Raw genomic sequence first — 53,562 nt, 5'->3', positions numbered from 1 at the left:
CGTTTGTTACTGCTGAGCACTTTTTAATTAATAGAACTAAAAATACTTACATTAAATAAATAGATGTTGCAATTGTGCAGGTAGACAACCAAAAATTGAAGATCCAAATGAATTCAACGAAAACAACTATTTTTTTTTGTGGTCAGATACATCAATGCAGACAACTCCCCTTATCTTAAAGACATCTGCACCACCAGAACACATGCTTGTGGATAAAAGTTTTTATTTATGATGTGAGATTGCAAGCGATATTATATTTGGATATAATGTTTATTGAGGGAAGAAGATATATTGTTGCGCTTGGCATGGAAAAGTTTTTGAGCAAAACAGTTTTTCAAAGAAAATTGTTATGAATCTTTCATATGTCTGAAAGAACTCAAAGCATAAATACCACAACTGTTTGAGGCACAAGAAGGCATTATAATTATTTAAGACTTCCTGAACCAATCTGATAATTTAAATAAACGCGAAAGAGAAAAGGTTCAGATCTGCAATGTTAACACAGATACCATAGAGAGAAAAATTGTTAGCACAGATACCATAGTTTACAATTTTTTTCTCTCAAAGGCCCTTCCTTAGCTAGCTTCATTCCCTTGAAAAGTGCATCACTGGTGTCAGTTTAAGAATTCACGTAAAGGTAATTAATGCACCCTTCAATGTTCCATTGATCAAAAGACATGCCGAACCATCTTATCAATCCCCAGAGTAGTTTTTTGATGCTCAACTGTTAGGTTTTCAAAAATATTATGTTGATTGTTCAGTGATATACACGTCAATGAAGTTATTCCAAAGAAACACTAAACGATTAAACTAATAATTAAACCAAAACCACTACAGATCCATCTTTAACACATGCTGACAAACCACATGAGAAAAAAAAGGTCACACCTTTATTTGTGAGAAAATATAATCTCATCAAACATAACTTGATCATTATAGATCTTTTAGTTTCTGTACCACAGTTCACAAAATTTGGAACAAAAAATGTGATGAAAGCATTCTGATTCTGGAAGTCGCCACGTCACAAGAGACAGCCGCTGGAAACAGGATGTCCCATTTACCGCCGGAACACTTACTTGTATCATATATCATATTGCATTGACACACTCTAATAGTTGTGTTTATTTTGATGTCAGTGCGGGCAGTGTTGTTAAAAGTCTTGTCCGACTTCCATATTTAAAACGCAATCTTCAGATTTTATCTTTTGTGAACCATGACACCTAAACTAAAACACCATTTCATTATCAAGTTAAGTTTTATGAGATGATATATCCTCACAAATAAAGCTGCAAACACTTTTCTTTTCACGTGGTGTTTGTTGACACCTATGGTTTGTTCGGCATTTGTGTTTATGTGCTTTAAGTTACATCTGCAGTTGTTTTAGTTTAATTATTAGTTCAATGATTTCTTTGAAATACCTTAAATGGTGTGTGCATCACTTAACGATCGGTGTTGGATTTGTTGCACACCTGCCAGGTGTTCCACTATTTTTCTCTAAATTTTATACTAGTATTTTTTTTCCTAGAAAAGGGTGGGGTGAAGTTTAGTACAAAAAAGCCACCTCTTTCAGTACTTTTGACACGTAGATTATGTAATTATCAGGCTTTAAAAACCACATTATTCCTCACCAAAATTGATGGGAAATAAGGGTGTTACCATCTTCATTAAAGAAAAACATAAATGTTTAAGCGTATTTGTCTAGTGACTATTTTATATCTGTTAAAATGTATTTTCTTAACCCCAATTTTTTATTGGTAGGTAGCCAATATAATAACACTAACATCACATTCAGAACAAATGCTAGGTATTATAACCATTCTAAGCCACAGGTAAAGAGGCAATAATGATTTTGTAGTTCAATACCCACTATTTACCATCTTCATCTGTAAGTATATTACTAATTTTCACTTCCAGTTTCATAATCAACCAAATTTTTTAATTATGTATTTATTAATCAGATATGTGTTAATAAATGTTACACTGGCTAGACCACACCCATATGTAGAGTCAAGATTTTGTGGTGTTATTTTAAGACAAATTTCGGTGTAAAGAAATAAAGATTTCGGTGTTATATGGTTTTATTTTTTTGCTCAAAATACCCACGGCAAAATTTTCTTGCTTTTCTGTACGACATGCAAATTTATTAAAACAAATATTAATAAACACTAAAACCTCATGATCTAATTACAATTAAGTTCATTTGCAAATTCATAAATTCAAACTTTTAAATAACTACTAAAAATTTCACGACTTAATTACAATCACATACACTACAAAATTACACAATTAAGCACTTCCAAAGTTACTATTAAGACGGTTTTATTGAAATGCTATCATAGTTAAATTTTCTGCATTTTCTGGAGTGAGACGTTGTCTTCTGTCACTAACTACCAGTGAGTACCTGGAAAATGAACGTTTTGCATCAACATTTGATGTTGGGAACCAGATTGCCCTTAAACTGGCTTGAGCAAATTCACTGTAGTCCCCTTTAAGGGAGCAAAGTACCTTTGCAACATCAATTTGGCTTGTTTCTGTCAATGAAAGTTCATCCTCAATTATTTTTTTGAAAGCAACATAGCCATGTATGAATGTATCAATGGGAAGATGGGAAACAGAAGACAAGTTATGCAGAGACTTCTGTAGGTTTGCATCTTCTATGCTAACCCTACTCACATTTCTTGGGTTGAACCGCAAATTAATGGCATTAAAGACTCTTAGACAAGGATGTCGTTTAACAGATGAGTTTTGCCTCAAACGCTTATGTTTCTCACTCGCGACATGTTTCACAAGCGTATCGCGTCTCTCGTAGTCTAGCCTGCAGTTACAGAATTTGCACATTAAAATTTTATCACTGATATAAAATCCTTCACTGGAAAATTCTTTCGATCGGTCACTGGCAGAAACCTTAGTTTTAGGCATTATCAAAAAAATTTTAATCACATAGGAAGAATTTAACTTCTCAATACGCAAAAACTTGCAGTGCTGGAAAGATAAAAACAATGGAGAATAGATGCGAATACAAACGCATACCGAATACCAACATACGTACGTGAAAATTAATACCGACATAAACATGTACTATTTATTATTTACATTCGTTACGTTAAGCAGGGTTAATTTTATTTTCGTAGCCTACGTACTTTATTTTAAATAAACAGTAAAAGCAATGCGCTTTAGTGTGTAATATTTTAATGATTAAAAACGTAATCTTAGAAAAACATATTTTGAATGTTTGTTATTTTTGTATTTACAGAAAGTGAACGGCGGCCATTGTATCATAGTTATCAACATCTTAAATTATTATGGTACACAAGATTACCGTTTAAAGAAAATATTACGTTATTCCGAGACTTCATTTTAAAATCTATAATAAATCACTGTCGCATATAATATATATGGCTGCTAGTTACTGTAAGAAATATTTGATTGTGCTGAAGGTAGTGAATTGTCCTTACAGAATGGAAAAAAAAAACGTAAATAATCAGGATAGACGAACTTTCGTGACATATCGCGGATTTCGCACAATTTCGTTTTATTTCGTGTTTTCAAGCGGTTTTCGGTGTTATTTCGTTTTATCGCGCATTACCATATAATCGTGGCTCTACCCATATGGAAAAAAAAATTACTAATTTAACAAGTTCCACGTGTAAGCTTCAACTATGTGTCTTACATGTATGCATTTAGGTGCTAATAACAAAATGAATGTCTTGCATGAATTTTCTTTATATAATTTTGAATGCAGCAGCAAGGAAGTTAGCTTAATTTCTTGCACATAGATTTTGAGAACTTTTTAACTGTATCAAAGATAACACAATGCAAAATTCAATAAAGTCGGACAAAGGCATTGGTAAATACGATTGAAGAATTTTTTATTATATTAAAATTATAAATAGTCATTTCACATACAACAGATGTTTAAAAAAAAATCTCACATTCACGACGTACAAAATAATCACAAAAAGAGGTATTTATGCACAAACTGTACAAATTCAAAGTTTCTCGGCCATCAAGAAGCAAGGCACATAACAGTTGTCTCAGGATGTGTTTATCAGTCTCTCGTGAGAGCAATAGAAGCATTCACGATGCAACCGTGGACGAATCCTCGCTGGCCTCTTGGTGGATGTGTTCATAGCACATCTTCAGTAAAAACTGGAATGTGCTGTTGTGCCGCAAACTGTCTAGCTCACTGGCTTCTAAGAGTCGGTCAAACTGAGGCAAGAATTCCTCAGGCCTTTCTCCTGCAACAATTTTAAATAAAACAAAACATTGTCTGGATACAGAGCTTGTACAGCTTATTGCAAAAATTAGACAGTATTTATAACATATACATATACATACACATACACATATATATATTACAAACAAAAACTCAACAAACTAAACACATCATATGTAATATTTTTACTACAATTTAAATTATACGTATATCATTACCAAAATGAGATAGTGAATGACATATGAGAGTATCATCATTTTTACTTTGTATTTGAGAATAATTAGCAGATAAATTATCAAAAAATTACCTATACAATTTTTTTTTAATACGTATGTATATACTTTATTTTCAGTGTTATGCCTTATTCAAGAGCGACTGTTAACAGTGTGAAGATGGTGACAAACAACACAATCAAAATAACTGCTAAAGCTGCCTTTGGCTGTTACAGGATTCAAATCTTGATTATTCAAAATATGACTTTTATGGTTTTATGACTGCACTACACTTTTCTGTCTAAAATAAAAGATTTTTTTTGACATTTGAATACAAGATGAATGTCAATCAGTATTACACTTAAGTATTTTAACTTAATTCCAGGTGTGCAATCTTACATGTACATTAAAAAAATTAATCTATAAGTAAATATCAAAAACCAATACCAGTATTACACTGACAGCAACCAATTTGGAATTGTAGTATTATCAGGGCAATAGTGGAACTGAGCTGCAATAATCTATTCTGGTCTCTTACGAATGTGTGCCATTTTTTTCTTCCCAAAACATTAGTACTATATGAATGTTACAGACACTGTAACTGGCCTGAAATAAGCCAAGAGTTTTGCATATTTAGAAATCTTAAAAATATTGTAAGCCTATAGAATTATCACTTTGAGTAAAAATAAAAACAAATATATGCAAGCACCACGTGCATTTATCGCTTACAAACTATTGAATTTTCAGTAACAAGGCAAATTACAGTGACAAAATGATAAATTATTTTAGTTATTCCAATTATATGTATGATGAAGCAAAAATGATGGAGCTAAGAGACACACTGTGGTAAAAACACTGGCCACACATTACAGAGAACATGAGTTGAAAACCTGGTCTAGCCATTCTGATTCTGGTTTACCATGTTTTCCCAAAATCACTCCTGCAAATGCTGGGAAGGGTCCTAATGAAAATCATGGCTGATTACTTTCTCAGTTTCCATGAAGTGTTAATTTATTTATTTGAGTTGGTTACACGCCCACCAACAGTCTAGTGATTTTAGCGGCAGGCATGACAAATGCAGTCATTGCAAGTGTAAGGGCACTACCAACTACTAGGCTGCAAGCAGGCAGGTCCCACCTGAAAGGGAACACCCCAACAAGTAGGCAATACCGCAATTGGGCAAACAGCCTAAGCAGCCTAAACGACGAACTTGCATCGTTGAATTTATCGTCTATAACAACCTCACTGTCGACGAGACTAAGCTCAAGAAAAAAAAAAACAATTGTAGCAAAGTGGTGGGTTTGGATTCATACTTTAATTTTTTATTTTTCCATTTAGTGTTTTCACAGTTTTTTTTTTTTTTGTTAAAAAGGCGTCTTGTACTAGTGATCACTAATTTTTCAGGTGGGAATTCTTATAACTTCAATCTCATGTGGTGTGGCAGATGATTCAATACATTATCAAAGAGGATTTCCACAAGGTTACATACTTCTAGTTTCAATCTATAGCCTACCCCGTATGTATTAACGTATACTTTAATTTTAACTGGAATTTTTATTTTTTTAAATAATATTATATTATATATAATAATACTATAAAATATTAAAGTTCAATTAGCTCTATAGGGAAGGTTTTTTTTGTAGGAAATATTGACAGACTGATTTCAGTCATTTAAGCAAAATCAAATTTACAAACATACTGAAGTTATAATATTGGTTTTAAAATGTTTCTGGTTAATATTTTCGCAATGCCATAGAACTATAACTTCTAATGTGTACGAAAATACACATATAAATTAAAACAGGTAGCATTTGAACATAAATTTTTTTCTGTTCAAAGAGTGTCAACTTCTGATTTAGGAAGCTGGTATCTCCTCTTTTGGGCTGAAACGGACACACTTGGCACTGTGACGAGACTCGATTCGACCCAAACTCGACAAGAGAAGCGCGTGCCTCTCAAATGTGCGACTGACCTGAGTCGACCATGTGATTGGCCAGTTTGAAGAACATTGTCTCCTGGATGGCACTCGTGGGTGAAGATGTGTCCATGTTGACCCAGTCGTCTCTCAGGACGGCCTGGCACCAGATCTTGTGCCTGTGCTCACCGAAAACACATTCCTCACGTCACTTACGACACATCATTCACATTTATGACAACACTGCAGAATGAGCACGTGCAAACAAACTTTTTTAAAGAGAAGTTTCGAAATACCACAAACTTTCCAACATGAGGTCCATTTTTCAGTAGTGAAAAATTGTGCAGTGTGCATACAAAGCAAAACAGCGCATTGTCCAAGCCTTCTAAAATACTGCTTTCTCTCACGTACAAGAATCTAAGGCCTGACAGCCATGATAAACGAAAAGAGAGGATGAAAAGGGTGAGATTTTTTTTTTTTTGCCGTTTGGAACAGCACTCCGCAACACTTAACACCCAGAGACAAGATTTTATGGTTTTATCTTTAGGCCAATTTCATTTTTAAAACAGAAGATTATTTTTTTTTAAATGAAATCTGTTTATTAATAAAGATAACATTTTACTGAACAAATATGATACTGAAAATGTTCGAAGATATTAATGCCTTCAACACAGTGTCATTTTGACAGATAAAAGATATACTTTTTAATTATAATAATTTGTAACAAGTACATCTAACTTTTCAAAAAAAAAAAAAATATTTAAGTACTTCTGTGTTTGAAAAATGTTCTACGGCCATAATGTAAAAATGAATAACTAATAACAGTTGCAAGATTTAAAAAAATAAAATTAAAGATTTTCCAATTTTTTTTTATTAAATGGTGATACAAATGCTAACTAAATTACTTTCATTGATTTTAATTGCATTTCAGTGCTTTGTAGTGCATTAACTTGTCGCATTACAACGTATGCACATACAAATGGCGCGAATGCACCTTCCCCAAGACAATCTATGTAACTTCATGCCTATGGTGTGTCTTGTAACAGCCTGGGTTAGTCTTAGTGCAGTTGCATTGACAGGGTTGGAAGGAATGGCTTTACTAGCTCTGGTGGGCATCACCAGTGAGGGATACCTTGCAGGTGCCCGCTTGAGGGTCCTTGTGGGGTTCGTGGTTTTAACCTGCAACCGGAGATGCGGATGTGGTCGCCCTGGCAACGGGTGACACGCGAGGCACGTGTGTTTAGGAAGAGAGGGGCTGACGGCTTCGTGATTACAGACGTGCACGGCATGTCGAGCGTCAAACTTGAATTTCGGTGTTATTTAGGTTTTCATTGCATTTCACCATAAAATCTTGTTCCTACTTATGCCACAGCCATATGTCGCCATTTAGCAAAATAAGAATCAGCTTGGTGGCAGAAAGATGATAACGGTCACTGCTTGGAACTTGTCTACCCGTAGTTTTAAAAGCAAGAGGGAAAAAAATAATTTTTAAACACTATGCTCGAATTCTGCAGTTTGTAAAAAAAAATGATGCAGATACAGTAAGCTTCAATAGTTTAGGACCATTACAAAATTCTTACAAGTGTATTCTTGTCAAACAGTTGGTGCAATCATCCGTTATATATTTTTCCACCACAGTAGCCGTAAAAACACATTTTCATAAGATTGGATTAGTTTATTAGCCATGCCAAAATGAAAGTTAACCAATCAACTTGGCAGAATACCAAGCAATGACTCACCTGAGATCGCCAACTTCAATATCATCAGACACGTACTTCAAGAGCTCTACCGCCTGTTTGAAGTCCAAGTCTTGAGCATTGTGGTTCTCATCGCAAATTATTAACTGAAAAAAATCATCATATCGATACTAAACTGCAATATAATGCTACATCGTGTGTATAAAATGTACACAACACGGGATGTAAAATAAGGTCAGTAAGCTCTAGGCAGTTAACAGTTGCAATTTTGTGAGAATTATGAGAAAAGGACTTTTGACAAAAATATGGATTTATATTGCATTACAGTATTATTATTTAGGTAAGTTGATATTTAATATTTAATGAACCTTACAAAACCAGAAATTTATTAAATATAAAATTACTCTATCACAACCAAATAATAAGTACATTGTAAATGTAAAAGCATAATAAAATTATTCAGATGGATCAAAGAATAAGAAAAAAAAATTGTTAAGGTCTGTAAATACTACAAACTAATAAATTAATAAAGAATAAAGAGTAATACTTCCAGTAAAGGCTCTTTAATCTGGTATGTTCAGGACTATCTATGTGTCCAATTAGCCATTTCTGTCGGATTATTAAACATTAATATAGTCTTAACAGGAATTCCAAAAAAATATATATATACAATAAAAAAGTTTTAAATGGCAAGAAAACAAAACAGATGACTCATATCTCTTCTTCAGTGAAAAAAAATTAAATGCCAGCCTCTCAAACAGTGTCAGTTTGCAGGATCTGCAGAACCACATAAAATCACATTAAAGAGCAATTGTATTAAAAATGAGATTAAAATATTCACTTAAATGCCATATGAAATTACAAAATAATAGAAAATAGAGATGTTCAAGACACAAACTTTAACACTATTATTAACATTTAACAACCAATTGCCTGTAAAATGTTACAATATAAATTACTCAACATGTCGGGTGGGCGGAAATATTCTATAAAAGTGTGAATATAATTAATGGCCTACCATTCTTAAAGGAAGTTCATTAAACAATTATTTTTGAGTTCATTAATAATTTGAGCACATTAGAAATGTTCATGTTTACTTAAAATTATTGTACTTATTCAATGTCAATAATATTCTTCTCCGAGTTAACAACTGAATATTTAATGAACCAATTTCAATTCTTAAATGAATTATGATTCATCCCGTCATATAGAATGATTTCAAATGTAAATAAAATACCTTAAAATATTATATGCTCTCGGATGAAGGATAAACTCTAATATAAGTAGAGATGGGGCAAGAGTGAAAACTTTGACATTTGCAATACAGTGAAAACTAATATACGTATATATGTTATTTCCCACAACTTAGTTTTCTTAAAGTATAATTATTACACACAATTACACTGCCCGGATAACTTATATAGATTTGTTACACACACAGCAAACAAACTTCTGAAAAAAATACCAATTTTATTTTAATATCTATTTTTCATATCACAGCTTCCATTGATATTATTGATGTTTTCTTTAAAAGATTTGTGCAATGGGAGTGCATGACTTGATGTAAGTTTTTGGACATACGCCATTGCTAAGAACTTATTCTGTTGAAGAAAAACTAATAAATAAAATAAATAAATAAAAATACCCAAAAAAGACAAAAAAAAACACAAAATTAAGCAAACAATTGCTGTTGTCAACAAGTATATGAACACCACAAAATATTCCTGTTTCGGAATATTTTGTGGTGTTCATATCCTTGTTGACAACAGCAATTGTTTGCTTAATTTTGTGTTTTTTTTGTTGTCTTTTTTGGGTATTTTTATTTATTTATTTTATTTATTAGTTTTTCTTCAACAGAATAAGTTCTTAGCAATGGCATATGTCCAAAACCTTACATCAAGTCATTATTAATGTTTGGCACAAAAATATCAACACGAAAGTGATACATTTACACCTGAATATATGTGCGACTATATGATCATAATACAGGATAGCTTTGTCATGTTTATAAATACAGATGCTATTATGTACTGAAACTTAGTTTAATGCTCCTTATTATAAAAATATGTGACTATATGTTTAAAAATGCCTACGTGAGAAAAATATTTGATAACCAGAAAATAGCGGAAGAAAAATGTGTGCTTACAATTTTCATTTTCATAATTTTATAATTTATGCACACTTTTTTAACACTTTCATTGGATTGTATTAATGGCATGAATATCTTATCTCTATTTTTCTTTCTATCAAGCATAATTTTACAACTTGTTTTAAATAAAACTGTACTGTATATTGCTGTTAAAGCTACATACATTGATTTTCGATAATCCTGCAAAATTGCTATTCGGCTTGACTGTGGTCCCGAACGTGGTACCTTTTACTGTGATTGTACTCATTAAATTAAATTAACAACACACCCCACAACCTACAACATAATGAACTGATAATTTTTAAAAGTCACATTTTTGTTCAATGTACAATAATTAAGATGTATATTTTCAAATAGCAATAACTAGAGACAAGATATTATGGTATTATTATTTTTAACAACTCTGTTTATTCATAAAACTAGCACAGTTATAAACAAATAAGAAATAAGACTCTTAATTGTTCGATGATACTTATCTCACCAAAACAGTATCATTTTGTCAGATACATGAAGCACTTTAAAAATATAATAATTTGTAATAAGTATGTCTAAATACTGGGAACTATAAAAATAAATCAGCAAGTATTATGTGCATTTGTACAATGTACCAATGGTATAATGTCAAAATTAGTTAGTAATAACAGTTGCAATATACATAAAAATTTCCAATCTACTATTTAGTAAATACATTTTGGTACTAACGCCATGCTAAATAATTTACATTCATTGAATTTACTATATTAAAAGAAAACATTTTTGTGATCTGAGTTGAGTTGTAATTAAATGTGCTGATTAAGTTCAAGAAATTTTGTTGTATGGTATACATTAACTTTCATTTCGGTGCTATAGGTACAGCATATTGACATGCTTTCCCGTGTTATTTCCGCTTTATCGCATTTCACCGTATGATCTCGTCCCCAGCAATAGCTTGCTAACCATGTTTCGAAAATGTATAGCAACAGGACAGATTTTTGACGTGACGTCTAATAAATCGATGAAGCCGGCTGCACGCACGAAAAAGTGTAACGTTGCGCACATTGTCCCGTTACGCTCATTGTACGCTTGTGCCGCATCAATCTCTCTTCCACTCGATTGGAACAACCATCGATTTGACTTTTTAGAGGCACATTAAACTTGAAACACTCCCATTCGTTTCCTACTTTTCCTATCATCGTCCTATCCTTAACAGAATAACACAGATTGGAAGAAGTTAAATAGCAAACATGTATAAAAGTTATAGTTGAAATAATCTGTTCGTTAAAGTAATAAACATATTTGAATTAATGAGTACAAATAAAAGTAAATTTATCTATTAAATTGTAGATTTCATTTCACTCCTTCTTTGTATCTATACAAAATAGTGATAATTCAATAAAAATGATTCAATTTTATTTATAAAAGTATGCAATAATTTATCAATGTTTTGTTATGACATTGTCACGTTAAACTATCGTCCGTAAACCGACTTTACAGACAACCAATTATTTTTTTTCTAGATAAACTCGACCTACGTTGATGATTTCGGTCGGGGTGAGCACCCTCATGTTGTCGACGTCGAAGCCCTGGGACTCCAGGAGCGACACGGGCAGCAGCTCCTGGTACCTGATGAGGTCCATCTCCTGGTCGATCGTCCGCACAACGTCCTCGATCCTGCTCTCCGGCTCGTCCGAGCACAGCATGTCCAGCTTGGCCGAGGCCAGCATGATCTGTGCAGTTGCAGAGTCGTCATCAAGCACGCTTTCTCGTTCATTTCTTATGTTTACAAATGATTATAACCAATGCACAAAAAACAAGGTTGGGTGAGAATAAACACTAGTCTAGAGAGACACAACATCTATATAAGTAAAAATGTAAATTTTCGTTTGCACAAAATCTTAAATCTCTCAGAATTCTTCACTGATTGCTTTGAAATTTTGACACAATGTTGCATTAAAATACGAGCATGTTTTTATATACCTATGTCACATCTGTGACAGTTAAAAAAGATAGATAAAAATATATAAAAATGAATGTTTGTGTGTTCATGTACTGTTTTGTAAAGATAAAGATACATATAGGATAATGTAGAGGTAGAGGTAGAGGTAGAGGTAGAGGTAGAGGTGTAGAGGTGTAGAGGTAGAGAGGTGTAGAGGTGTAGAGGTAGAGAGGTGTAGAGGTGTAGAGGTGTAGAGGTAGAGAGGTAGAGAGAGAGGTAGAGAGGTAGAGAGGTAGAGAGAGAGGTAGAGAGGTAGAGAGAGAGGTAGAGAGAGAGGTAGAGAGAGAGGTAGAGAGGTATAGAGGTAGAGAGGTAGAGAGATAGAGAGGTAGAGAGATAGAGAGGTAGAGAGATAGAGAGAGAGAGAGGTAGAGAGAGAGAGAGAGAGGTAGAGGTAGAGAGAGAGAGAGGTAGAGGTAGAGAGAGAGAGGTAGAGGTAGAGAGAGAGAGGTAGAGGTAGAGAGAGAGAGAGAGAGAGGTAGAGGTAGAGAGAGAGAGGTAGAGGTAGAGAGAGAGAGGTAGAGGTAGAGAGAGAGAGAGAGAGAGGTAGAGGTAGAGAGAGAGAGAGGTAGAGAGAGAGAGAGAGAGAGAGAGAGAGAGACAGACAGATTGTGTGAATAATTATTCAAATACAACGTAATAGGAAGTATGTAGCTTGGCTTCTGGGTTATAGCCGCGTCCTTGGCGAATAATTCACCGACGTTTCGGTCGACATTGCATGTCGCCATCATCAGGGAGCAGTTACATGCAGTAGGTAACTGCTCCCTGGTGATGGAGACTGCAATGTTGACCGAAACGTCGGCAAATTATTCGCCAAGGACGCGGCTATAACCCAGAAGCCAAGCTACTTCAGACAATGAGAGAGAGAGAGAGAGAGAGAGAGAGAGAGAGAGAGCTCTCTTTCCTTAATAAAATTCCCTAGTAGCTATTCACGAGTTTTCGCTGTTAACACAGTCAAGTAAATTGTTTCTTTGGTTCAACAATATTATATATTCATAAATTCTGCTAATTTCATTTGGAATCTTTAACTATTATTTACTTTTTTATGTTTATATTTTTGAGTTCAATGTCTGTTTTGTCATAGATACATAAAACAAGGAAGCTTCTACTGTCTTACATGGTGTTACATCGATTGTAACTACCTACTATTTATTTGCCGTTGAAAAATGATGTTTACTTCTTTTAATGGCCACCACAATTGAGTGTCTGTGTTTTGTGGTGTTGAAGTCCATGGTTGTTGACGTTTATTTATTTATTAATTTTATTTTTTCCCACTTTTCGTGCATGTGACCAAGACATTTGGTTTGATGTAAGAAATACAAATAATTTTTGTTTCCAAGACAGAAATGACAAATATGACGTATATTTAATCATTCACGCGATTTTTCCGTTAATGTTTAGCGAGACAGTAGCGAAAAAGACTTGTTGCATGTTTAAAATGTTGCTTATTATATTATTCATGGTTTGATCATGAAGTGCCAATAAAACATCAAAAAAGGGTATTTATATCACACAAATGACTTAACCTAAGTAGTGAATGATGGTATACGATAAACTCATGAGGTATGCTATGTCAAATATTCATAAGAGAACACATATTCATTATTTCAAAGTGTTAGTGTTCGAGGCGAGGGGGAGAGACCGCACCTTCTTGCGCTGCGCGGACCGGAGCTCGGCCCGGGCCAGCTGGAGCTGGGCGAGGCATGCCCGGGCCAGGTCTCCGCAGGCGACGTGCTGCAGCCAGGACAGGTGGGCGTGGGGCCGCAGGAACTGGGCCAGCGCCTGCTGCACTGAGCGCGGCTGGTCCGGCCGCCCGAACTCCCTCAGCAGCCTGCCCGCCTTGCCCTCCTGCAGGTGCCACTTGAACAGGCACTGCGGGAAGCCCTGCGACCGCCCGTCATGCTCCCTTCCAGTCATGCCCCAGAGGGGGGGGGGGGGGGGGGGGGGCAACAACTAGACTTCCATCATCCATCCCCTCCTATTGAAGCGGGGGGTCTTTCCCCAGGAAAATTTGTATTTCAAGGTGCTATTCGAGCAGTTTTATCATCTAAAAATCGATTACACAGCACTTTCTTTGCCCCCAGTTTGCCCCCCACTTCAAGATTTCAGTAGGGGGGGAGGGGAACAAAATACCCTTGCCCCCCCGCCCCCCCCCCCCTTGTTGTTGCGCCCCTGATGTCACGCAGCACAGCACTGACCAATGACCGGCAACGCAGAAAAGAGCAGGGATGAACATGAGAATCTGTTGTAATGCGCTGCAATACAAAAAAAAAAAGGTGTTAGTTAAAATGCTGATGAAGCGGAAAGAGTCTTCAATGATGGGCGCCTGACCGAACCAACTAGATATTAAGTCAGCAGTCAAAAAGTATGTCTGTAATTAACAGTTTTTTTTTTTTAATGAAAATGCTTTCTTCAATATTCTTAACTTTTGAGTCCAAACATGTAATGAAGCAATCTAAACAGATTTATTGATGACAATGCTGCGACCTTGTCGCCAAATTGTCAAGGATTGTTCTGTGGCCCTCGACCTCGTCCCAAGAATTTCAAGAGAAAAGTCAAATCATCACAACAAAAACAAAACTAAAAACCATTACATTAAATCATAAAGGCCTAAGTGGCTATTAAACATGGCTGCGCAACACATTCGTCGCAGACTGAAATCACTTGGCTAAAGAGAAAAGCATGACGACTCAAGGTACTGAAGCAAATCATGCCAATCAGTATGTTGCATCTAAAACATGTAATTACCTGAACCAATCACAACTTTCTCTAGGTAACATAGCAGAATACCAAATGAGCCTGTTTTGAAAAACAAACGATTAAACCAGCCAGGGTTTTTAAACATCAATCCATGTAAAAAATATGTTAAAAACCCAACTTACTTGCTCCGAGAACATTTGCATGTATCGTTGCCGTCGCTCCACGTCGCCACTCATTTCGCAAATCTCTATGAGGATCTTGAAATCACAGTACTTCTCCGCCAGCATTGCAGCCTTTTCGTACTCTTCCACATCCACTAAAACAGTAAATATACCAGTGCTTTTGGGATGAGTTAAAATAAAGTAATTAAATTAATCTCTGTAGTATAAATAATACCAGAGTAAAATCAGTCAGTCCACCAGCTCAGAACAGGCAACATATACATACATACTTAAGATATGTAGTATCAATACAACCCGACTTTTGGGATTACAAACTGTAGTATGTAGGCCTGTAATTCTGAAAGTCCAAATGAATATTGAATAACCAAGTAAATAATACTAGATTTTGTCAGTTTCCTTAAGAGTGGCGGCCAGATGTCAATGTATTACGATAGATGTGATGGGTCTAATCGGATTTTAATTGCATCTGAATACTGAATTAATTTTTAGTTTTTAAGGTAACTAAAATTCACTCCTTGAATAGGAATCTAGATCTCAAAAATAAGGAATTAAAAAATGCATAAATAAAAAATATGCCAAAAATTAAGATTAAAAAAAAACTTCAATTTTTATTTAAAATAAAGAAGTGCATTACATAGTATATACACATTCAGGATCTAAACAATTCCTTATTTTGCCACAAATTTTTATTACAGTACAAAAAAAATTCTAAGTACACCTTACGTGATAGTACTTTTCCATTTATCTTAAGTGATTAAATATGGCAACCATGAAAATCCAGAAATTGAGGAGACATCAGGGTTTCAGTGTCAGCCTTGCCACACGGTTAACCGAATCACTGGTGGTGCGACAGATGTCAGAATTTCCACGTATGTCGAGAACTCTTCATCTTCACAACTCACGTCAGGGGTCTTAATGAGGCCGGGATTACCCACAAGACCATGAACAAAGTTTATTGTTGGGGGAAAAAAAAACCAGTTCAAAGACAATTTCCCGTGCAAGCCAGTTTATAGCAACCCAATGAACACACAAACGGAATCTGGCCTTTTTGACATACTATGACAGCTGTTCCTATAATGGTAAATGAATTAAGAGAAAACCACAGCAAAGGGAACAGCCAGCGATGGTCTTGCAACAATCTTCAGGTCACGCCGGCAGTATAATGTCGCAGAAAGGCATTTGAAAGAAAGACAGAGGGGACACGTCCAAAATACAACGAACATTTCAAAACACCGTACTCGTAAACAGGCGGTAAGCTCAAATCATCCTTAGACAAACGTAGAATTGGCATCCCAGGCGGTGGCACCTGGCAGGTGTTGAGTAAAGTCAGTTCCGGAAACGCAGCCAGAGAAAGAAACTGATCGTGTAGAGACTGCAAGGAACTCACGGAAGGGTTTGATGAGGTTGTATCGGTCTCCCTCGTAGCTCTGCAGGTGGAAAACGAAACGGTCGGTGCCGCGCAGACTCTCCAGGTGGCACTTCCGCCCGTCCAGGATGAAGTCGGTCAGCTCCACCAGCTGCTGAGCCAGCTCCGCTCCCACGTGCGAGTGCAATCCCAGTTTCAGCGTCAGCTTCCTCTGCGACACCGCACAAACTTCACAGTCACCCACCGCTCCTACGCCAACACAAGTCTGACTACCCATAAGTAGAGACTGGAAAAATTCGCGCTTTCGATGACCTCTGGGATAGACTCCACAACCCTCTACATACCCAGGCAAACGCCACTTGCTCACTGGCTATTGACTCGTGGCACTTGTCAACCGGGACGCTTGCGATTCGATACTTTTTTGGTTGAAGGTTTCCCATTGGTTAAAAGTCCTTCAGATAAACTGCAAGCCAATCACAGAAGCAATAAAAATGTACAGTTGTTTGGATTCTAGCATATCGTGAAATAAATCCGCGAATTTTTCCGGTCTCTACCTATAACAAGGCAATAAGCAACTAAACATTAGTAATGATAATTTTAACACGATAACATAGTGCCTATTGTCAGCATTTTTTCAGTTGTGGCCACTCCCAAAAAATAAATTCAATTCTAAACACCAAGTGAAACTATTTGTGTTAGCCAGTCATTATTAACTTCAGCATTTCCATTAAGTGGTTTATAAACTTTAAGATCATATGGTGAATTGTGATTTAACCGAAATAACACTGGAAAGCATGTCAAAACACTGCATGACACCAAAATGAAACTTAAATAAAATCATCAAAAAGTAACCTTTTAATGTTTGAAATTCAAGGAATGTCATTATTTCCAGACAAAAAAATTATACTACTAAAGTGCATCGATCAGAAAAATTTATTTAATATTTTTTATTGTGCACCTCTTATTGAAACACTTTTAAACCAAAAATACTCATCAATTTATTTTATTTCTGAATGTACAAATTTTAGACCAATTTATTACAAATTATTTTATTATAAAAATGCAGCATTTTAATGTTACCATTATATTATTGAAGTTAAGTATTACGTAAAATATTTTATAAAAATAAATCAATAACACCAAAATCCTCTGTTTTAAAAATGAAATCGGACTAAAAACAAAACCTAAAAGCTTGTCAAACTAGATTATACTTCAATGAAGTGCAATTTGGAAAATTTATCAAGAGAAATTGTTATAGCCTTAAAAACTGCTGAAACCAAGAAGATATCATCTTGTTTCTAACTCTCCCCTCAAGGCAACCCAGTTATAGTTAGCACCCATCACCAGGTAAAAAATTATATGGTTTTATTTTTAGGCCAATTTACTTTTTTTAAATCATACAATTTTGTGCTGTGTTTATTTTTTTATTTATTCTGTTTATTCATAACTACAGCATGTTATTAAACAAATATGGCACAAATGATTTTGACTAATTATATATTGCACTTTTACAATGTTATCATTTTTAATAAGCAATTTTTAAATATTCGGAACAGTAAAAATTAATTGGAAAGTATTTGTGCTTGGAAACTGTACCATCATAATGTACAACTGAGTTACTAATAACGGTTACAAGGATAAAAAAAAAGTAAAACATTTTCCAATATTTCTATAACATACATTTTGTTACAATTTTCCTGCTAAATAAATTAAATGATTGAATTTACTGTATTAAAAAATTTGGTTTTTGTGGTTAGAGTTAATTTTTGGTTTTAAAAGCTGATTAATTTCACGATTTTACTTGCATTTCGATGTTGTATGGTGTATTGATGATATGCTTTCCCGGGTGTAACTTCTGTTTCATTGCAACTCACCGTATGATCTTGTCCCCTACCCATCACAACATCTACGGTGAGGCCTGGCAAAAACAGAAGCAGGAACAAAGCAAGCTTGGAAGCGTGAAGCCAGAAACGGAAGCGTTCACATGAACGTCGTCGATGCGACGCACCAGGGACTCCAGAGCATCTTTCAGCCCGGCCCTTCCCGGAGCAGCGGTCCACGGCAAGTACTCTCGGACGTTGGCGCTCAGAGTGGAAGCCGGGGAGAACGTGGCCGCCCGCTGGCTGCGGAACTCGTTCACTTCCTTCAGCACCGACTGCGCACGCGTCAAACGCAACGGTGAGTGTTCATGAAACACAGTGCCAATGAATCCTCCTCCCAATACCAAGAAATAAACACACAAAGTTCATCAAATGACCAAAGCGAGGTCTCCGCTAAAACTAGATCCGTCTGCTTTTGTATGTACCTATGATGACCAAAGCGAGGTCTCCGCTAAAACTAGATCCGTCTGCTTTTGTATGTACCTATGATAACATTTGAACCATTGATTGGTATATTTATAGAAATTTGATTGGCAGCTAGGTATGGCCAATGGACACATTAATTTATGGATTGGAATGCAAACAGGAATTAGTGATGTGTCGATTATACTTTTTTTTCTCCAAGTTCTCGGTTCGGTTCCGGTTCTTAAAAATTGGTTCCCGGTTCTCGGTTCTCAGTTGTAGTTTAACCTCCACACAATTTCAAGTGACACCAAAGATACAGTATGCCCTATAAATGGTGTGTTTGTTTAACATGACTCATCAGAACCCCACTTAACCATAATTAAACCACAAATAAGCCACCTTACTTCAAGTAGCACAGTTGTTTCTCGTGTCACTAGATGCAATTATATTTAAAAAATTAAAACCCACAACTTTTAACAATGAAACATACTTAACTTCAAACCTAAATTTTTATAAATAATTTATTTCATAAACATGATAAAATAGATCATTTCCTAGAATAGGTGCTTATCTGAAGGAAAACTCCAAAAATAGTATTTTTGAGAACTACTGTCCCGAAAAACGCCATTGCGATATTTTCGGGTCTCTAGTTGCCCTTTATCGGTGTCGCCTGCAATTTTCAAAGTTTACCAACCATTTACTTGTCACATGGGATTTAAAGTGAAGTAAAGAATAAGTGTGTTTCTGCTGGTCACTGGCAATATACTACAGCATTTTACCGGGAGTCTATTGTATTTCCACTGGAGAAAGGTTTAGCTGTTATGCTTTCCGTGGTACCAGAACGGGTATCAACATTATATTTATGATTCTTGGTTCCAGGTTATCTGCTGCGAACCGGCAGAACAGAGAACTGGGACCAACCCGTCACTTGTAGGAATGTATAGGTTGCATACCTTTTCAAAAATTTGCACAGTTATCAACATTTTATATTTTAATTAGTTATTAAGTTATTGATTACTGGTACATTGCAAATAGTATTATTTATTAGCTATAGCGCTATAGGGTTCAAATTTACAGTCTCCCTAAAAACTGAATGTTGCAATGACTCATTTCAGGAGCTGCTAGTATGCACTAAAATATGTTCTGCATAATCAAAACAAGTAGTACCGGTACATTGCAAATAGTATTATTTATTAGCTATAGCACTATAGGGTTCAAATTTACAGTCTCCCTAAAAACTGAATGTTGTAATGACTCATTTCAGGAGCTACTAGTATGCACTAAAATATGTTCTGCATAATCAAAACAAGTAGAATTAAAGTATTTAAAAAAAAAATATTCTAATAATGTGTGCCTTTCTCTACATGTGACTACGATGTGAACTACCAGGAAGTTTCATAAATATGAGCTATTTAAGACACATTAAAATAATTTAGTTTTTTAATCATTACCATTCTTAACATTAAAGGTATGGTACACATCAATACCATAAAAGGTGTTAATGATCTAAAAGATAAAATTTTGTTTCATCTGTGATCCTAATACATACATATTTCATTTTAATGGTAATATTTTAAAATGGGTATAATATTATTAAAAGTAAATAAAAGTATTAAGAAATTCAGATGCTTGAAAGGATAGGAATAATTTCTGATGGCAATTAGACCTACCAGAACGACAGTGTTGACTTCGGAGACCCTGGTGGCCATCTCCTGAAGCTTATCTGTGGCCAAGTCCTGGCAGTACTTCACCAACACTTGTAGCAGCTTGTGCACCTCCAAGACCTGCGTCCCACACACACACACACACAAATTCACTAAAAAGCACTGCAAACTGCACACGAACTAATTCGTGGCATTATAACACACAAAAAAATATTTTTCTAGATTATAAAATACTTCATCCCTTTGTCTGTCCTAATTTTTAGTGAGCAAACAATGAAAAACAGTCCACCACCCTTTAGTCTGGGCTGGACACACTTCAACCACATTTCCGTACGAGTCTTTTGCTTTAGTATCAGGCAGGCCAACAACAACTTGACTGTCTGTCGTACCAATTTATTTTCTTATTTAAATCATTAATGGATTTTAAAAAATCAGCTGAGTGGTCAAACGACCCAAACTGGTTAACACTGTATGCATTGAACACTGACATAACTCATCGGCACCTCACATCGTCACAAGCAGAGGCGCAAACCTGTAGGATTCGCAAGGGGGTCCTGTGCGGCCCAAGAGATTGGCATGCGATATTAACAGACACAAGTCATCTCTGGATATGGTGCTTGTATGTTGTATACAGCCTATATTCTGGCCTACACATGCAATAAGCAGAAAACCCAAAAAATACACAGAAAGTTATCGATAACACATAGTTTTAACATCAAACCCATTAACACGGTCACGCTTTTTAAGGCCCCCTCAGTGAGGCGCTTCTTAATTCCAGGGGAAGCCCGGGCCCCCCTAACCACCTGGGATGTATGCCCGTGATCACAAACACTGCTACTTTTTCTTCGTTCGTAGATTTAACTGTAGCGACCATATTCACACTTCTAAGGTAAGGTTTATTTATTTATAGTTAAATATTATTTTGTAAAATTCATTTCAGCTAAATAAAAATTTAGTTTTTGTGTACGCTACTAATGAAGATAGGTTTAAGATTCCCCTAGATGCATGGACTTTGATCAGTGGTTAAGGTAATAGTGCAAACAAACAAGAAAATGTCAGCAGTTTATTAGGCCCGCCCGGCTGCATGATGGAAACAGTTGTGGACGATGAAGCTTACGACTAGGATAACAACTTGAAATGACAGCTTTAAAAATTAATAATTACCTCCTTGTAGAATAGGTCTTGATAGGACAATCCATTGTAAAGTCGGGCACCTTTCTCTTCCATCATATAAGTGATGCCAGTTGCAATAATCTTGTGGCTGCAAGAAATGTTTCGAATTTAAAAATGGAGATTTCAGTTTTATTTATTTACAGTAGAACCCTGTTATAATGTTTTTCAAGGGAGCACAAGAAAAAAACATTATAAGCAGGAAAACGTTATAAGCAGGAAATCTCAATTTAGCACTTAACAATGTTCGAGCTTTGTACCAATGGACTCACCAAGCTATGTAAACAACTTTAATGTTAAAACCAAAGATAGTATACTTGATACATGAATTTTCTGAAACAAGCCAACAATTTTTCAACTTTGTCTTGTTCCCTGGTTCAATTTTGTTTGTCTTTAAAGATACACTGCCACATTTTTTGTAAAATTGTCTCACGATTCATGATGACAACATTAAGAGTGAGAACGTCTACTCCTTCGCCACCTGAAAATGTTTAATTTTGGGATTCCTACATATGAATGAAAAAAAAAAAAAAAAATTATTTGTAAGCAATAGAAAACACTTTTAGTTATGCCCTCGCTCAATGGTTGGCAACTTAAATATCATAGGACTATGTATGTGCATCTGAATACCCACTGGAATGACAAGGAAGAGAAGAGTTGACTAAGGGTGCCAACTGACACGTAACTATGAACATTGTGTACCTTCAGTATATTGCATAAAATTGTATTTTAACAAACTTCATGTATTGTATGGCAGTGATTGTAAACATAAACATACATAAAGGAAACTTTTTATCGTAAGTGTTGGAATAATTTTGTTTTAAATCTTTTTTTCACCATTTATTGAATGTTAGAAAGCAAACATTATAAGCAGGAAATTACACTATTTATCAACGTTATATGCAGGAAATAAATACATTGTCCTTATGGGGGAAATATTGGGACTTTAAAAATATGACATTATAAGCAGGAAAACATTATATGCAGGAACATTATAACAGGGTTCTACTGTATTTATTTATTTATTTTTAAATTTTGTTTAATTGTGAATATAACACAATTTGCTTTACTGCAGTTTATAAAGTTGTTTTAAAATTTCTCTTATGTTTAGTGAATTTTCTTGAAAATAGAGTTCCATTTCTTTCAATTTCTATCCATATGTATTTCTTTAATTCTGTTACAGTAATACAATGTTGAGAGTACATTAAAATTTAAGCTTATCAATCAGAAAAAAACTACTTAAAATTAGGGATGCGCCAATCAAATCATCAAATCCTTAGTATACAAAGGATTCTGTATTTGAGGAAAAAGATTTGACGAAATTTTTATAGGAAATCAAGTAAACTAAAAAAAAAATTTAACAGTTGCCCTTGGGACCTAGATTTGGATTCGAGAGGTAAAGCGTGACACTCTTTGGGATTCAAATTCGAGATTTGGATTCGAGAAAATTGGGATCTGACTCATCACTACTTAAAATGAATCAAATATGTTATGTTTATAGATCAAAGAAAAAAAAATTGGTTGTCTGTAAAGTCGGTTTACGGATGATAGTTTAACGTGACGTCATAACAAGTTTTCATATAAATAAACTGTAATCAAATATCTATCATCAATTATATGAATCACCATAATTTTTTAGTCAATTGTAACATAACCTATTATTACTGCACTCGCCGACAGCGTAACGGAACAATGAGCATAACGGGACACAATATAACGGAACAATGAGCGTAACGGGACACTTTTTTGTGCGTGCAGCCGGCGTTCATCACTTTATTAGACGTCACGTCAATAAGATTTGGAACTTATTAAGCAGGGAAACATTTATAGTGAAAAATTTTAAAAGAATATTTCATAAAAAGTTTTATCTCTCACAAAACCTTAAGAAACTTTGACAATGAAACGTTGATACACATTCACGTAACTACTGCTGCATACAGTGTAAACCAGTAAGCCGACAGAGTGACTAGACGATGGTCGATGAGCTACTCACGACGACTGGAGGGTCCTCAGGGCCACAGCAGCCTCCACCTTCTCGGCATGTTCCCGCAGGATGTACGGGGTCGCCCTGACTGTACCGTGAGACGTGACTGCAGACAGCTGGAACGCAAGCCAACACAACTCAGGTTCCGTACTTGCTGTCGCAGTGCTTGCGATGCCCAAATTACAAGGATACATGGAAAGGAAACTACGGATTGTGCCATCATTCCTTACAAATACATGATTACCGTCATTGATCAATCATTTATGCAAAAAAAAAATCCTCCCCCTTCTCCCAGAAAACCACAAAATATCTCTATTAATGATATTTTCAAAACTAATTTATAACAGGAGAATGGACGCTATAAAATTTCCAAATTATTATTTTTTATTTAATCTCCCCACATCCACACACAGTGAAAAACACTTAAGAAAATTCTGAAAGTTGTCAAAAACATTTATGCACAACTAGGAAAACTTCCTAGACGGTATTGTTAGGGCCGACCTATAAACTGTTGTGTTACAGTTATAAACTGTTTTAACATGGCACTTGGTCGCTAAGTTGAATGTGCCTGCAGTTTGACTAATAATATTGCATCAGTAACTTGGTGAGGGTACAGTTTGTGTAGACAGGATTTTTAAGCATGAGCAATTTAATAGCCACAGAGTACAAAACCGCAGTTAAGACTTCTCTGCAAGCAAATTTTTTTAAATTGTTTTTTTCGTGCATCTCTAGGCCTGTGCAAAGCTTTGAAAAACATGGCAGGCTAAGAGTCACTCATGAAAATATTTAGCTTTTTTTTTGTGTTGTATATTTTTTTTTATGAATAAAGTTGGTCAGCGGAAAAAAAAACCAAACGTGGCACTCGTGTTTGCTTTTACGAATGCTCAATATTAATACTATGAATAGTTCATTTATGATTTTCATTGAATGGTGTTAGGGCTCAATTGGTTAATCACTTAATCAGTTTAAACATCACAAATGTGTGTGTGTGTATATATATGTGTGTGTGTGTGTGTGTGTGTGTGTATATGTGTGTGTGTGTGTGTATGTATATATGTATATGTGTGTGTGTGTGTGTGTATGTATATGTATGTATGTATGTGTATATATACATATACATATACATACTATATATATTCTCAATATAGTATTTTATAAAACAAGTGTAATACACCCTTGCTGAGAACAATATTCACAATTCCATTTGACTTATGGATATATTCAACATTCCATCAAAAAACTAGTATTCGCACAGGCCCATGCAGCTCGTCCAGGTCATGCTCACCCGGTTCCACAGTTTAGAATCCTTCAGGAACGTGATGAACATCTCGAGAGCCAGGCGCTTGCCCTCCAACTGGTGAAGTATCTGCAGTGAGGAAACTCTACCGATCCCAGTCACTGCAACACACCGCCAACACAATGAAACTAACTACTTGTACGTATGCATGTAAAAAAGGTTTTATTATTTGTATTCCCTTCACATTACCTTAAAGTGGGAAAACTCAGAATATTTTTTTTAATCCTTAAAACCACAAATGCTGTGGCTTTCAAATTGCCATTAATAGACTCCTGGCTGGGCCATTAAGAGAATCTAAGGGCCCGGGGGCAAATACTACGTAATTTTTTATTCAGGTTCCCTCCCTATTCTATAACATACAATATTGCACAAACCATACAATTTAAAAAATTAAAATTAATACAGTAAACATTACTGTGACTTCATGGCTATAAGTGTAAACGTGATCGGTGCTTATCTCATAACTTTTAAGGTTTCCTACGAATTTTATTAACAATAGATTGTAATTTTTTTTATCGCATCAACTATCTAAAAAATTCTCACAACAAAACCAGGTGCCCCGGGAATTTTGCGCCCATTCTTGATGGCCCTAACTCATGAAAGAAAGTTATTTACCTCACTGGAAAAAAAAAATGGTTGTGAGTTGTGATACAGAACCCTTTATGCTGCCAACTTTTTTTTTAACAAAAACATAAATACACTTATTCTAATTTTTAAAAATATAATTCCTCATTACTTACACAACACTCATAAAATCATAAGTAGATTCCTAAAGTAACTTACTCTCCAGTAACTAAGTACAAATATTTTCTGTATATAAGATATAACTTTTAAAACTTAATTTCTTAATGATTGCAATAGTTTAGGATCTTAAATTAACACTAATCGAGGAGAGAAAACATCACAAAGACAAATGTGAAATTAATGTAACTATATGTTTAAAACATTTTCCATGGTTTTAGGAAACAATTGGAAAAAAAAAAAGTTATAACAACTGAAATGTAGTTTATAAACAAAATTTTATTAAAGTTACAATTAGATGAGTATACTGGATCATACTCGAAATGAGCAAAGAGCACAGGCATTAAGGATCTGAATAATATCACAGATGTTTAAGTAAGTCTAAAGGCCTGTTGAGCAGGTATGTATAACCATGAAAATGGAGAAGTGCAAGTTATGCTTAGCCGATAAAATATTCAGCCTAAAAATTGTGAAATTTTCCCGACGTAGACAGTGAGGGAGGGGGAAGAGATAACCCCAGTCCACACCGATGCCACTGGACGTCTCAGTACCCGCGACAGTGACAAAGAATCACGACTGTCGCTTCGTCGCAGCAACCCACCTGAGGAGTCCTCCTGGGCCCAGCGAGGGTCGCCGCTCGGAGCGTCGTTGACCAGTTCCCGACTGACGCTCACGACCACGGTGTCCAGCCTGGCGTCTATGTCTATGACCGGCTCCACCTCCAGCGGGAACACGCTGTCCAAGATCTCGCTGCTCTTCCCCTGGCAGCGAGACACACGCACACCACCGTCACCCTGCTGCAGCTATCAACTGTCTCCACGAGACTCACATACATACATGTCATGGCAGAGCTCCTCAGTTTCTAGGGAGGGGGAAAAAAACAACAAAACAGCACAAGGAGTTTTCTATGTTCACAACACAGAAAGTGCAAGCAGTCCAGATGTGCTATTAAATTTTACATTTCACTGTTACAAGAGAAGCTTGGCAAATAAAATAGGCATGGGCCATTAAAATCCTCAAATTCCATCAAGTATTAAGTATTACTAACATTACATATTCAAGGAAAAAGATTCTCAGTATCCTTGTGGTACTAAATTTCTATAGAAATGAAAAATAAGAAGTTAAGGAGCCATTTAAGGAGTTTGCAGATTCTCAGATATAAATAAATAATAGGGTTGAACCAGTCTAATACTCAATAGCTTCATTTTTTTTACAGTGAAAGATCTTTAATGAAGCATATTCAGACCAAGGACATGTCCGACTAGCAATTTTTCCAGATTAATGAATATCAACACAGATTTAACGAGAACATCAAAGAAAAATTTATATACAACATATAGGGACAAAATTATACGGTGAACTGCGATAAAACCAAAAAACACCATAACACTGCATAACACTGAAACACAAGTTAATACACTATATATCACTGAAAAGAAAGTTATATCATGAGTAGTTTTTAACCAAAACTTAATTCAATTAATTAAAAAAGTTATTTTTACTGTTTGAAATTCAAGGAATGTAATTCCCGGAGAAAACATTGTATCATGGAAAATAGCTAGGACTCTGTGAATATATACACAATATGCTAAACTTATAAGAAAAGTACATAGTTATTAAGATATTTGAAAATATCTTGTGTCTAGAAGTGAAGTACAAGTGTTTCATCATCAGCTATTGAGGTAAGCTGTTGAATGTATGTATCAGAGTGAAACCAAGCTTGTCATACTTAAATTGCCACTTAAATATTTTGAAAATAGAGATTTATCATATTCTTTGAACTATAAAATTGCAATTGACTACAACACTTTTATTATTTTATGCAAAATTATTAATTTACCTAGTGAACTGTAAATGTGTCATTGACTCAAGTTAACCAGAGGTCTGGTTTATGAACATACTACTTAAATAATCCTGAGGTTTTAGTCGGAGCCAAACACATTCTTTTTTTGTTTATGTCTCAATATACACAATTTAAATCAGTTTAATATATAATATACCAGCAGTTAGAATTTTTTATGTATCCATCTCTATGACATTCATAATTCTGGTGTTATAACATACCTATTAAATATATGTAACATTAACATATGTGTGTGTGGATAGGGATGATAAAAAGTTACAGTTTCTATAAAAATGGAATTTTCACCATTTTATTAAAATACAATAAAATTATTTAAATTTTCGTTGTGCTTATGTTATATTAAGTATTATGGTTATATTGTTGTATTGTTGAATGTATCACACATTACGAAATCTAAATTACAGTCAATTTCGTATTTTTACTGGATATTAAATTATTTTATATGTTTATTATTATATACACAGTGAATATATTTTAGTATCAACAACATTGAGACCAGACATTAAAGATGTATATACAATATATAGTGTGTGTATCTATATTATAGTGTGAAACTTATTATCCGTACACACATATATATACACATACATATTTGCATATATACATATACATACAATTATAATGCTAGTTTACCACATGTATTTTTTGAGTTTTTCCTTAATTTACACTTTCCCACAATTAACTTTTTTTTTTTTTTTTTTGCTCTCCTGAAAAGAGTAAATAAGAGGTTCTGGTGTATTTGTATTCGTGTTTGTACAGGTTTACTGCTAAGGAATTTATGATAAAAATTATGTTTCTGAGTGTCTGCAAATACTGTGGATCAAGGTCTTTAACTGGTTGTAAATTTTTTTTAAATTTAACTAAAGCTAAAGAGTTTCTGGTGTATTTGTATTCGTGTTCGTACAGGTCTACTGCTAAGGAATTTATGATAAAAATTAAATTATGTTTCTGAGTGTCTGCAAATACTATGGATCAATGACTTTAACTGGTCGTTTTATTTTTTTTAGTTTAACTAAAGCCGTTGTTGAAATACCACTAACAAAACAAACCGCGTGTCCTCACCATGTTCCCTCTATTCTTGATGTAGTATATGAAGGCAGCCTTCAGCTGGGCACAGCTGTCCTTGTTCATCGTGAGCTCCGCCAGGTTGACCTCGGTGACGGAGAAGTTCAGCCCCCAGTCGGAGAACTGGGTGGCGGTCACGTCCGACGGGAACGTCTCGTTGAAGCTCATGTTGCTGCTGGCGAGCACGGCAAAAACACGCAGCACAACATTCATGTCACAACGATACATTAGCTGGGGACAAGATTACATGGCGAATTGCAATAAAAACCCAAAATAACACCGAAAAGAAATGTCAATAAACCATATAACATCGAAATTCAAGTTAATACACCACAAAGCACCGAAGTGCGATTAAAATAATGAAACTAGGTAATCAGCATTTTAAATCAAAATGTAACTCTAATGACAAATACAGTAACGTTTAAATATTAAATTCAATGAAAGTAATTTGTTTAACATGACATTTTTAATACAATTCAATAAAAAAAATATTGGAAAAAGGAAACTTTATTTAATCTTGCAAAATGTTATTAGTTACTCATTTTTATGTTACAACCTTAGAACATTTTTTTCAAACACAGAAATACTTAACCAATTTATTTTATTTGTTCTCATAAGTTAGACGTGTTTATTAGAAGTCGTCATATTGAAAAAAGTGCCTAACATATCAGACAAAATAACACTGTTTTCGATAAATAAGTATCATATTTGTTCAGTAATATGCTAATTTTTTATAACCAAATTTCATAAAAAAATTAAAACAAAAACAAAATCACTTATTTTTAAAAAAAATTGGCCTGAAAATAAAACCATAAAGTCTTGTCTCTACTTATAGCACGTCTAATCTTTAGTTCTCAGTGCACATTTTGATGTTCATTTTCTCTCTCTTTTGAATGCAAGGTATCTGCTGTTAGCGCTGTCCTTGTTCCGGTGTGCTTTGTAGCCAGATACAACCTAAGAGCACAAAAGTTTGAAACAATTTTATAATGTAATGAAAATTTTTAAGAATTAATTTAAAAATGTATAATACTGTAAAAGAAAATTTGAGATGTGAATTTTGTAAATTAATACTTTTGTTGTGTTTCATCAAGAGCATCATCTGATAATATTAAATTCTCACTTCTAAGAAAACGTAACTGAAAGACATCATTTTTCCATCAAATTTTTTTATATCATTTAATACTAAAACGTTTTGCTCTGTTTGACCATAGCACCTACTTACTGAAATGCCTTATTATTAATAGTGACTGACAAATAGGTTCTTCGGTTAAGTAATAATTAGTATTTGGAATTGATATTTTTTTTCCTTCAGAATGTGTACAACTATGACAATACTGTCAAAGTCACTATTTTATGGTCTTAGAAATATGTATCAACAAATAACAAAATTTTAAAACATATAAAAGCTACGTAATCATAATTATTGAAAGTATACAAAATAAGAATAATAAAACAAGCTGGGTTGTATCAACCGTGGGCGACAATCGACAACAGTGGGCAACTTTGCTCTGTACCGTAATCTAAGCACGAGTAAAAATATAGTGATACTGAGATTAACTCCAAGCAACATCTCCAAAAAAAATTATGAAGATAGTAAAATGAAATTAATTAGTGAACTGATCAGAGAGATCTAAACAGAAACTCAATTCTTTGACAGTTTATTTATGTTAATTAATTATGTTAAAATTAAACCTGCGTACACATACTGATAGGCTGTCTCAAAAAAACCGTCGTTAACTATACTTACTTTTCGGCTGACAAGTATGCTATTCTCAGCAGTGAAATACCAGCTATAAGTCGTCACCACAGTATGCAAACCTCTCAGAACTGTGGAGCGGCTGAACTAATCAGCGTCTAAGAGAGGTGCGAGGATGGCGCGAGAATCGCACTCACATGCTCGACTGGTCGGCGTGCATGGAATCCGACGGCAGCACGGACATGAGGCCATGCAGCGTGGAGAAGAACACCGCCCCATCCTCGTGGGGTGCCCCGCACAGCAGCTTGTCCCGCGGGGATATGAACTGCACTGTGTCCGGGGTGTCCCCGAGAGCAGCGGCTGCGAAAACGAAAACACAGATTCCAGGCGACGGTTACCAGTTGCGATAAACAGAGCCGCGTTTATACAGCAGATCATTTCCATTGTCCTTTTAGCGTGTTCTTTGGCTGGTTTTTTTAAAATCCTTTTGACGGGTCACACTTTTCTCCCTTCTTTATTACAGAAGAACCCCAGTATAATTTTCCTGCTCAAAACATCATATTTCTTAAGTCCCATCATTTTGCTCGTAAGAACAATGGACTCATCAAGCTATGTAAACAAATTTAACGTTAAAAAAACCACTGATGCCCCATTGAAAAATGTGGCTCACTGCCATCCAGGGCTAACCATGCAAACTGTCGGCTAATCATAAAAAAAAAGGTACTCCAAGCTTACTTTGCTAGGTACTAAATGATACTTCAAAATTCTCATCGGTCTAACAATAAAAATACCATTATCTAGTATGCAAAGAAAAATTGTGTGATTGTCTTGTCAAAAGAAAAGTTATTAGAGACCTGTAATAAAAAGTCAAAATGATAAAATATTAGTAATATTGAAAACTTACATGTAACGTGTCTCTTAATATGATTTTACTTTACAAACTCATTTTAAACAGAATGAATTCATTGAAATATTATATTCTTGAACATGCCTGAGGCTAGACGATTAGAGTGCAGCCTGATGAAAATAATTTTATGCCTGTTTTAACTCGAGTCCGCACAACTCAAACACACGACGAAGTCGCAAGGCCACGCTGCAAGTTATGACCACAGGTCTTTGAGGAAAGCAGTGCTCTCTACCTGGTACGATGGAAATCGTCTGGTTGTTGTACAGCATGACTCTCTCGCTGGCGATCAGAAACTGGTACTTGGCCTGGTCGTCGTCCTCCCTGCGATGGGGGCTGATGGTCTTCAGAACGCAGAAGAAAGCGAACCTCGTGGGGCGCTCGTCACTACTCGTGTTCAGCTTCCCTGAAACAAGGATCACCGGGAATATTGCCCCGTCGCTGTGCCTCTGATTGGTAACTGCCCAGCATAGAAAATATTCACTGATAAAAGCCACAGACTAACGATGAGAGGGATTAAGCATGCAAGATAAGTGGCAATTATTTTTTTGGAGACAGCATATCAGTGAAACTATCAAAGAAAGGTGTCATGGGTGCTCAGTTCACACATTAAAAATTTTACACTTAAACATTTTCTTTTTAATAAAAACATGAGTATGTTGAACCATTCGAATTATTGTAATCATCAGCTTATTTATATGAAACCAAGCAAAAAAAAATACAAATATAAATTTGTATAAGACCTAAAACTATAAATAGGTATGCTCCAAGGTATCTTGCACACAATTGTCATACAGCACCAAATGTACTATTTTTAGGTATTCTAAAATACAATTTTAGTGTGGCTGCACATGTGGTCTGAAAAAATTTTTATTTGTACTAATTTTTAAAGGATTTAATACAGAAGAATAAAGCTAAGGTAAAGAAACTATCTAACACAAGACATACCATCATTTTTGAAGAATATGTGATTTTATAACTTTTTTCTTCCATCCTAGATCAGTATTGTTTTGGTTAAAATTCCCATTGTTTCTTTAAATTATTCTGGGATATTTGTAATAACCATACTTCACTAAACTACCCTTGGAACCAAAACAACTTTGTATTACGTAATAATCATACTTGTGTACTAAAATTACTTAGCACTATAACTCCTATGTAATTTCTAGGGACTGTAAAAACACTTTGTATTAATGAGAGTTTTGTATAAATAAGGTTTTTATTAATGAGGTTTCACTGTACATACTTATAACTGATATTGCAAAATAACTTTAAAAAAATTAAGTTTCTAAATTAACCCTGTTCTTTTAGAATAAATCAAAAACAGTTACATAAAGTGATGTAAAAACATTGACAGTTTAAGTAAAGAATGGTCCATGTAACCCACAAAAATAACCGCTTGACTTTTTCAAATATTAAAACCTTAACTTTTCAAGAATATGTAAAGATCATATTTCATTTAACCCAAACTTCTTTTTTCCACTAACAAAATGATAAAAAAAAAATACCTTTGGACACACTTATTTTGTAGTAAAACAAACTAACAGTAGGAACTACACAACATCTACAACAAATTTATCACCACTACTACGGTGAAACATTACCAATGTTCTGCAGGTATAATTTTTAACCTTTACTACATAGTGGCCGTCATTCCAACAGAATCCCTTGATCAGCTCTGTGGCAGCATTTTACTTACTATAATTCAGTTAAGAAACTGATCAGAAGTGATTTGGCTAAAACTTTTAAAATAAATTTCTTGACTAGTCCTGCATCTTGTAATTGCTTAACTTTTCGCTCATTTATTTTAATCAGGGTAAACAGTATTTCAATTTTTCAGGTCACAAAAAATTCCCCGCTATTTCCTGGTTTTTTGCTAGGCTAGCCATCCTGACACACTGAAGACTCGCAGAAGGGACATAGCCAGAGGAAAGGTCCGTGAGGTCCGGATCCCTCCCTTCCGTGACTAAAAACAAGGCAAAAAATTGGTTGTCTGTAAAGTCGGTTTACGGACGATAGTTTAACGTGACAACGTCATAACAAAACATTGATGAAATGATTGCATACTTTTATGAATAAAATTGAATCATTTTTATTGAATTATCACTATTTTGTATGGATACAAAGAAGGAGTGAAATGAAATCTACAATTTAATTGATAAATGTACTTTTATCTGCACTCATTAATTCAAATATGTTTATTACTTTAACGAAGAGATTATTTAATTTAACTATAACTTTTATACATGTTTGCTATTTAACTTCTTCCAATCTGTGTTATTCTGTTAAGGATAGGACAATGATAGGAAAAGTAGGAAACGAATGGGAGTGTTTCAAAGTTTAATGTGCCTCGAAAAAGTCAAATTGATGGTTGTTCAATCGAGTGGAAGAGAGATAGATGCGGAAAAAGTGTACAATGAGCGTAACGGGACACAGCGTAACGGGACAGTTTTTCGTGCGTGCAGCCGGCATTCATCGATTTATTAGACGCTGTCACGTCAAAAAAGTGTGTGCATGGTGTTCACGCATGACAGAAGTGAAACTTCTTGCTTATTATATTATTAGGTATGTATAAGAAACATAATTCTCTCTAGCTGAGGCTGCCAATAAAAAAAAAAATGCAAGTATGCAAGTGTGAAAGTATATAAGTATAAAAGAATGCAAGTGTAAAAGTGTGCAAGTATGCTACATCATTTCTACATCCCTTCCTCTCCCTGTTCCCCCACCACATACCTAACTATTCCTCTCATACAATCAGAATTTTCGCAATGCTCGAAAATTGTAGCCCCCCTTTCCAGCAAAGAAGTTTACTTCAACAAGCAAAGACAGAATAAGCCAATTACAGCAACTAAGTTAACTAAGGTTACAAATATAGATTGTTTTGGAAGGATATTGAAATTCTTAGTGGGCTGAAATAAATTATTTCCTCCCACTTATAGCCCGACCTGCCTCATACACAGAAACGGAAATAATTGTGTTTCCAAGTAGTCTATATTTAATGCCGTAAGTATGTCTGTAATACAAAACTTGACGTGTGTTACGTATAAAATGATTTATTGTTATGATGGACCCTGTCCTTCTCAAAATCCTGGCTATGGCCCTGCTCACTGCAGTTGCAAAACATAACTGTCCATTTCAGATAACATTTCAGATAACTACAATCAAATTCAGCTAGCCTCAACCAAACAGCACACTAATGTCAAATATTTAAAGACTGATGTCAATAGAGAAAATATCACCCGTTGGAAGAATAAACAAAAATGATGATACAACTACATGCTTCTTGAAAGGATACTCAAATAAAAATAGTAAAAAGAAAAAAAAATCAGCATGGAGATCTATACAAGAGTCACTGAAGAGTATGGAGTGATTATTTTCTGTTTTAGCATGTGGATTAAGAAACGTTAAATACCTCTGAAAATCCACACCATCCGTAACAGTAGTCATCAGGAGACAAAGCATAAAGAATACCGTGTTTTCTTGCATAATCGTCGCACATTTTATTCTAAAATCAAGTTTGAAAAGTAGGGGTGCGACAATTATGCGGGAGAAAAAAAATTTGTTAGATAAAGTTATTCATAAAAAAACACTGTTCATGGAAAGTACGTATATTAAAAAAAAAAAAAAAAGGTGGAGTATACAAGAGCACGCCAAACAATCAACATTAATAATTCATTAAAAAAAACCTTTCTTCAACTTTAAATAGAAAACCCAAACTGTACCGTGAACGCAGGCCACTTGAATCTGCGACATGAAGTAACGCGTAACTATTGCCGTAGTACACATTTACCACGAAAGAATGCGGGCCATCAAATGTAGTTAACTCGGCACTCGACAGAGAGTGCGCGTTGCATGCAATCGGCGAGATATTGATATTCGACTACGTGCGCGCGCTCTATACGGGAAGCAACATAACCAAACATGAATGATGACAACTAGCGCTGGCTACATGTTCATAAGCGGTACACCGCGGCGACGCAGACGATCAGATAAAGGAAATGTTTAAAAAAGTCTTTAAAAGAAAATTTACACGTCAGACAACTTCGTATTTCCGTTAATTAAATAAGTAAGTGATAATGTCCGAATAATTATTAGATTTCTACTTTAAAATACATTGTTTTATACGGAAAAGAAATCTACACCGGTACACCGCGGCGAAGCAGACGATCAGATAAAGATAATAAATAACGTTTAAAAACGTCTTTAAAAGAAAATTTACACGTCAGACAACTTTGTATTTCCGTTAATTAAATAAGTAAGTGGAGATTTCTGAATAAATATTAGATTTTGTAATTTATACTAATATTATAGGGTAACCTCTTATGTGTTTCGAAGCAAAATGAAACCCCTTGAGTTGTCACTCTATAATTGTATTTACTTATATGATAGGAATTATAGTTACTATATTAAGTTTATATGGGCGCCACACTTTAACATTACTATATTAATCATAAATGTTTACTATGCTATAAGTAATTTTCCATTGCGGCTTATGCCCAAGGTTACCTATTTCGACACTGAGAAACTAGGTTGCTTATCCATGACTCATTAGAAATCAAATAAAATATAATTTATCTATAAAGTTATGTTAGGCACAACCAAAATCAAAAGTTCATTTGTGATAAATAATAGTATTTAAAGTGAATAAAAAAAATTAACTAGCTCAGTTACTTCGGAGTGCACAAGAGTCTTTAAATCGGGACCACTAGGCGTAATTCAAAATAATTATGTTGTGCCAAAATGAAAACCAGAGAAATAAAATACTATGCCGAAACAGTTAATAGGAGGGGCTCACCGAACACAAAACTTCAGTACTGAATACATTAGACTTTTGGTACCTTATATTTCAGCGGATAAAAGTAGCCCCGGTAATTAAATATTACCATAGCATTCGCCCTGGCTCAGGGGCACAACAGTTCACTTATTCAGTGAACTATCAGCTGATAATATAGCTGATACCAGCCACTAAAACTTCCTTCTTCATTTTATTCTCTCAAACTTATATCGTTAACAATCCACACTCCTTTCCATTTTTTAAAAGATCCGCCGATCCATAGACAAAATCACCTTCTCTTAGTCACATATCTTTGCACAACATTAAACATAGAGAAATAAATAAACCCTAAAGATAATTACACTTGAAAGACATATAAATAAACACTGAAAAATAGTTAAACTAAAGTTTCAGTGTTCTGAGATAATTAGTATTATCACAGATGCCGCTCTCGGCCTTAATTCACACCAAAATTACCTTAATTTTGGTTTAATTTAGGTCGTACCATAATTTCAAATTCAAACACTGAAACTTGACATTTGCCAAAAGTTGGTAACACTGAGTTTCATGACAGTTGAGAATCGTAACGGCTCACACCATATTTCTTCATCCTGGGAGCAGGCAGTTGCTATCAACAAGTGTCTGGTAAACAAACACCCGGCGTCGTGAATCGAGGTGTCTATTACCTCGCTGAAGGTCTCGGGAACAAAGAAGAAAACTCGTTCTGCCGCTGGTTACAAGGTAGGAGTTGATTCTGCAGGGAATTACGAGGCTGCTATCAACAAGTGTTGTGTGGCGGATACTAAGCAATACCGCTCAATGTGCAGATACAGCCGTCGCTGGACGCTGTTGACCGGGACGCCGTCCAAGTCAATGACAACCACTGATGTCACCACATTGACATCGTGATCCAGGCTAGCGAGGACTGAGGCAGCCATTCCAGACAACCCATGCCTGGATATACCTCTCGGCCGCTCCACCCCAGGCCTGCGGTGGGACGTCATGCCCAAAGCCTGACAGACGTGGTGGACGCTGTCACTGCTGATGCTACTACCCCATGCAGTAGACGAGGATCAAGAAGAATTCATCTCGGTCCGTAGTTCGTCCGCGCACTCGTGTACACTATAAACACTCATTAAACTGTTATATATTAGCCTCTAAATGCACCCGCGCTTTTTAACTTTAAGCGTCCAAGTGAACTACCTCGTACAGTTTATTCTCCATTCGCTGCAGACACCGGAACGTAAAAATTCTTCTTTACTTGCTACCCTAACTAACCTTAAATAATGGGTAAGCAACCTTGGTTTAAAATAGGCCTACTTATTAAAAATTTAAAATCTTAAATTAAACACACATAATTTGACACAACTCATATTAACCAAAAATATTAAATAAAATAAGCATAATTCATTAACATAATAACACAACTACATAATATAGTGGAAATCAGATGTGGACTATTGTTGAGACTGGGTATTTTTTTCCATGTTCATGATAAAATGCTGTGTACATAAATGTGATAATTTTTACTTGTCTACAACAATAGATAACTATTTAGTTATTTTGGCTGAAAATAATTAATTTTAACCCAGCCAAAGAAAGCTTTGCTTTATTACAATTGGTATCATACCATCAATTGAAATAGTTGTTTGTTAAACTTCATTATTAAACATTATTATGTTAGTACATTAATTTTATGGCAGAAATAATAACATTTCCTGGAATTCTGCCTATAACAATAAACATTTGTTTCATTATGATATATATATTATATTTACAATCAACTTGTTCTTAGAAACATTAACTAAACTTCAGTGCAGGAACACATAATTAAACTTCAAACACAATAACATTGAGATGCACATATTAAATAAATATTTACAGTGATTACTAGAACTTCATAAATGACTTGCTGGTATATAGGAATAGCACATTCCTGGCCATTAATATTGATATGCACATATTCTAATATTTTACAGTTATTTCTGATTATACTTAGTAATCATAATTGTTTCATTTGGTCTCCCATAAAACAACATTAAATCACATTTTCACATCACTAGCTTTTTAGCATTGTTATTAATTACCTCACAGATATTTAATAATATTTTGTCAATTAACAAATAATAACATTCTACACTCATCACTGAAGAATCTTTTCACATCAAGAAATAGACAGTGAATTACAGTGATTTCAACCTGAGTGCTATCTGTATGATGTAAACAAGTGAAATTCAATGATTAATGTGCATTTTTCTTTCTTGTCAGCTATATTTTCTTTCTTTTCAAAATTAATCTAAAGAGAATTGAAGGTGGTCTCTCTAGACAGCTATATAGCTAATTCTTTCTTCATGTGTGATATCTAGGAATTTGTGGATGAAGTAAATATCCACTTAGATAGGGTAATCCTGTGGGATTACAATCCTAGTCAGCATTATTTACTACTGATTGAAAAGTGTTAGAAATGAGGAATGCCTAGGAAATAGGTAGGTAAAAAGACTGTAACCTGGATCATAACAAGGTAAGCCATTATTTTCAATTTCTACAGTACCTTCTTGTTTGTTTACACACAGTGTGTCAGGGTGTCCGTGTCTACAACAGAACATTGCCTAGGTATACATTAGCACCAATCTACAGCCTGTACTGACAGTGTACATTAAAATTACTTAATTCGTGTGTGTGAACCGAACTATTAGGTGCTGCCAATAAACATGTACATACAGTACACCAGGTTCACAGTACATCCTCTAGGTCTCTGCCTAAGGACAAGAGCATTTACTCTCGTACTGAACCACATAAATGCTAGGAAGACTACGCTTCACCTAGCCGAAATCAACTGAGTTCACAAAATTAAAAAAAAAATAACTCAGCTGACTAACACCATAACCTTCCGGTATAAATTCACAGTTACACATAAATCTTATTAATAATTCTAGGCACAATAACAGTACAGTATACATACAGCTAACTATTTTGTATACTCTGATCTTATATATCTTGCACAGCTGGTGCGTGGTAGGCCCTTAAATGATTAATGTTGTAGTTTCCCACATTGATACCTGTTGACACTTCCTTTAAGGTGTAACAGTTCTCCCGATGTACCTGGAGAATCTCGTAGGGTCCACTGTAGAGTAGGAATAACTTCTTTGTTACATTCGCCCACTTGTTGCTTGTTGGTGCAGTTCTTAACAGCACAAGGTCACCGACCTTAAAACGGTGTAGCTTGCGCCTGGTTTTCCGCTTCTGCCTATTCCTGGCTTCTAGGTGTAGCTTTGCTCTAATTAAATCCTCAATTTCTTCCCTGCTAGGAAGTTTATCCTGATCCGGATTCTCGTCGCAGATGGGTAAATATTGGTTGGGTATCGCCTCCGACCAAACCAGGCATATGGCCTCATGTGGGGTAACGCCGGTCTGCCGCTCCACAGGATTAACTGTTGGTAATCATTTACCCCCATGTCTGGTCCCTGGACTAATGATCGGGGCGTACCACCATCAATCCTTGCTAGTTTAACGCCGTCACATTGGCTGTGCTAGCCAAGGCGGCGTTTGATGATGAACTGGCCTGCTGCTGTTTCTGCATCTGGCTGCTGTTGGGAGGGATTGGTGATTGCCGCGCAAAGTATCCTTGTTGGTACTTTGACGTGGACGAGGGGAAGTTGTGAGTGGGGAAACTCGTCGTGGTGTTCGCTGACTGGACGGTTTCAGCTCCACTGGGAGGGAACACTAGCTGTTGCTGCTGCTCCGGTGATCTTGGCAATCGGTCGTGGTACCCTTGACGTGGTGATCTTGGTCGCTCTGGATACTCGTACCTGGGAAGCCGTTGTTCTTCGTGTTGCGACCTCTTGTTACGGGGTTGTTCATGGTGGCTCGGCTCGTACTTGTCACCACCGGGACGACTCCATTTCCCGCTCCAGAAGTTCGAGTTATGTATTCGATTCTGCCGGTTGTTCCATTTACCGGTGTGGTGAAAATTCCATTTGGCGGTGTTGACTCGTATTTTGGGCTGTTCCCCGCCGCGCTGCCACTGTTGGTAAAGCGGAGGTGATTTCTGAGCTTGTGCCTTTTCTGGTTCAGTGGTATTAATCCGCCCCTGCTGCTCTAGCCTGGCGAATGCCAGTAACTGTTCTCAAAACTCGGTAATATTCGAAAAATTCCTACCAGTTAGCTGTAACTGGTACTTGTAGGGTAGTTGTCCAAGAAACATGGAAATAAATTCCTCGTCATTCATTGGTAGGTCTAAATATCTGGTACGTTCGAACATGCTCGAGAGATAGGCTTCCAGAGACTTATATTTTTTATAGTCGAATTTTTCCCCATGCAGCCTGGCTCTTAAGTGGCCCTGTATTCGCACACTCCAGAACTTCTGCTTGAATTGAGTTTGGAAATCTGCGTATGTGTGGGTCGAAGTTTGTATTACTTCCCACCAGTAATACGCATGTTCGCGGAGGGCAGTATTCAGGCATTTTAATTTCTCCTCGTCATTCAGCTTAAACATGGCTGAATACTCCTCAAATTTTTTTAAAAACCGCATGGGGTTTTCATTTTCCCCACCTGCGAAACGAGGCATGGCCTCTGACCACTGTCTGGCCGGGTGGTGCATAATGGCCACTTGGTCAAGTGCAGGAGAAAGGCTAGAATGTGCTGCATGTGGTGTAGTAACTGGTGAAGCCGTCTCTGGCACGTTACTAGGGATAGCTATGGGCTTAACTGCGGTAGTGATGGGTCTATCCATCAGGTTGTCCAACCTGAGGGTAAGCATGCGATTTTCCAGATTACCTACTCGCTGTTCTAGTTGGTGTCCTAGTTCGTCCGTTTTGTGTGAAATTTGTGCCATTTGTTCGTGCACCTGTTGACTAGTGCTGTCCAAACTGCAGAGGTTTTGTGCAGCCTGTTGGGCCACTTGTTCTAAGCGTTCTGACACACTGCCTAACTCCTCCTGTATCTTCTGTGTGGTGTCTTGGCATTGATTCTGAAGCTGGGCTAATTTCTGATCAGTGTTAAACTCTAGTGTTGTTATCCGGTTGGTTACAACTGATACTGACTCCCTAACTTCCTGCAGCTCTAACTTGAGGTTACTCTCGAAGCTGAGGATACTTTGCTGTATGCCAGTCAGTTGTGCAGTATAGGAATCTAGCCTGGCACTGGTTTCAGCAGCGTTGACATCTAACCTGGCAGTATTAGAGTCTAATTTGGCAGTGTTAGAGTCTAATTTGGCAGTGTTAGAGTCTAATTTGGCATTCAATTCAGCAGCGTTGGCATCTAACCTGGTAGTGTTAGAGTCTAATTTGGCATTCATTTCAGCAGCGTTGGCATCTAACCTGGCATTTATTTCAGCAGCGTTGGCATCTAACCTGTCCATGAGTCCCTGGAGCAAGTTATTTAAGTCAATATTGCCACTAGGAGTAGGGACTAAAACTGAGATAGTTTCCAAGTGTTCCGTGGGCTGATTAGATTCGTTTCCCTCTATCTCTTGTGTTACCAGAATAGGAATTGTCTCTCTGTCCTCGGACATGCTGCTGTCCCTAGATCCGGTATTGCCTCGGTTATGGCACCTCCCTCTGGTATTCATGATTATACTCAACAAAAATTACTTGACAAAATATCGGGCCCCACGTACGGTCGACACTCTGTAATTTATACTAATATTATAGGGTAACCTCTTATGTGTTTCGAAGCAAAATGAAACCCCTTGAGTTGTCACTCTATAATTGTATTTACTTATATGATAGGAATTATAGTTACTATATTAAGTTTATATGGGCGCCACACTTTAACATTACTATATTAATCATAAATGTTTACTATGCTATAAGTAATTTTCCATTGCGGCTTATGCCCAAGGTTACCTATTTCGACACTGAGAAACTAGGTTGCTTATCCATGACTCATTAGAAATCAAATAAAATATAATTTATCTATAAAGTTATGTTGGGCACAACCAAAATCAAAAGTTCATTTGTGATAAATAATAGTATTTAAAGTGAATAAAAAAAATTAACTAGCTCAGTTACTTCGGAGTGCACAAGAGTCTTTAAATCGGGACCACTAGGCGTAATTCAAAATAATTATGTTGTGCCATAATGAAAACCAGAGAAATAAAATACTATGCCGAAACAGTTAATAGGAGGGGCTCACCGAACACAAAACTTCAGTACTGAATACATTAGACTTTTGGTACCTTATATTTCAGCGGATAAAAGTAGCCCCGGTAATTAAATATTACCATAGCATTCGCCCTGGCTCAGGGGCACAACAGTTCACTTATTCAGTGAACTATCAGCTGATAATATAGCTGATACCAGCCACTAAAACTTCCTTCTTCATTTTATTCTCTCAAACTTATATCGTTAACAATCCACACTCCTTTCCATTTTTTAAAAGATCCGCCGATCCATAGACAAAATCACCTTCTCTTAGTCACATATCTTTGCACAACATTAAACATAGAGAAATAAATAAACCCTAAAGATAATTACACTTGAAAGACATATAAATAAACACTGAAAAATAGTTAAACTAAAGTTTCAGTGTTCTGAGATAATTAGTATTATCACAATTTCTACTTTAAAATACATCGTTTTATATTAAAAAGATACCTACACAAAGCGCTCGGCATATAATAGCAGGACCAAAAACATCATTCGACGTTTAGCGAGAAGTTTTTTTTCATCCCAATTTTGACCGCCAAAAAAAATAGGTGCGACGATTACGCGCGTGCAACGATTATACGATAAAAGAGGGTATTAGTTTTTGAAAGAAACTACAAGTGGTAGAAAAAAAATAAAGATGACATAATAAGCATGCCAAAAGAATGAGATGATGAGATTACAGTGAAATCTCATTACAAAGTACCTAAAAAAAACTTCAATTTTTGTTTAAAAATTTAAGTGCTGTTACTAAATGTAAAGCAAAATGTAGGGATCTAAAAAAAATTTACTGTAAAGAGAGTAATGTTTTAAAGTTGGATACCTTATTATGAGCAAACGACTAAACATACCACATTTAATGTCACTTTTGAGCACTCACCGAGTGCATAGTGCACATCTCGAGACTCCGGGTTCACCGCAGACATCAGAATCAGAAGCCCGTCACTCGCCGGCTGCATGTCCAACATCTTCACGTCTATCTCGTTCGTGCCCCCCACGCACGATTCCTGTAACGGCGAGCAAACAATTCATGACAGTATCTGCACAACCGTACGAAGTAAAACTCGACCTCACCTCTGTCGACACAACAGGACACAAAACGCTTAAGGGCTCCGCCTACCCGGGCACACACACGGTGCGCAGAGCTTCAGGAAAAACAACGCGATTTCTAAACTAGTCAAGATATCCTGGTGGAATCTGCTTTCGAAAAGCATTTAAGAGTTTGCCGAGGACCGAAAAGTACTTTTGATTTTTGATTAAAGTTTTAAACTGTATTTTTAGAAGAGTTAAAATGGCTAAAACGCATGTTTTCAGAGTAATTTTTAGGCATGAAACAACCCACACAGACCCTTGAAAGCACTTAAGGGACTTGCATTACACCTTTATCTTCATTTCTCCGCAATATAATGTTACGGTCACCGCTCAAATTTCACAGTTATCCTGTGACGACGAGAAGACTGCGCGCCAGTTCAGAGCCTTGCGCTTATCATCCAGCCTCACTAACACACATACACCCCTGACGAGGCGGGTCCCTTAAGACTATCCACTGCCCCCAGCAGGATGCGAGAGAGAGAGGGGCACCTTGAAGGCGGTCTCCAGGAACTCCTCCCTGGCCACGGTGCTGACGTGGACCTTGTACTCGAGCTTCTCCGAGCCGGCGTGGCTGAGCGACCACTTCTGCAGCACGTCCTCCGCCAGCACGTTCAGCTGCCACTCGTCCGGCGCCCGCCCAGCGTCTCTCACCGCCACCAGCTTCACCAGTTTCTGCAAGACATCGACAAGAAACGTCCAGCATTCCGCAGTACCCACCCCTAGAACAACACTGCCCGCGTCCATAACATTGCTGCCAAGAGGAAACAACAACTCAGCCAATGTGTCAAAGCTGCACACAAAGCAATATGATGGTTAGGCGGCGGGGAAGAGTGGAAGAGGGGGAAGGGGGGGTAAGAAGGGGAGGTTGGAGAGGAAGGGGAAAAGAGAAGAGGGAAGGGGAAAGGAGGGGAAGGAATGCTGTGCAGTGCCCACACTGCTTCAAATCCTTTTTCGCTCTCACACAGGAAACAAAACAACCCGCATATACAGTACAGCAGCATTTTTTTTTAACTAGATTCACACGGTGCGATAAATGAAAAGGTAGCAGTTGAATCATACTTTACTAGTTCACAGGAACTATGTATATTGCAACTGAATGGTGAACGATGAACCATATAATCAAACTATGACATTTTGATGGTAGTGAATGAACTATTTCGCATCACTAAACAAGATTTTTTTTATCACTAGTATTGAAACTTGTAAAAATATTTTTAGTTTCTTTATTTCTGATACCACTGAACATTAGAGAAAACCAGTACAACAATCCGTGTTAGGGTTCAGAACCAAAAAATTTTGGACCCAAAAGTACGTACCGGGAATCTCCAGTATAGTTAAATAACTGGGAATTTTAATTTGAATACCAGTTCTTTCGGTACTTTCAGGACTCGACATTGACCACATAAAATTTTGTTTTTATTGTGTGCTTAAGGTTATTTCATTTGATGCTATCGGGGTGAGGGGAGTGTATCTCAGTCGTCAGTCGGTGTTCGGACTAGCACTGTGTGTCTAGTGCCTGTGTTTGTTGGGCCAATCTTCTTTAATAATGATTTTTTTTTCTTTAAGTTTGTTACAAAAAAAATGTTATTTTCAGTTGGTAATTCTGTGATTTTTAATGCATTAAAATGATTATTCCTTTAAATGTTTTTTTTTTCTTCCAAAGTTAAAGTTTGAGAGTAAGTCTGAGAACAAAGCCATTTGTTCGCATCAGTAGATACTTTTGTGCAGTAAAAAATTGTAACACCAATGTTTATTTTTTTAATCTTGGTTACTAAAACTTGTTTGATAGTTCAGAACTAACAATTGCTTCTTCAATAACTGACTGCTGCATCAATAATAAAAAACTACTTGGCTAGTACCGTTAAGTACTGGGAATTCTTGGTTCCATTTAAGATTAGTACCAAAATTCCCAGTTCTGAAAATTGGTTACAGTTCCGAAAACCCTAGTTGTCGTTTGGTGAGTTAGCCAATTAGAGGAACATAAAGCAAGGTCACACAATGATAAAATTTTGGACTATCATTTCGAGAACCAGGGTTAAAATCCCAGCCCATCCATCCAAATTTAAGTTTTCCATGGTTTCCAGGCAAATGATGGGATGGCTGCTTGCTAAAAAAACCATGGTTGATTACTCCCTCAGTTTCCCCAACACATAACATATGAGGATGTCCTTCTCTAATGCAGACCTATAAAAAATCTTCAAATGTTTAAAAGACAGACATATCTAGGAGCCAGTCTTGGTCTTCTGCTTATTTAGATGATTCATCACACCTCGTGCAGTGGACAAATAAACAACTGCACAGTGCCAGTGCAATACTGTGCCCACCACGCTCGTCTGTTTTCAGGTTGCAGCGTTGCCAAGCATTTGGCTGCACATGGGAGCTGCATTCGCAGCGAGTTAACCATGTGGGGAAACTGACGACCGATCTATAGGAAGAACTTTATTAACTACGAGCTAATGCCGTGCTGTGTACCACATTGGGTTACTTCAACCCAATCATTTCTGTACAAGATTTTGAGACACCAAAACTGGTTTGATGTTTTCAAAACCAAGGTAAAGTTACATGTTGGTATCTCGGCAAGAGTTAGTCGCCAACAGGAATGACCCTGATGGCCATCTTGCACAGTCCAAACACATTGTCGTGTGTGTTGGGACGACCGGACGAGTGCTCACGGTCTCGGTGAGCTGGGAGGAAGGCAGCTCGCCGAAGATGAAGGAGGACACGCGGCCGCCGATGCCGCCCAGCCAGCCGTGAGCGGGACGCAGCAGGCGGCAGGTGACCGCGACGGGGCCGTCCGGGTCGACGCGCAGGGACACCAGCACCAGGCCGCCCGTCGTGGTGGCTAGCACGCAGCCCGCGGGGTCCACGCCCACCAGCCGGTCGCACTCCTGCCCCTGCAGGTTGGCTCCGTCATCCTCGTGGAGCTTGGTGTGGTTGACGCCCACCCAGAACCGCACCGCGCCCTCCGGCGAGACCGCGACGCACGACGGGTACTGGCAACAGGCACGTCACAACACCAAACTAACACAAACGTTGGGTTGTTTCCCTACCACAGGCCATGACGAACACTGTAGTTGAGTTTTCTCATCTCTAATGAACCTTGTCTTCATAAGATATGGATGGACTCACGTGGCTGCCCTCAACGAGGAAGACGGACACGAGATCCGCCTTGTGGGCGAGGTCGCTGGGCGGAAGGTCCAGCTCGTAGAACGGGTCCTTGGTCGGATGAGCGCCCGCTAGCCTCTTGTACTGCCACACCACCAGACGCAGCCCGCACACGAACCACGCCCAGCCGTTCGGTGAGATGGTGCAACTCTTGTCCATGTGAGCTGGCAAAACAAGAGGAGAGTCCAAGTAGAAACTAGCTGCATCTACGAAACTGTGTACCTATTAACCAATCTTTACAAAACCCTAAAACATAACACTGGTATTTTTATTAACTAAGAAAACTTGTTAAGTTCTGACTTTAAGGTACCATGCAGCTGTCGCAACTGAGATGTGAAGGTTTTTGGTACGATTCTGTATCAACAATATACATTTGTGATTTGGTACTACACATTCTATAGGTTATTGTAGGGTTTGTATTTCTCAAATAATTTTTCTCAAAAGTGAATACTAATAAATTGATAGTGCTATAACAGCTATATCACTCACGAATATCCATTGTGTGTTTAGTTCTCAATCTCTGAGTAGTCAATTTGTCGATATTTCTAGAAATGTTTTACAAATAGGTTTGTATGTTCATTTTATGAGGCCAGCCTTGTGCAACAGCCACTCGGTGAGCTACGCCACAATCCGTTTTCTGTCGACAGTACACAGGTTACTGGGCAGTACAAAATCATTTGAGAAAAGCCAAGAGCTGAGATATAAAGCAACGTTCATCCGTGATTTCAGCAATAGACAGTAGAAAAGATAACAAAGCCCTAGTTATAAGTCCTGGAATCCATCCAAGTTGTATAGCTAGTCTTCCACAGCAATTTGAGTGAACCAACATATTCCTGTTAAGTCCTTTAGATTCTGCAACTGTTAATGAAATCATACATATATTACACTAGACAGTTTAGCACACTGCATTCACTGCATTTGGAGCAAATTTGACTTACGGTCTGCAAACTTTAATGCTTCCGTCACTGGATGCGGCAACTCGTTTCCAAAACTTTCAACCACGTAGTTGACACTTTTACAAATCACGTGTGGGAAATGACTGGTTCGTCCAGACGTATTCATCTTTCTGAAATAAAACAATGAAGGTTATGTTATCAAAGCTGACTGCTGGAGATAATGCAATTCATCAAAGTTTGTCAGGTAACTTCAAAAATAATTATCATAATAATGCGTATGAAATATGTATGGACAAAGAATTTACCCAAGAGTCTTTTTCGTGGACGAAAGTCTTGATCCCAGACTAGATCGATACATGTTTTTTGAAGTTGAAATCTGTAAACTAGATAAATTCCTTCCAGTAGCTGAAAAAGACCTATCCATTTTTCTTAGATTGCTAGGTCTAAGTTTAAATACGAACGATCAGTCAGTCTTGTTCAAAAGCTTGAGGGGAAAAAGTCACTCGCCGGGTACACAAACAATCGAGCGGTTTCACGCGGCATGAATGTAAACAAACATGCACACATTTTAAGGCTGCAACTTTCTAAAATAAAATAATTTCTGTGTGTGTGTGTGTGTGCGTGTGTGTGTTGAGATTTATTTTGGATTTTAGATACTATATTTATTAATTATTTATTTTAGTTACGATAATATTTATTTATACAGTACGAATATTGTTCTTTTATACACAAATTTAATACAGTTCATGAATTAATTTTAAATTGGATACCCTGACTCAACAGCGCGTTTTTTAAACAATTCCAACCATAGTTATTCATAGTTATTCATTGTCATTCATTCAAATATTTTGAGTTTATATTTTTAATGTAAATCATGCCAAAAATAACCAATATTCACATTTTCATTACTGCTAGTCACAGAATGATGTATGTATATCATATATAAATGTATATCAACAGAGTAACACGTAATCACAATTCATGTCAAATATTGGGCAATTAAAAAGGAACAAAAATTAATATTGTTTGTAGCAATGAGAACAAAAGCTTTCGAAAACTGTATTTTAAAAATGGTTCAGGTATATTTGTACTTCATATAACTGCATGAGTAACTGCAATATAAATGTAAGTGTTTGGTTATGTAGCTAAAAAAAATTCCGTTCCGTTGCTTGCATGAAAAAAGTAACGTAAGTTAGTGCAATGGCTTATATAAATGCAATCAAATATAACTAGCAAAAATGCTTTCATAAGTTTAGTTAAGGGTAAATTTTGTTATTAAGATAAAATGATAACATCGACTTTCCTAGGTGCATCATATGCACACTCCGCTTTGTTACTCGACTACACATAAATCCCAGAAAAAAACAGTATTATTTTCATCATGAGCATGCGCTGGGTATGGTCGGGGGGGGGGGGGGAAGCTTTCTGCTCGCTGTTTGCTTTCAAATTAATTTCAATTGTTGCTTGGAATGATTATTTTTTTTCATTTCGTGTTTGAGGGGGGGGGGGTTGTTTATATCCCCCCCCCCTCTCCAACACACCAGTGATTATTATTATTTTATTATCAAACCTTTTTAATATTGGAAATGACATGGCTAAAATTGCTAATTGAATGGTATCTTTAAACGTTCAATTTACTTAAAGTAGGCTACATGTTTACCGTGTGAAGCCTTTTTTTAATCATTTCATAACCTGCGCCGTTTTAATTAGACGCCTAATACATTGGCGCAAGTGTGATGTTAAGTTTGTGGAAAAAGTTTTAAATACCGTCATCACATCTAATAAATATTTGGAAGAGTTGTAACATGGTTTAACATTTTTTTTTGTCATGGGCCAAAGTTACCCTCAAAGGGCCAATGTTACCCCAACTGACGGTACCTAACTGTATTTTATGAAAGTGACTGTCTTAGCAACGGAGATTCTAATCCATATTTTCTAAAGGCCTTGTCACACTGTAAAATATTTGTCTCCAATATATTTGACAATAGAGTTGGAGGTGTAGTATCGGAGGGAAAATAGCTTCAAATTTCCTCCATCTAATAAATTTGACAGATAACCTCAAAAATGTTTTAAATCATGTCACACTACCAAAGTTTCTTTTTAGTCTTAGCTGTCCAAAATTTTTCAATTCTAATCTCAATTTTTAATTAAATAATGCATCACAGTGCTTGATGGCATTTTGAACTTGGGATTATATTTGTGCATTTTAAAAAATTTTGATCATGTATAAATTTAATTCACAATAATGTTCGTCACCTAATGAAATAAATGTTCAGTGATATGTTTTTATCATACAGCTGGTTGCTAGCGTGCATGACTAGCTGGGAACAAGCCCGCCTTCCTGGGAACACACGTGGTGTGGAGAGCTTCAGAAGAAACCACGCGCGATTTGGAAACTGCTGTAGATATTGCAGCGGTGTCCGTTCACGAAAAGCATATCAATAATGCGCTGAGGGCGGACGGCATAGCATTTGACAGTGTGACAGGGCCTTAACTCCATGTCCGAACCCGAACCTTCTGCAGTGCGAGTCCAATGTATGGTACTTGTTATCACTGTGCCACCTCGCTCGTGGCACTGCCTCTCTCATGCTCCGAGTGTCTCTTTGATTTATTCCGTGTTGGCATACACGTGACCTATCTCGGAGGTCTTGTCGCCATGGCCCCCACAAGGGTGGGGCTGGGTGGACCCCTGGGGCCTGGAGGGGGCCCGGGCCCAGCTCTGTTTATTTTTAAATGTTTAGCTATCATATTTTTTTACAAACTAGAAAAGACATAATGGGTATTTTATCAATAAAGCTTAGTTTGGACTTGTAAAATGGTAACAATAAGTATACCCTGTATTTAGGTTAAGTAACATTGTAAAAAAGAGTGTAGGTAAGAAATAACCATGCAATATATAATGTAGCACGTTACTCTAGAATTTGGGTGGGGGAGGACCCGTCTCCGATCCCGGGTCCAGGGCCCGTAATCGAATATGGGGGCCATGCTCGTCGCACAACAGAGTGACGTAAAAGCAGGGCCGCAACTGGAGTCTCTGGCACCCGGGGCATGAATGGATTCATGCCCCCCCCCCCCCCCCACTCTTTTTTTTTCACATACCACACCAATGAAGCGGGGAGTCCGAGCGAGGGCCCTCCCACGGAAAAAATAGTGCCATTTAAGCATTTTCCATACCTTTCACGTAACAGTTTCTGTGCTACTGTACCTTCCATGCATGAACCCACTATGTCCATAAAGTAGTCCGAATAATCACTAGACTTGTTCATAAAATATGTTGAGACGTTATATTGTAAATCAGATTAGACATTCCTGGCATGCAAGTTAAAAAAACTTTTTACCAGTTACCAGTTGTAGTAGGAAGGAATTACAATGCAAGCGATTTCGGCGGCCCCATAGCTTTGCGCCCGGGGCGTATGCCCCGCTTGCTTCCCCCTAGTTGCGGCCCTGCGTAAAAGTATACCTTCGACCTTTTTCAACTGTGTGAAATTAAGTCAACTTTGTTCTACTGCAAAAATTTTAAGTCCTAGTTAAATACTTTTGATTTTGATTTTTTTTCAGGTGACGTGTTGCAAGTGTGAAATCTGTGGAACTGAACCTTGACTGGGAAATCAGGATCAACTCTCTACAAAATTACGAGTGAGCCACGAAAAAGTACACATTTGCAACGAAGATACATGATACAACCAAAGTATTGTAGACCACAGTGATGACAAAGAAATCATGAGCTTCAAAATTATACGCTTTTGTAGCTTTAGTGTAATTTATGGATAAGAATATTTATAAAGTGTCGAGAGAACGAATTCTGTGGTTCAAATGCGATTTACAGAATCTGCATAAAGCTCTAATCAGAATTAATGTCACTTCACATTATTGTGGAAACATGGTAAAACTATCTGTGAAATAAGATTTTTGTTAAAGGAAATATTCTGTTTTCAAACCAAATATTCTACAAACAACGCAAATCACTCATTTTTCATCAATACAGAATAAATTATGAAAATTTTACACTTGTAATTAATATTGATAAGTAAGGTAGAACTCACTTTTGTTGGTAATAAAGACAATTTTTTAAATATTACCTAATATATGATTTACAAGACTTGAGTTTGACAAAAAAAATTCTGGATTTATTATTTTAAAACAATGACATTGAAGTAGTACAAATGTATGCAATTTTTAGTAGGTACACATTGTGAACATTATACGTGGTAAACGTCTATTATCTTGAAATTAAATCTTAAAACAAGGAAAGCAGTGAAGAACTATCCATTCCATGAAATTTGATTTAAAAAGATTAACAATAAATATTTAAAATAAATTAGATAAAGTGTATCAATCAACAGTTATATAAACATGGAATCACATAGTCATACAATCGATGAACAAGTTATTCAAGAAGGACTTTTCAACATTTACTTGGCTCAATCTCCTCGTGGCCCAGTTGATCGCGAAGCCCAGGGTGGTATAAGAGTGAGAACATTTTTCACTATACCTGTAGAACAACCACAAACTTATTTGGATTCACCGGAATTTTGTATGGCCTGCAGTCGACTAGGCAGATACGACAGGTACTCGACCGCTCGCTGTCATAACCATATACCCTCTACTAGTCAGGGGGCTGGTCCTGCAATAATTGATCACATACCACAAGAAACAGCTACTATAGGAACCAAGCTGGAGAATCATTACAATATTTCTCCTCACGCCATGGGCGAGGAACATAATGTATTGGGGCAGAATGTAAGATTGCCAGACGCTAATGACAAACCAAAAGATTTTGGAAATAATTTTCAATCGACCAGGAATATGCCGACACCTGAAAGCACAGTGGCCTCGCATGGAACTTTTAATGACTTAAGCGCATCAATTTGGGAAGGCAGTAGTTTGAGGCAGTTGAATAACTCTTCTTTTATTTCCTCTAATATTGACACGAATAATGCCAAAGTTAGCAAATTAAAAGTATCTACAACTGTCACCGAGCGAACTGTGAAAGGGGTGCCTCAAAAGCAAGAATTTCCAGAAAGTTCCAAATGTCCTTGCTTAAGTTTACAACATGGATCAAAAAATTATTTTCATTTTCCTCTTGCAGAAACAGTCTTTGAAACTGTGCAGAAGCCACGTGGTAGTGAAATCCACACATTTTGGGGAGAGAGTAATGTAGCGACTAAGGCGGAAAAGGAAACTGCATCGATTTATCGCGAGTACCCAAACAATGAAACTATCGTTCCATCAGTTAAAACGTCGGTTTTTAGCACTCGAATAGTAAATAAGAACACACGTGGGAAAATTAACTATAGAAACATCGAAGATACAACACAACACACTGCCGAATCACCAGCTACAACAAAATCGATCACTTTTGATGTAAGTTTAATGGAGGTAAACGAAATCCTTGAAAATGCTCCTCACTCCACAAATTTCTCTGCAGACAATCGAGAAAACGATATTTTAGATCTTCAAGACTCGTTGATTACAGTCAAAGGTAATAAGTCTAAGAGTTCTTTCAACCTACTCTCTACAGCCAACAACAATATGCAGATGTCCGATATTTTTAGGATAATTGAGAAAATAATACATAGCCAGCAACCACCGTCAGCATTCCTAGACATAGTTAGATCTATTGCAGCTCAACATTCTTCAGAGAAGTCGACTTCGTCATCTGATATCTTTGGCGAAGTAAGTGACATAAACACTACTCCAACATCAATGAAAAATCTGTTCTACGAATTGCACGCGTTAACGCCAGTTTCACAAGAGGATACTTTAATTAATGAAAATCTCCAGCCGTTGTCGACTGAATTTTCTGTTCCTCGTAGTAAAGCGTCGAATCGTGGAAGATCACAGTCTGAATCTTCAAAAGAAGAACTTCCCACGCAAACATATGAAACAACAGATATACCCGCAGTCAGGCTTTCTCAAGACAAAAAAGAATATTCTGGAATTATCGCAGCGCAGGGCCCTGAAGAGCATATTAAACACGATATTACATCAACACAGATAAACGAATTCTTAAAATCTAAAGATGGCATGTTGTATCATTCTGTGATAACACTTAAACAATTATGCGTGGAACATACAGCACCATCAATTCAACATCTTCACACATCAGAAGTTCCCAAACCACATGATGTTTCATACATCATGAATTCAGATAAACCATATTCGGCTGGCTTCATTCGTGAAACATGGCAAGAGATTGTTGCACATAAAGATGTCTCTACGCAGACTAGCTTTACACAGTTATCATTTGATAATGATATTTTACAGATCACAAAAGTTGGCAGAACGTATTCTGTAGGACACTCGAATAGACTGACAGTATCTGAAGAAAAGTTTGATCCCAAAAGCTATATGTTATCACACACAAATATCAAACATGAAAAGTTGGAGAAAATTTTCACCTTACA

At 36.5% G+C, this 53,562-nt stretch overlaps 1 protein-coding gene across 2 annotated transcripts; it reads right to left on the bottom strand.

The window, feature by feature from the left end:
* Positions 1–3,852: 3,852 nt before the first annotated feature.
* On the bottom strand, positions 3,853–47,717 carry LOC134530199 (nuclear pore complex protein Nup133). Of its 2 annotated transcripts, none has more exons than XM_063364857.1 (22): positions 47,461–47,717; positions 47,198–47,325; positions 46,224–46,423; positions 45,767–46,087; positions 43,584–43,766; positions 42,883–43,009; positions 31,318–31,488; positions 30,376–30,538; positions 28,480–28,654; positions 26,155–26,314; positions 24,801–24,913; positions 23,525–23,631; positions 21,526–21,622; positions 20,368–20,481; positions 18,421–18,567; positions 16,434–16,623; positions 15,047–15,180; positions 13,812–14,048; positions 11,701–11,895; positions 8,083–8,186; positions 6,401–6,522; positions 3,853–4,238 (listed from the first exon to the last, which is right to left on the bottom strand). In XM_063364857.1, exons 1-22 carry the CDS (start codon positions 47,577–47,579, stop codon positions 4,078–4,080), a joined length of 3,468 nt encoding a protein of 1,155 aa, XP_063220927.1. In that variant the 5' UTR covers positions 47,580–47,717; the 3' UTR covers positions 3,853–4,077. The 2 variants fall into 2 exon arrangements, with proteins under 2 accessions (XP_063220927.1, XP_063220926.1); XM_063364856.1 differs by having other exon boundaries at positions 28,480–28,657; positions 47,461–47,702.
* Between the last annotated feature and the right edge of the window lie 5,845 nt (positions 47,718–53,562).

The sequence above is a fragment of the Bacillus rossius genome, chromosome 3 (assembly GCF_032445375.1).
Source record: "Bacillus rossius redtenbacheri isolate Brsri chromosome 3, Brsri_v3, whole genome shotgun sequence".
Taxonomy (NCBI): Eukaryota; Metazoa; Arthropoda; class Insecta; order Phasmatodea; family Bacillidae; genus Bacillus; species Bacillus rossius.
Note: the sequence above shows the minus strand (reverse complement) of the source record. Positions and strands in the feature narration are given on the sequence as shown.

What these genes read in the sequence shown, in the direction of transcription:
- LOC134530199 (XM_063364856.1), bottom strand. Translation starts at nt 47,579, where the DNA reads ATGGATAGGTCTTTTTCAGCTACTGGAAGGAATTTATCTAGTTTACAG. An exon ending in AGATGTGCACTATGCACTCG is followed by an intron (nt 31,489 to 42,882) that starts GTGAGTGCTCAA and finishes TCCTTGTTTCAG; the next exon opens with GGAAGCTGAACACGAGTAGT. An exon ending in GGTCCGCGCAGCGCAAGAAG is followed by an intron (nt 11,896 to 13,811) that starts GTGCGGTCTCTC and finishes GCAACTGCACAG; the next exon opens with ATCATGCTGGCCTCGGCCAA.